The sequence below is a fragment of the Mustelus asterias genome, chromosome 5 (genome assembly GCF_964213995.1).
Source record: "Mustelus asterias chromosome 5, sMusAst1.hap1.1, whole genome shotgun sequence".
Taxonomy (NCBI): Eukaryota; Metazoa; Chordata; class Chondrichthyes; order Carcharhiniformes; family Triakidae; genus Mustelus; species Mustelus asterias.
In genome coordinates this window covers 23,935,058-24,007,146 of record NC_135805.1, presented here as the reverse complement: position 1 = coordinate 24,007,146, position 72,089 = coordinate 23,935,058, and positions in this window count along the sequence as shown.

The window sequence follows — 72,089 nt, the reverse complement described above, 5'->3', positions numbered from 1 at the left end:
TGCCTGGAATCCATTTTCCTGCCAGCTCCACATATCCCTTCATTGCCAAATTCTGTCCACCATAAACTTGAATATACTCAACGATGGAACATCCACATCCTCTGCAGTAGAGAATTCCAAAGATTCAGAAGAATGTAAGAAATATGAGCATGAGTAGAAAACACATTCATACCTAGCACTTAACAAATTTCATGTTTTCTGAAAATATTATTTAGGCAACATTATACAGCAGCAGGAATGTCTCTAAACTAAACACAATACATTTTTAACCCTCTGAGTGAAGAAATTTCTTCTCATCTCAGTCTCAAATGATCAACTCCTTATCCTGAGAGTTTGCTTCTGTGTTATAAATTGCCCATGATGTGGAGATGCCGGCATTGGACTAGGGTAAACACTCTAAGAAGTCTCACAGCACCAGGTTAAAGTCCAACAGGTTTATTTGGTAGCAAAAGCCACTAGCTTTCGAAGCACTGCTCCTTCATCAGGTGAGTGGGATTTCAGTTCACAAATAGGGCATTTAAAGACACAAACTCAATTTACAAAATAATGGTTGGAATGCGAGTCTTTACAGGTAATCAAGTCTTAAAGGTACAGACAATGTGAGTGGAGAGAGGGTTAAGCACAGGTTAAAGAGATCTGTATTGTCTCCAGCCAGGACAGTTAGTGAGATTTTGCAAGCCCAGGCAAGTCGTTGGGGTTACAGATAGTGTGACATGAACCCAAGATCCCTGTTGAGGCCGTCCTCATGTGTGCGGAACTTGGCTATCAGTCTCTGCTCAGCGACTCTGCGCTGTCGTATGTCGTGAAGGCCGCCTTGGAGAACACTTACCCAAAGATCAGAGGCCGAATGCCCGTGACCGCTGAAGTGTTCCCCAACAGGAAGAGAACACTCTTGCCTGGTGATTGTCGAGGCAATTTATGTGCAGATCATTCATTCATCCGTTGTCGTAGCGTCTGCATGGTCTCCCCAATGTACCATGCATTGGGACATCCTTTCCTGCAGTGTATCAGGTGGACAACGTTGGCCGAGTTGCAAGTGTATGTACCATGTTCCTGGTGGATGGTGTTCTCACATGAGATGATGGCATCCGTGTCGATGATCCGGCATGTCTTGCAGAGATTGCTGTGGTAGGGTTGTGTGGTGTCGTGGTCACTGTTCTCCTGAAGACTGGGTAGTTTACTGCAGACAATGGTCTGTTTGAGGTTGTGCGGTTGTTTGAAGGCAAGGTGTGGGGATGGCCTTGGCGAGATGTTCGTCTTCATCATTGATATGTTGAAGGCTCTGGAGAAGATGTCGTACCTTCTCCGCTCCGGGGAAGTACTGGACAACGAAGGGTACTCTGTCCGCCATGTCTCGTGTTGTCTCCTGAGGAGGTCAGTGCGGTTTTTCGCTGTGGCGCGTCAGAACTGTCGATCGATGAGTCGAGCGCCATATCCTGTTCTTATGAGGGCATCTTTCAGCGTCTGGAGGTGTCTGTTGCATCCCTCCCCATCTGAGCAGATCCTGTGTATACGGAGGACTTGTCCGTAAGGGATGGCTTCTTTAACGTGTTTATAAGAACATAAGAACATAAGAAATAGGAGCAGGAGTAGGCCATCTAGCCCCTCGAGCCTGCCCCGCCATTCAATAAGATCATGGCTGATCTGAAGTGGATCAGTTCCACTTATCCGCCTGATCCCTATAACCCTTAATTCCCTTACCGATCAGGAATCCATCTATCCGTGATTTAAACATATTCAACGAGGTAACCTCCACCACTTCAGTGGGCAGAGAATTCCAGAGATTCACCACCCTCTGAGAGAAGAAGTTCCTCCTCAACTCTGTCCTAAACTGACCCTCCTTTATTTTGAGGCTGTGCCCTCTAGTTCTAGTTTCCTTTCTAAGTGGAAAGAATCTCTCCACCTCTACCCTATCCAGCCCCTTCATTATCTTATAGGTCTCTATAAGATCCCCCCTCAGCCTTCTAAATTCCAACAAATACAAACCCAATCTGCTCAGTCTCTCCTCATAATCTGGTATCAACCTGGTGAACCTTCTCTGCACTCCCTCCAAGGCCAATATATCCTTCTGCAAATAAGGGGACCAATACTGCACACAGTATTCCAGCTGCGGCCTCACCAATGCCCTGTACAGATGCAGCAAGACATCTCTGCTTTTATATTCTATCCCCCTTGCGATATAGGCCAACATCCCATTTGCCTTCTTGATCACCTGTTGCACCTGCAGACTGGGTTTTTGCGTCTCATGCACAAGGACCCCCAGGTCCCTCTGCACAGCAGCATGTTGTAATTTCTTTCCATTTAGATAATAATCCAATTTGCTATTATTTCTTCCAAAGTGAATAACCTCGCATTTGTCAACGTTATACTCCATCTGCCAGATCCTCGCCCACTCACTCAGCCTGTCCAAATCTCTCTGCAGACCTTCTACGCCCTCCACACGATTCACTTTTCCACTTATCTTTGTGTCGTCTGCAAACTTTGTTACCCTACACTCAGTCCCCTCCTCCAGATCGTCTATATAAATGATAAATAGTTGAGGTCCCAGTACCGATCCCTGCGGCACGCCACTAGTTACCATCTGCCATCCAGAAAAGCACCCATTTATTCCGACTCTCTGCTTCCTGTCGGACAGCCAATCCCCAATCCACGCTAACACCCTACCCCCAACTCCGTGTGACCCAATCTTCTTCAGCAACTTTTGTGAGGCACCTTATCAAATGTCTTTTGGAAATCCAAAAACACCGCATCCAGTGGTTCCCCTCCATCAACCGCACTAGTCACATCTTCATAAAAATCCAACAAGTTCGTCAAGCACGACTTTCCCCTCATGAATCCATGCTGCGTCTGCTTAATCGAACCATTCTTATCCAGATGGCCTGCTATTTCTTCTTTAATGATGGATTCCAGCATTTTCCCAACTGCAGACGTTAAGCTAACCGGCCTGTAGTTACCCGCCTTTTAGGGTGGAAGCTGAAGAAGTGGAGCATCCACGTTTAGGGTGGAAGCTGAAGAAGTGGAGCATCGTGAGATTATCTGTGGGCTTGCGGTACAGTGAAGTGCTGAGGTGACTGTCCTTGATGGAGATGCGTGTGTACAAGAATGCAACCGATTCCGGAGAATAGTCCATGGTGAGTCTCATGGTTGGATGGAACTTGTTGATGTCATCATGTAGTTGTTTCAGTGATTGTTCACCATGAGTCCAAAGGAAGAAAATGTCATCGATGTATCTAGTGTATAGCATCGGGTTGAAGGTCCTGTGCGGTGAAGAGGTCTTGTTTGAACCTGTGCATGAAGATGTTGGCATATTAAGGTGCGAATTTGGCCCCCATGGCTGTTCCATGTGTCTGGATGAAGAACTGGTTGTTGAGGGTGAAGACATTGTGGTCCAGGATGAAGCGGATGAGTAGTAAAATTGCATCTGGAGATTGGCAGTTGTCAGTGTTGAGTACTGAGGCAGTTGCAGCAATGCCATCATTGTGGGGGATGCTGGTGTAGAGTGTCGAGACATCCATTGTGACGAGGAGTGCTCCTGGTTCGACAGTTCCAACGCGCCACAGCGGAAAACCGCACCGACCTCCTCAGAAGACAAACACGGGACATGGTGGACAGAGTACTGTTCGTCGTCCAGTACTTCCCCGGAGCGGAGAAGCTACGACATCTTCTCTGGAGCCTTCATTGATGAAGACGAACATCTCGCCAAGGCCATCCCCACACCCCCACTTCTTGCCTTCAAACAACCGCACAACCTCAAACAGACCATTGTCCGCAGCAAACTACATAGCCTTCAGGAGAACAGTGACCATGACACCACACAATCCTGCCACAGCAACCTCTGCAAGACATGCTGGCCATGTGAGAACACCATCCACCAGGCATACGGTACATACACTTGCAACTTGGCCAACGTTGTCTACCTGATAAACTGCAGGAAAGGATGTCCCAAAGCATGGTACATTGGGGAGACCATGCAGACGCTACGACAACGGATGAATGAACACCACTCGACAATCACCAGGCAAGAGTGTTCTCTTCCCGTTGAGGAACACTTCAGTGGTCACGGGCATTCGGCCTCTGATCTTCGAGTAAGCATTCTCCAAGGCGGCCTTCATGACACACGACAGCGCAGAGTCGCTGAGCAGAGATTGATAACCAAGTTCTGCACACATAAGGACGGCCTCAACAGGGATCTTGGGTTCATGTCACACTATCTGTAACCCCCACGACTTGCCTGGGCTTGCAAAATCTCACTAACTGTTCTGGCTGGAGACAATACAGATCTCTTTAACCTGTGCTTAACCCTCTCTCCACTCACATTGTCTGTACCTTTAAGACTTGATTGCCTGTAAAGACTCGCATTCCAACCATTATTTTGTAAATTGAGTTTGTGTCTTTTTGCCCTATTTGTGAACTGAAATCCCACTCACCTGATGAAAGAGCAGCGCTTCGAAAGCTAGTGGCTTTTGCTACCAAATAAATCTGTTGGACTTGAACCTAGTGTTGTGAGACTTCTTAATAAATTGCTCAGCCAGGGGAAACAACCTCTGTGTCCATACCTGTTGAGCACTTCAGAATCTTGCATATTCCAATTTGATCACGTCTCATTCTTCTGTAAGCCCAACCTCTCATCAGAGGACAACCCCCTCATCCCAGAAAACAATCTACTGTGCTTCCACTCCTTCAATATGGAGAATATAATAATCTTACTCAGGCTGGTCTTCCGTCACCAGCACCCTTTATTTACAATGTGCTCAAAGTGCCATTCAGTGGCCACAGAGTGGGTGCAGGTCAGCCTCAGAGACCTTCGACTGCTGGCCTGAATGGAGCCAGCTGGTTTTAAACTCCCACTGCTCCTTCAATATTGGGCAAGCCTCCACTCGCCGAATGGAGGAACTTGTATTCTACGAGGCTCACGGGGGGATCTATTGATGATCCCCTGTGGCCATCATAACATCTCTCCTCCCTCAAGTCCGTTTCTTCCCCAACACTTAGCAATCAGCCTGGGGTCGATTGGAGGCAGGACCTGATCAGGTGGTGTGAAACAGATTGGAGATCTTCACTTCCAAAGGGAGCTTCGTAAAGCCACTGATGCTGGCTTTTCCTGAGGTCTTGCTTCAGTCGGGGCACTGGTCTCTTCCATTTCCATCTCGGAATCCATGTCCTCAGCACCTGGAGGGACAGGCAAGGTATCCAAAAAACTGAAAGTCATCACGACCTCTTCCACAGCTGGTAAGCTGGGCAAATGGGCAATGGTAGATGACTCATTGCATTTGCGTTGGCTATCCAGGTCCTGGAGTGGTGCTCTAGGAGGTATTCATAAGTTGCCAGTACCAAGGCTCAATATTGTATCCAAGGGGAGGTAATGAAGGTGGGGATGGGGCGGAGGGGGGGGGGGGGGTGGCGGTATTGCCTTGCCTCCTTTTAGAAAGTCCCAGCAATGGTTCATGATCAGTTACTATGGTGAAGCCTCTCCGTAGTCGTTTTCTTGGAATTATTTTGAAGACAACTGCAAACCCTTCTTTCTCGATCTGGCAATACCTCCTCTCAGCGTCTGAGAAGGTCCTAGATACATACGCAATAGGTTTCTCTGTTCCATCTCTCCAGCAATGTGCCCGTACTGCCCCAACCTTGTAAGGGAAGGCATCGCATGTCAGGATAAGGTCCTTTTTGGGATCAAAATAGGCCAATAAATTAGGGGACAAAAGTTTCTGCTTAATGTTGTTGAAAGCCTTCAGCTGTGACGACCACCCCCTCTCCAGACCGCCTTTGAAGTTTTGTATGCAAGGGGGTCAGTAAGGAAGCTAAATTCAGAATAAATATTCACTAACCCCAAGAAGGATTTCAACTCCATGGAGTTCCTTGCAGTTGGTGTCTCCTTAGTGGCCCTCACCTTGTCCTCCACCGGATGAAGGCCCCTGCCATCCATCTGAAAGTTCAAAAAGGTCATGGCATTTGCTTGGAAGACACATTTTTCTCTTTTCGGGCATACCCTGACCTCTGAGAATCGCCGTAAGAACTCTTTCAGGTTTGCTAGATGTTTGCGTTTCGAAGTTCCTGTGACCAAGACACCATCCGGTACACCGCTACCTGAGGTAACCTTTGGAGTATGTTCTCCATGACCCGTTCAAAATGGTGACGCAGACGAAATCCCAAAGCACAGACTAGTGTACTCTTATAGGCCTTTGTGTGTATTAATTGTCACATACTTTAATGAAAGCTCCTCAATTTGGAGATGTGCATGGCTCAGGTCCAACTTCAAAAATGCTTGGCCCCCAGTTAACCTGGTGTAGAGGTCTTCAATCCAGGGCATAGGGTATCTGTCAACTTTAAAAACCCTTTTGACAATAAGCTTATAGTCTCCACAAAGTAGTCAAACCCGATCTGGCTTAAGGATATGAATAAATGGTGCGGCCCACTGTACAAATTGTATGGGTCTTATTATGCCCAGCTGTTCCAGGTGTTCCAGTTCTGACTACTTTTTCCAATAAAGGAATATGGAACTGGTCTTGCTCCAAAATACTTAGGAATAGCATTGGGGTCAATGTAGATCTTAGCTTTGGCTTCCCTTATTTTTTTCAGGTCCTTCCTGGAAAACTTCGGGGTACTTATTGATGATTTTGTACAGTCCGTGTGTACCCAGCCTGAAGATCTCCAGCCAGTTCAGTCTGATGTGTTGGGGCCAGTCTCTCTCCATAAATCTAGGTCCTTGTCCCCATACAATGATGAGTAGAAGTCGAGCTGACTTTATCTGCAATGGTTCCTGCATGTAGATGGCTTGCTTGGCCTTTGTATTTTCTAGGTTCAGGAGCTGAATACAACCCTGGAGACAATTATAAGTCTGTTCCCCAATAACAGAAACTGCAGCCTCGTAGTTACTTCCATTTTTAATGGGTGACCATTTACTAACAACACCACCATTATGGGGGGAACCTTTGTTGTGGAGATGCAATTTAATTGCATTGTCCCTGTTCCTGGTTTTGGGCCTACCTGCAAGGTACAGTCCCGTACTGGGCTTGGTTTTTTTTAAATATAGCACGTTTTGACTGTCCCTATATATCTTTGGCTCAGTTATGGTCTTCTGCATCACTTGCAATAGCCCACTGTCTGGCATCTACAACCTTCTGGAATTTGCTCCCTAAGAGACTGAAAGCTGTTCCTGCCCTTCCATGACTGCCTGGTGATGTGACTTGTGCTGCACCGCTGTAAGGGATTCTGTGATATTTGACCAATACCATCGCTCTCAGTAGTAGTATGAACATTGCCTGAGCCCCTGGGGACACTTCTGTCTGATGTCCCTGTGGTTCCTTTTTCTGCATTCTCCACTGATAGAGCTATCTCAATGGCCTTCTTTAGATCCAAATTGGGATCTGCCAATAATTGTTTTGGACTGTCACATTGTTAATTCCACTGACCAGTCTATCCCACAATATGTCATTTAGGGGTGGCCCGAATTCACAGTGCTCTGCCAATTTACGTAACCTGGTCAGAAATTCAGTGACAGATTCCCCAGGGGTTCGCCCTGCCATGTTAAAGTGGAATTGCTGCAGTATTTTGGAGAGTTGCAGGTCATAATAGCCTTTAACCAAGTTCAACAATTCATTGAAGGTTTTGGAATAAGGGGCATCCGGGTAGGTTAGGATTTTTAATATACTGAAGGTTGGGACCCTGCATACCATTAACAGGACTCGTTTCTGCTTCTCATCCCCCTCAATATTGTTGGCCTGAAAAAAGTAACACGTGTTGTTGTGGGGGACGAAATGGTTGGAGGCACGGACAGGCGCTTGTTGTTGTGGGGGACGAAATGGTTAGAGGCACGGACAGGCGCTTCTGCGGGACTGAACGAGAATCCAGGATGGTAGTCTGCCTCCCTGGTGCCGGGGTACTGGATGTCTCCGAGAGGGTAGGAAGCATATTTAAAAAGGAAGGTAATCAAACTGATGTGATTGTACACATTGGTGGAAATGATGTAGGTAGGAAGAGCAGGGGGGTCATATGAGAGGAATTCAGGGAGTTGGGTGCTAGGCTAAAAAGTAAGACCTCCAGGGTAGCAATCTCTGGACTGCTCCCGGTGCCTAGTGCAAGTGAGGCTCGGAACAGGGAGATTCTACAGTTGAACGTGTGGCTAAAGGACTGGTGCAAGAGGGAGGGTTTTAAATTCATAGATAACTGGGAAATCTTCAAGTCAGGATGGCAACTGTACAGAAAGGATGGGTTACACCTTAACTGGAAGGGAGCAAATATCCTGGCTGGGAGTTTTGCTAGAGTGTTTCGGCAGGATTTAAACTAGTGTGGCAGGGGGGTGAGGAACAAAACAGGAGGTCAGTAAATACTGAGGCTGGGGTCGAGCTGGGGGCCAGGGCAAGGCTAGCTAAGAAGAGGAGCACTCTGGAGGAGGAGGACCTAAGTGGGCCTGGAGGTCTGGAGTGCATCTGCTTCAATGCGAGGAGTGTAACGGGTAAAACAGACGAACTTAGGGCCTTAATGCTTGTGCGGAATTTGGATGTGGTTGCGGTGACGGAAACTTGGTTAAAAGGACAGGACTGGCAGCTGAATATTCCGGGGTATAAGTGTTTTAGGCGAGACAGAGGAGGGGCTAAAAAAGGTGGGGGAGTAGCGATATTAGTTAAGGAGCATATTACCGCGGTGCAGAGGGTAGACAACTTAGAGGGGTCATGTACTGAGTCGCTGTGGGTGGAACTCAGAAACAGGAAGGGTGCAGTCACTATGCTGGGGGTGTACTACAGACCACCCAACAGCCCACGGGAAGTGGAGGAAAGGATATGTCAGGAGATTCTGGATAGGTGCAGAAAACATAGGGTTGTTGTAGTGGGGGACTTTAATTTCCCTGGCACAGACTGGAAAGTGCTTAGAGCTGGGGGTCCGGACGGGGAGGAATTTGTAAAATGCGTACTGGAAGGTTCTTTGGAACAGTATGTAGATAGCCCGACTAGAGAGGGGGCTATACTGGACCTAGTTCTGGGAAATGAGCCCGGTCAGGTCGTCAAAGTATCGGTAGGGGAACATGTGGCAAATAGTGACCACAACTCTGTTAACTTTAGGATAGTAATGGACAAGGATGAGTGCTGTCCTACGGGCAGGGTGCTAAATTGGGGGAAGGCTGACTATAGCCGGATTAGGCAGGAATTGGTGGATGTTGATTGGGAGAGGATGTTCGAGGGTAAGTCCGCGTCTGGCATGTGGGAGTCTTTTAAGGAACTATTGATAAGGCTGCAGGATAGGCATGTGCCTGTAAAAAGGAAAGATAGGAAAGGTAGGATTCGAGAGCCGTGGATAACCAGGGAAATTGAGGATCTGATTAAAATGAAAAGGGAGGCGTACGTTAAGTCCAGGCAACTGAAAACAGATGGAGCTCTGGAGGAATACAGAGAGAGTAGGAAAGATCTCAAACGGGGAGTTAGAAGGGCAAAAAGAGGTCACGAGATGTTCTTGGCAGGCAGGATTAAGGAGAATCCTAAGGCATTCTATTCATACGTTAGGAACAAAAGAGTTGTCAGGGAGAAAATCGGACCTCTCAGGGACAAAGGAGGGGAATTATGCTTAGAACCCAAGGGAATAGGGGAGATCCTAAATGAATACTTTGCATCGGTATTCACGAAGGAGAGGGGCGTGTTAACCGGGAGTGTCTCGGAGGGAGGTGTTGACCCGTTAGAGAAAATCTCCATTACAAGAGAGGAAGTGTTAGGTTTTTTAGGGAACATTAAAACTGACAAAGCCCCAGGGCCTGATGGCATCTATCCTCGACTGCTCAGGGAGACGAGAGGTGAAATTGCTGGGCCTCTGACGGAAATCTTTGTCGCTTCTTTGGACACGGGTGAGGTCCCTGAGGATTGGAGGATAGCGAATGTGGTCCCGTTGTTTAAGAAGGGTAGCAGGGATAACCCAGGAAATTATAGGCCGGTGAGCTTGACGTCCGTGGTAGGGAAGTTGTTGGAGAGGATTCTTAGAGATAGGATGCATGTGCATTTAGAACGAAACAATCTCATTCGTGACAGACAGCATGGTTTTGTAAGAGGGAGGTCGTGCCTTACAAATTTGGTGGAATTTTTTGAGGAAGTGACAAAAGCGGTTGATGAAGGAAGGGCCGTGGATGTCGTCTATATGGATTTCAGTAAGGCATTTGACAAAGTCCCACATGGCAGGTTGGTTAAGAAGGTTAAGGCTCATGGGATACAAGGAGAAGTGGCTAGATGGGTGGAGAACTGGCTTGGCCATAGGAGACAGAGGGTAGTGGTCGAGGTGGAGGTCTGTGACCAGTGGTGTTCCGCAGGGCTCTGTACTGGGACCTCTGCTATTTGTGATATATATAAATGATTTGGAAGAAGGTGTAACTGGTGTAATCAGCAAGTTTGCGGATGACACGAAGATGGCTGGAATTGCGGATAGCGAAGAGCATTGTCGGGCAATACAGCAGGATATAGATAGGCTGGAAAATTGGGCGCAGAGGTGGCAGATGGAGTTTAATCCGGATAAATGCGAAGTGATGCATTTTGGAAGAAATAATGTAGGGAGGAGTTATACAATAAATGGCAGAGTCATCAGGAGTATAGAAACACAGAGGGACCTAGGTGTGCAAGTCCACAAATCCTTGAAGGTGGCAACACAGGTGGAGAAGGTGGTGAAGAAGGCATATGGTATGCTTGCCTTTATAGGACGGGGTATAGAGTATAAAAGCTGGAGTCTGATGATGCAGCTGTATAGAACGTTGGTTAGGCCACATTTGGAGTACTGCGTCCAGTTCTGGTCGTCGCACTACCAGAAGGACGTGGAGGCATTGGAGAGAGTGCAGAGAAGGTTTACCAGGATGTTGCCTGGTATGGAGGGTCTTAGCTATGAGGAGAGATTGGGTAGACTGGGGTTGTTCTCCTTGGAAAGACGGAGAATGAGGGGAGATCTAATAGAGGTCTACAAGATTATGAAGGGTATAGATAGGGTGAACAGTGGGAAGCTTTTTCCCAGGTCGGAGGTGACGATCACGAGGGGTCACGGGCTCAAGCTGAGAGGGGTGAAGTATAACTCAGACATCAGAGGGACGTTTTTTACACAGAGGGTGGTGGGGGCCTGGAATGCGCTGCCAAGTAGGGTGGTGGAGGCAGGCACGCTGACATCGTTTAAGACTTACCTGGATAGTCACATGAGCAGCCTAGGAATGGAGGGATACAAACGATTGGTCTAGTTGGACCAAGGAGTGGCACAGGCTTGGAGGGCCGAAGGGCCTGTTTCCTGTGCTGTACTGTTCTTTGTTCTTTGTGTGCTCTGCATATTAGGTCCAGTCTTCTATGCTTGCAGCATAGACTTCAAGTTTACCAAAAAGAAGCATTTTTCTTACGAGTAGGATTACTTGTCTTAACAGTAAAGATGATCCAGAAGGAAGAAAAAAACTAATTTTACTCCTTGTCGCCAATGTAATAACCTTACTGTGGCCAGTCTTTTGTCAGCATCACCCTTTGTTTACAACGTGCTCAAAGTTCCGTTCAGCGGCCACAGTGTACAAGTCAGTCCCAAAATCTTCTGACTGTCAGCCTGATTTGAGCCAGCTGGTTTTAAACCCCCGCTGCTCCACTCACCTAATAGTGGTGCTCCTATTCTACGAGGCCCATGGGGAGATCTATTGACCAGCCCCTGTGGCTATCATAACAAAAACTGTGCAGAGTACACTGGTTGTGGTCTCACAAAAGCCCTTTACAATTGTAGCAAGGCTTCCTTATTCTTGTACTCCAATCCTTGTATAATAAAAGCCAACTTGCAGTTGCCTTCCTAATTGCTTCCATACCTGGTTTTAACTGTGTTCCTTGCGCGAGTGCACCCAAATTTCTCTGAGCATTAGAGCTTAGAAGTTTCATGCTTCTTATCATATTTTACAAAGAGGGTGGTGGGGGCCTGGAATGCGCTGCCAGGCAAGGTGGTGGAGGCGGACACACTGGGAACGTTTAAGACTTATCTAGACAGCCATATGAATGGAGTGGGAATGGAGGGATACAAAAGAATGGTCTAGTTTGGACCAGGGAGCGGCGCGGGCTTGGAGGGCCGAAGGGCCTGTTCCTGTGCTGTATTGTTCTTTGTTCTTTGTTTATAAAATATTCTGCTTTTTAGTTCTTATCATCAAAGAGAATAATCTCACATTTCTGCAAATTGAGCTCCATCTGCCACCGTGTTTCCTACTTATTGACTTGAATATATATCACCATTCCTTAATTTTCAATGGGTGAAAATCCTGGAAATCTGTGCCTAACAGCACTGTGGAAGTACCTTTACCGCACGGGCTACAGGGGTTCAAGAAAGTGGCTCACCATTCTCCTAAAGGACATTTAGTGATAGACAATAAATGCTGGCCTAGCTCATGAAGGTTGCATCTCGCAAATATATTAAAAAATAACTACCACTATGAAGTGACAGCATTCACTATTTTAATGAAGGCATCAAATAAACAAGTTGACTTGTTGAAGGAAAAAAAATTCTATATAAATGTGAATGCATGGTGGTAGGCAGAAGCATGGGGTTAAGGTTTACAATCAGATCAGCCATGATCTTAATGAATAGCGGAGCAGGCTCAATGAGCCGTGTGACCTACTCTTGCTCTTAATTCATATGTTCATATGCGTTGTGTTTACAGAATAATTTAGTAACATTCCTGTTATTATATAATATTGCCTAAAAGATATTTATGACAAGAAAAAGTATGAAGTATTTAAGTTCTAGGTGAGAAAATGACAGGGTTAAAATTACACCTTGCAATTGTAGCAACAAATACATTGACTAGTATATCTTTCTCTTCAAATTCTAACAGTCACTCTTTTTATTTGACTTTTTTTGAGGAGTAACTAATGTGGTAAATAAAGGAATATCTATGGATGTTGTATAACATGACTTTTAGAAAGCATCCAATAAGATGTCAAATAAAAGGTCGCTTATAAAAATGGAAGTGCATTAGTTGGAGATAACTATTATCTTGGTTAGAGACACAAAGAAAAATCCTATGGATGCTGGAAAAGTGTATACTGGATTATCTGCTCACTATCGCATTGCTATTTTTTGCGGTTGCTGAGAGTAAATACGCTGCTGTGTTTCCTAAATTGTAACAGCGGCTACACTTCAGAATTGGTTGGAGAGCTCTTTGAGATGTCTAATGGTTGTGAAAAGTGCAATATAAATGCAAGTCTTTTCTCTTTTACTTGAAATAAGAACACAAAATCCTGCAAATACTGAGCAGCTCTGGAAGGAGGCAAAAGGCTGGGAAATTTTAATTGCCATTATTCTGTCCTGAAACATTGCAGACCTATTGTAAGAATTGTAATTTATGAGGAAAATACAAATTTGGAGGGATAGGTTGAAAGGTAAGAGCAGCTCATCAAATTTATCTCAATTTAAGCCAGTTGAAAGTTACTCCCCAGCAACTTCAGGGGAACTGCATCACCCTCGGTTACAATGCAGCATGAAGGCAGGAATGTCCTAGCTCTGATTGCTGCCCAGTATCATACTGGCTGATCACAGTCTGCCAACAGTGGAGGGTATTACAATTAAACCTTCACTTCTCAGCTGTCTCTTTGGTAATGAACAATGTTCCCTCAAGGCTGTGCAGCAACTTGAAAATTCCCCACCAGGACGCACATAAGTTTCCCCCAGGTTAAAATTTAATGGACTCGTATACTTAAGCAAAAAATAAAGAGAAGTACAATACAGGAACAGGCCCTTCAGCCCTCCAAGCCTGTGCCGATCATGATGCCTTAACTAAACTAAAACAATCCTTCTGCCCTTACTCGATCCAAATCCCTCTGTTCCCTCCCTATTCATGTACCCATCCAAATGCCTTTTGAATGTTGCTAATGTGCCTGCTTCTATCACCTCCCCTGGCAGCGCGTTCCAGGCACCCATCACTCTCTACCTGAAAACCTTCTCCAGCGCATCTCCCTTAAACTTTCTCACTCTTACCTTGAACCTGTGCCCCCTTGTAATTGACACTTCCACCCTGGGAAAAAGCCTCTGACTATCCACCCTTTCTTTCCCCCTCATAATTTTGTACACCTATCAGGTCTCCACTCAGCCTCCGTCTTTCCAGTGAAAACAATTCTAGTTTATTCAACCTCTCCTCATAGTCAACATCCTCGAGACCAGGCAACATCTTGGTGAACCTACTTTGCACTCTCTCCAAAGTTTCCACACCCCTCTGGTAGTGTGGTGACCTGAACTGCACACAATACTCCAAATGCAGCCTAACCAAGGTTTTATATAGCTGTAACATGATTTCCCAACTCTTACACTTAATGCCCCGGCTGATGAAGGCAATCATGCCATATACCTTCTTAAGCACCTTAGCTACCTGTGTTGCCACTTTTAGGGAACTGTGGACCTGCACGCCCAGATCTCTGTATGTTAATTTTTCGAACGGTTCTGCAATTTACAGTATAATTCATATCTAAACTTGATCCCCCAAAATGCATCATCTCGCATGTGTCCGGATTAAACTCCATCTGCCATTTCTGTGCCCAAGTCTCCAATCTATCCATATCTCGTTGTATCCTCTGACAATCTCCAGCACTATCAGCAATTCCACCAATCTTCGTGTCATCTGCAAACTTACTAATCAGACCACCCACATTTTCCTCCAGAGCATTTATATATACTACAAACAACAGAGGTTCCAGCACTGATCCCTGCGGAACACCACTAGGTCTCCATTCTGAAAAACACCTTTCCACCGCAGCTCTCTGTCTTCTATAACCAAGTAGGAAGTCTCACAACACCAGGTTAAAGTCCAACAGGTTTATTTGGTAGCAAAAGCCATTAGCTTTCGGAGCGCTGCCCCTTCGTCAGGTAAGTGGGAGTTCTGTTCACAAACAGGGCATATAAAGACACAAACTCAATTTACAAAATAATGGTTGGAATGTGAGTCTTTACAGGTAATCAAGTCTTAAAGGTACAGACAATGTGAGTGGAGAGAGGGTTAAGCACAGGTTAAAGACTCATCGATCAACAGTTCCGACGTGCCACAGCGAAAAACCGCACTGACCTCCTCAGAAGACAAACACGGGACACGGCAGACAGAGTACCCTTCGTCGTCCAGTACTTCCCCGGAGCGGAGAAGCTACGACATATCACGAATGTGAAGATATCTGTTATGGTCACAGCTATTTCTCCTCTTGCCTCCTGCAGTAACCTGGAATAAATCCCATCCGGCCCCAGGGACTTATCTACCTTAATGCAATTTAGGATACCAAACACTTCCTCCTTTGATACATTGACATTCTCTAGAGCGTTCACGGACCTATCCCTGACCTCAACATCCGTCATGAGCTTCTCCTTGGTGAATATCGATACAAAGTATTCATTAAGGATCTCACCCACTTCCTGTGGTTCCATGCATAACTTCTCCCTGTTGTCCTTGAGTGGGCCTACTCTTTCTCTTTCTACTCTCTTGCTCCTAATATATGCATAAAAAGCCTTGGAATTCTCCTTGACCCTGTTTGCTAAAGACATTTCATGGCCCCTTTTAGCCTTCCTAATTCCTTGTTTAAGTTCCTTTCTATCTTCACTACTTTGTTTATACATATTTCTAGACATTAGTTCATTTCTATACAACTTATTGCGGATTTTGTTTTTATGTGTAAACAAACAGCTAAGATGAATGCGAAATGCAGTTATACCTGAAAAGTTTTTTTCACTTATTCAAGTGTTGATTCCATATGACATGGATAGAAATCCAAAGCTTTATTCTTTTGTCATGGTTAAAAAATGAACTTTCTGCGAAACCAAAAAAGATAGCTGCTACAAGTCACATGCCCACCGGACTGGCCCTTTGTTCTGGATGCTACCAGCAGGAGTTACAGGAACAAAATAATTCCCCTCTCAAGGGGGAATTTTACCATTTTGAGTCTAAGTGCCGGGTCTGGGCATCAAATAGATCCGAGCCTGGAATCCCCTTTCCAGCGCGCCCACACGCGTTTTACCGGCTCCGGTCTGATCCGTGCTGTGGGCGGGACTTAGCGCTGGCGGACTGATCGGAGCTCTGAACTGCGAATGCGCAGTTCGAAAAAAATCTGACAGCGCGCCCGGGCGCGAAAAAAAAATGCAGAAAGCAGAGAGAGCGGCTCTCTGATGTTCATCCTCTGGTCGGTTGGCGGTGGGGGTGGCGTGGGTGGGAGGGGAGGGGGTGTGACCGACCATCCCCTGGGGGGGGGGAGGAGAGGGGGTGTGACCGATTATCCCCTGGGGGGGGGAGGAGAGGAGGTGTGACCGATCATCCCCTGGGGGAAGGGAGGAGAGGGGGTGTGATGTATCATCTTCTGGTCGGGGGGGTTCCGCTGCCTGTCTGCGGCCGATCCCTCCTGGCACTATCACTGGTACACTACCAGCTACAGCCATCTCTCCTGCTCTCTCGCACCTGCAGGAAAGAGTAATCTGTGGCTGGTAGTGTACCAGTGATGGTGCCAGGAGGGATCGGCCGCAGACAGGCAGCGGAACCGACCCGAGGATGATACGTCACAACCCCTCTCCACCCCCCCCCCCCCCCCCCCCCAGGGGATGATTGGTCGCACCCCCTCCCCTCCCACCCCACTCCCCCCCAGGGGATGATCGGTCACACCCCCTCCCCTCCCACCCCCCTCCCCCCAGGGGATGAGACGTCACACCCCCTGTCCTCCTCCCGCCCCGATCAGGGCATGACCTGGGTCAGAGAGCCGTTGCAGTCCCTGACCCTGCTCTTCGGAGGCTGCAGCGGCGACTTCAGACTTTTATTTTGCAGGTCGGTAACAGCGCGGACGCGGATCAGGCCAGAAGACGGTAAAGTGGGATTTGGCGGTAGAGTTGGGCGCGCAGTTCATTAAGTCGATTTAAATGCATGCAAATGCATTTAAATCGTTGGGCCGCCCGATTTGGGCGCAGGCCAGACCCGCGCCCGAATCGGGTGTCGGTAAAGTCGCGATCTGCTCGGAATCGAGTACAGATATAGGCCCGACGCCCAATTTTACCGCGATGGGGCGCGAAGTTTTGGTAAAATCAGGCCCTCAGTCTATTGAATCTCACATCCCACTATACAGACTACTTGTAATCAACGAAGGTTGAGGAAATGCAGACAAACCTCCTCCCCCAAGGAGAGAGATCAAAATACTGGAAGAAATATCATCAACCATCTCATCTTTCTCCTAAAGAATCCTCGCCAAAAGAACAGAAACTGACTAATCTGCTGCAATTAACCACACCCTCTCACCCTTCACACATTCCCTATTCTCCATCCATGTCAACTCATGCCCTCTATCCATCCCTTACCTCTATACCCTCCATGCCAACTTATGCCTCTCTACTAATCTCCTACCACTCATATCTTCCATGTCAACCTGTAACCATCTACCAATCACCTGGCCCTTCATACTCTCCACATTAATCTATTTCTCCTACATACTCCCATAGCCTATCACACCCTCCATGTCAACCTATGCCCTGCTGTCCACCTGCCATGGCCCCTCTAGGGATGGGCAATAAATACTAGCCTGGCCCACATCCTGTTAATGAATTTTTAAAAAACTCCATGTGATTCTATGCCCTTCTATTCATCCTCATGGCCCTTTGTACCCATATTCCAAATTACTGCCAAGTCATGCCAACCTATGCCCCCCCCCCATCACTCTTTGTTCTTACACCTACCATGTCAACTCACCCAGTATCCACCATGGGCAGACCACAGAACCCATGCTGCAATTAAATAAGATAAAGGTCTAAGGGTTGGGTTGCTGGGGTCAGAGGTGGGGGGGGAAATCTTGTGGGGAATGCTGAGCATACCGAGGGTGAAAAAATGTTTTTGTACTCTTGTTGATTTAAGGAGTGCGCTCCTGAGCAGGCTCTGCGGCTACTAGGAAAAGCCTGAAATATATAATCACAAATACTGAGGTAGTTTCAGGGCAATTAGCAAGTCTTCATGCTGACAGGTCCCTGCTGGACCATCAGTGTGAGCTTCCCCATAGCCCATTCTGTAATTTCTAGATTAGAGTGTGTGGGCTCCCTGGAAATTGTGTGCTGTTGTGGCCCTGAATAGCACTTCTCAGCATTTGCCACTATTGGGGACACAAGATGTATATCAGTGTTACTCTTCTGAAACTGGTGAAGTGGCACAAAAGCCCCTCTAGGTTACAATCAGCGCATACAGCAATTTATTTCCATTTGTGAAAAGATCACTTTCGATATCTAACCTTTAATCCCTTTCACAATTTGACATTTTGACATTTCACATCCTGACAGTATTTGTGACCCTTTTACCTGGATTTCCTTATCTTCATTTATGCTTTGATTCACATTATACTCAATCATCAACACACATTTCACTGACAAATTGAGATGAAGGTGATGTAATAATTCTGCACCAGATGTTTCCCTCCAGCAGAACTTTCAACGGTTATTCATAAAATCCTATGTGTAACCACTGGCAATATTCCTAAATTCAAGTAAATAAATCAATCATTAGGTAAGCCTTTCCTAACTTGCTAATTACATATTTCAACTTGGTTCTCAATATTTTCTTTGTTTCTATGTTTCAAGCAACTTTTCTTCAAGAAGCTGCCAGTGCCTAAACGAACACCAATTCACAGTGCACGCACCTACACATCTATTATGTGCTTTGACATTCCAAGGGGCCAGCTAATGCCAGATGCACAACTTTTTCACCTGTAAAGTGTAAGACATCTAATCTTTTTGGACTTGATGTCACCAGCTATTGCCTTTTAAAAAAATTCATCAGGAGATGTGGGTGTCGCTGGGCCAGCATTACTGCCCTTGAACTCTGTAGTTTGCTGGTCCATTTTCAGAGGGCATTTAAGATGCATTTAGACAAGATCAATTCAGGGTTACAGTACCAAAGGACTTTAATGAGCCAGATGGGCTTTTATGACAATGGTTTCATGGTCATCATTAGATTTCTAATTGCAGATTATTATTGAATTCAAATTTCGCCATCTGTTCTGGTGGGATTTGGACCCGGGTTCCCAGAGCATTACCCTGGAATACTGGATCAGCGACAATACCACTATATCACCACCTCCCCATTACTGTAGCTGGTGGTGAAATGTGCTCTATTAACTCTGTTTCTCTCTCCGCAGCATAACAAGGGCTAATGTGGGATGGAATAAATAATATTAGCCATATTATGATGTAGAGAGTCACATGATAGTGGATTGAGGATAACACCTATTAAGGGCTGTACCTTGGAGATGTATACAGTTATATGTCGTCAATAAACAGTTATGTTCTACTACACAAACCTTCAGCCCTCTTGGTAAAACATTGAACAAACCCTTATAACATATCCATTATTAAAAAAAAGTTGATTTACATGTTTAGTAAATTGAAAAGTAACAATGGTTGGGAATTCCCAACCCCCATCCCGATGTGCTTTCCAGTGGTGAAGGTGGCTTGCCATTGGCTGGCAGCGGGATTTTCTGGTCCTGCCAATGTCTACGGCGTTTTCCATTGTTCGCTGGCCGTGATGTGGGGGGCCCGCCATGGGAAATTCAGCCCAACATCATTGCGCTATATAGTTACAAAGATACATCATCATCTTTGTTATTGGTTAATGGTGACCATGGCCTTGACTCTATTGTATACTGAGTTTTTCTTGGCATGCCAGATTACTCTGGTATTCAGAAAGTTTAAACGCGTGTTCTTTGAAGGTACACAATTCCTTGTCACGCACTCAGTCTGGCTCAACCAGCTGAATAACACGTATGCAAGCTATCCCTATTAGTTGAAGATTAAGATCAGGCTGTGCAACCTTTTTTTTGAAAAGTTTTTTTTTGGTGTGGTTCATCAGTATTGTGGTGGTGCACACTGCCATATTTCCTATGTTTTTAGACAGACTGGCTAGCAGCAGTTATTTGCATTGTATCTGTGCAACAGAGTGGATTGGTACGATGTTGTGATCTGTTCCTCTGGCAAACACACCAGTCCAGCCTTGTCACGCAATCACATTACACCAGAAAGTTTGTTTACTCAGAAAATTATCTGAGGCTCAGACTGAGGCTTGTGTGTATGAGATTGTTTGAGCAGTTTAATTCCCCAAATAAATCTCAGTTGGAGTGGGTCCAGTTTAGACTGTCACTGTACTCTTTAGATAAGTAGCTTTATTTCCTTATATTTATATTAGTTCTTTTTCTGTGTTAATGAGCTCATAGCACTAGATTGCTTGTCCTAAAGTCCACTCTATAAGGTTTGAGGAAGGGGAACATGAGAACATTGAAAATAAAGAGGTTAACATTTGTGGAAACATTGTTCATGAAAATCAAGCTACAGTGAGTTAAGTGTTCAAACGTGAAGTTCGCTAATTAGAAATTCTACCCCGATCTATGAATAGCCTTTTGCGTGAACATTTTATCTTAACCTTTGAAATTCTTTTCACGCTTAGGAACATTTCTATTAAATCCTCCCTTAATCTTCACTGTTCCAAGGAAAACAGCCCTGGTTTATCAGGTACCTCATCCAACAGTGAGAAATTTTTTACATTAGCAGTGAGAGGGCAAATAGAGAAAAGGTAATAATCATAAAAGGCGTAAAGGGGGGGGTACAAAGTCTGTGCAGAAGATGGTTAATATACTCCAAATAGTCCCTTACTCAGCAGTAGCTGTTGTAGAATTAATGGGGGGATAATTTGACTCATTGGCATTTTGACTCACTTTGCACCCAAAAAATGGCAGCCAGGAATTGAAAACCAATGAGAGGATGGGTAACTTGTCTCCATCAAACAAGCTGAAAGAACCTCAGGGGTGTTGAACATAGTCTGAGGCCCTTGCACTCCTTCCTTGCCTCACTTGCATCACACCCCCCAATCCCTGACCACTGACTAAATTCCAAGACTCTATCCTAAGGAGTGTGACCGCTTCCTGGAACAAAGTGTCCAGGTAACTTTCCCCCTCCTTGCAGTTCAGCCTCCAAGTCAATGACTCTCTGAGCTGAAGCTCATGGAGCCAGAAAAACTTATTGTAGGAGCCTTTGCCCTGGATCATAATGGTATCCAGAAGCTCCCACATGCTGCAGTCATGACACACCTGTCCTGCCATCTTTAATGTGTTTTAATTAACTACTTAATCTTTTATTCAATTTAAACCTCAGGATTAGAATAGACCTCAACCACTTACCAGATACACACCAACTAGGTTCTTTCCCTTTAGTGGAGTTAAAACCCAAATACAATTTGCCCAAGGAATTATAAAACTTAATTTATGGGCTTAATGATTGGAAAGATAATGGAATCCATACTCAAAGATGTAATTGGAAAATATCTAGAAACTGAAAACAAAATAAAGAATAGTCAATATGGATTCCAAAATAGAAGGTCATGCTTGTCAAACTTATTGAGTAACAGAAAGAATAGCTAAGGGCAGTAGCTATTTGGATTTTTGAAAAAATCAAACTCATGACAGGGGACAAGTAACAGGAGAGCATAGGCTTACTGTGAGAACAGTCTCCCAGCTCTCACCCCCCCTCACACACTCCCAATGCCAATCCATGTCAACCTATTCCACCTCATGCCCCCACCCCCATGGCCCCTCATATTTCCTATGGCAACCCAGGTCCTACTACTTATCCATCATGACTTCTCATACTCCCTACATTCCCCCCATCCCTGTGTCCCTTTAAAACCCTGGTGCAACTGATGCTAACTCATGTCCATCATTATTTGCCCTTATCCCATCCATGCCAACTTACCTAGTATCCTTTGACAGTTTGGTGACAGCTTTGAAATATTTGACAGTTCCTTGATAGTTGGACAGTTCCAGTGAGTTTATGCACTTTATATAGACAATCATATTTACTTCTAACAATCTTAAAGGAAGTCTTACATCACCAAAGGGTGCCTTCCTCTTCCAAAAGGTGTCTTACCTTTTCTAAAAGTGTCCCGGGACCATATCCAAAGGTGCAGCTTGCCTCTCCAAAAGATCATCCAAAACAATCCAAATAAAATGTATTCTGGCTATCCACATAAACCCACTAATTCAGCCCCCTGTCTTACTTGGTCATTCTGGGTTTCACACTCATGGCCTAACAAAATCCCACTTCAGTAGAGGCAGCTGGTGATTTTAATGGCCAGTTGCCTCCGTAAACCGCACAAGCACAAACTCCGGCCTGACCCCAGACCTGATCCATCCTGTAAAACTGTGTTTGGGGGCCAGGATTTAGAATTTCTGGCCTGTTCTGGCCAGTTTTGCCAGGATGGAGATTGCTCTCTGTCTTGGGAAAACTTGGCCAGATTTAACATTTTAGGTCGATGACCTTTTGTCAGAATCTCAACTGTCTTGGTGGACAAACATTTTTTATTCTCTTTGTGTAGCAGCTAAATTTAAGCTTGTCTGCTCTCTTTCTAGATGCTGAATTTAATTTGCTGCTTCATTATGTGGGTTTTCGATGTGAAATTTATTTCTTAGTATCTCATTCTATGACCTTCAGGTCCTTTGTGCTGTTTACTTCATTGACTAAAACATACTGCTGCCTATGTCAGATAACTGCTGCCGATGCCGAGCTTTATCTGAAACCAAGATCAAGCTATCCCACTCCCTATCATCCTGGTGTGCTCCATGTGCCTATTCAATAACCGCTTAAATGTTCCGAAAGTGCCTGACTCCACTATCACTTCAGGCAGTCCATTCCACACCCCAACCACTCTCTGAGTAAAGAACCTACCTCGGACATCCTTCCTATATCTCCCACCATGAACCCTATAGTTATGCCCCCTTGTAATAGCTCCATCCACCCAAGGAAATAGTCTTTGAACGTTCACTCTATCTATCCCCTTCATCATTTTATAAACCTCTATTAAGTCTCCCCTCAACCTCCTCCGCTCCAGAGAGAACAGCCCTAGCTCCCTCAACCTTTCCTCATAAGACCTATCCTCCAAACCAGGCAGCATCCTGGTAAATCTCCTTTGCACTCTTTCCAGCGCTTCCACATCCTTCTTATAGTGAGATGACCAGAACTGCACACAATATTCCAAATGTGGTCTCACCAAGGTCCTGTACAGTTGCAGCATAACCCCACGGCTCTTAAACTCCAACCCCCTGTTAATAAAAGCTAACACACTATAGGCCTTCTTCACAGCTCTATCCACTTGAGTGGCAACCTTCAGAGATCTGTGGATATGGACCCCAAGATCTCTCTGTTCCTCCACAGTCTTCAGAACCCTACCTTTGACCCTGTAATCCACATTTAAATTTGTCCTACCAAAATGAATCACCTCACATTTATCAGGGTTAAACTCCATCTGCCATTTTTCAGCCCAGCTTTGCATCCTATCTATGTCTCTTTGCAGTCTACAACAGCCCTCCACCTCATCCACTACTCCACCAATCTTGGTGTCATCAGCAAATTTACTGATCCACCCTTCAGCCCCCTCCTCTAAATCATTAATAAAAATCTGCACAAAGAGCAGAGGACCAAGCACTGATCCCTGTGGCACTCCGCTAGCAACCTGCCTCCAGTCCGAAAATTTTCCATCCACCACCACCCTCTGTCTTCGATCAGATAGCCAGTTACCTATCCAATCGGCCAACTTTCCAGTGCAAGGCACTGTGTGCAATCTGATACCACCTATTTTGTGCCACTGCCTGAGACAAATATCTACCACCACCCATTGTCACTATCCTTCCTCTCCACTACCATCTTCATTCTGATGCCATACTTCCTACAATGTCATCCTCGACTCCAAGGAACTGGCTAAGAAACAGAAGACATTGTTAATGCGAACCATGGCTAAAAATCTTCTCCTTCAGTGAGGGACATCAATACCCATTTTAATATTCCTAGCTGGGATCAACTAATTTACAAAGCAGAAATTGAACCTTTGATTTTATATGCCTGTTTGTATGACTCAGTGAATGTGAATATTGGAAAATAGGAACTGCTAGATGTAAACACCAAGGTCCATCTAGTTTGCCTTCTATTATCCTGGAAGTTGCAGGGTACAACAATAATTGAATTGTTAATGAATTATAGGAATTGATCGCTATCAATTAGTCTACCATAGACCTAGACATGAGGAAAGGAAAGTGCCAGTGTTTGAGAATGTTGAGAACATTTTAAAAGTGCTTACCTTGGAGGTTTCAGCCTCATTGTTCCACAGGAGCAGGCTGAGGGTAAGGGAGCTTGTTTGTGCACTAAATTATTTAATTATTTTTCAGTTAAATTTGTGAAAAAAATCGGAGGTTTTTTTTCAAAACAGGAAGTAGACCCAGCAGCAGCCTGGGAAGGTTTTGGAGGGTTTAAAAGTAGGCCGCACCTTTGAGCGGGCAGCGTCGTTAGCGGGCAGCAAGTGAGCAGGGGGCAGAGTGAGAGCTGAAGGGCTTTGGCTCAAAACGGGCTTCGGCGAGAACAGGCAGAGGCGAGGGTAGGTTTTTTTTTCTTTTTCAGAAAGTTTATTCCTGTATTTCCCCAGAGTAAAAAAAATATGCCAGGCAAGATGTTGGAATGCTCCTCTTGCAGGATGTGGGAGATCAGGGAGACCTCCGGTATCCCTGACGACAGCACCTGCAAAAGATGCATTCAGCTGCAGCTGCTAGCAAAGCGTGTTAGGGAACTGGAGAAGGAGCTTGATGACCTCCATCTAATTCGGGAGAATGAGAAGTATATAGACAGTAGCTTTAGGGAGATAGTTACACCTAAGCAGCAGAGCACAGGAAATTGGGTTACTGTAAGGAGAGGAAATGGCAGTGTGAAAGGACAGGCAGAGCAGGGTTCCCCTGTGGCCATACCCCTCCACAACAGGTATACTGAATTGGATACTGTTGTGGGAGATGCTTTACCTGGGACAAGCTGCAACAGCCGGAACTCTGATACTGAGTCTGGTTCTACAGCGCAAAAGGGTGGGATGAAGAAGAGGAGAGCAGTAGTGATAGGGGACTCAATGGTCAGAGGTACAGACCAGAGGTTCTGTGGTCGGGACAGAGACTCCCGCATGGTTTGTTGCCTCCCAGGTGCCAAGGTCAGCGATGTCTCCGATCGCGTGCACAGCGTTCTAAAGTGGGAAGGTGATCAGCCAGATGTCGTGGTACACGTCGGTACCAATGACGTGGGAAGGAAGAGTGAGGAGGTCCTAAAGAGTGAGTACAAAGAGCTTGGAAGGAAGTTAAAAAGCAGGACCCCAAGGGTAGTAATCTCAGGATTGCTACCTGAGCCACATGCCAGTGAGGGCAGGAGTAGGATGCTTGGGTGGATAAACACATGGCTGAGGAACTGGTGCAGGGGGCAGGGTTTCCAATTCTTGGATCATTGGGACCTCTTCTGGGGCAGGTGGGACCTGTACAAGAGAGACGGGTTACACCTAAACTACAAGGGGACCAATATACTTGCAGGGAGATTTGCTAGTGTTATTGGGGAGCGTTTAAACTAGATTTGCAGGGGGATGGGAACCAGAGTGCCAGAGCAGATAGTGGAGCAGGGATAAAAAGACAGGTTAGTTCAAGCAAAATCACAAATGGAAGGGTAGAGTGTGGTGGAAATAATTTTTTGAGGTGTGTCTATTTCAACGCCAGGAGTATTGTGGGGAAGGCAGATGAGCTGAAGGCGTGGATAGACACATGGAAATATGACATTATAGCCATTAGTGAAACTTGGCTACAGGAGGGGCAGGACTGGCAGCTCAATGTTCCAGGGTTCCAATGTTTCAGGCGGGATAGAGGCAGAGGGATAAAAGGTGGGGGGGTGGCATTGTTGGTCAGGGAAAATGTTACAGCGGTACTCAGGCAGGATAGATTAGGGAGCTTGTCTACAGAGGCCCTATGGGTGGAGCTGAGAAACAGGAAAGGTATGACCACATTAATGGGCTTGTATTATAGACCACCCAATAGTCAGCGAGAATTGGAGGAGCAAATCAGCGGAGAGATAGCTGACAACTGCAAGAAACACAAAGTTATGATAGTAGGGGATTTTAACTTTCCACATATAGATTGGGACTCGCATACTGTTAAAGGTTTAGACGGGGTAGAGTTTGTAAAATGTGTTCAGGAGAATTTTCTACATCAGTATATAGAGGTGCCAACTAGAGAGGATGCGATATTGGATCTCCTATTGGGAAATGAGTTAGGGTAGGTGATGGATGTGAGTGTGAGGGAACACTTTGGATCCAGTGATCATAATGCCATTAGTTTCAACCTGATCGTGGATAAGGATAGATCTGGTCCTCGGGTTGAAGTTCTGAACTGGAAAAAGGCCAAATTTGATGAAATGAGAAGGGATCTGGGAAGTGTGGATTGGCACAGGCTGTTCTCTGGTAAGGATGTAAATGGAAAGTGGGAGGCCTTCAAAGGAGAAATTTTGAGAGTGCAGAGTTTGTATGTTCCTGTCAGGATTAAAGGCAAAGTAAATAGGAATAAGGAACCTTGGTTCTCGAGGGAGATTGTAACACTGAGTAACAGGAAGAGAGAGTTATATGAAATGTACAGGCAGCAAGGAACAGATCAGATGCTCGAGGAGTATAAAAAGTGCAAGAAGCTACTTAAGAGGGAAATCAGGAGGGCTAAAAGAAGACATGAGGTTGCTTTGGCAGACAGTGAAGGAAAATCCAAAGAGCTTCTATAGGTATGTTAGGAGCAAAAGGATAGTGAGGGATAAAATTGGTCCTCTTGAAGACCAGAGTGGTAGACTGTGTATGGAACCAAAAGAGATGGGGGAGATACTAAATGGTTTTTTTGCATCCGTATTTACTGAGGAAACGGGCATGGAGTCTACGGAAATAGGGCAAACTGGTAGAGGGAGGCCATGGAACCGTTACAGATTAAAGGGGAGGAGGTGCGCGCTGTCTTGAGGCAAATCAGAGTGGATAAATCCCCAGGACTGGACAGGGTATTCCCGTGGACCTTGAGGGAAGCTAGTGTTGAACTTGCAGGGGCCCTGGCAGACATATTTAAAATGTCAGTATTCACGGGATTGGAGAGTGGCTCATGTTGTTCCGATGTTTAAAAAAGGTTCCAAAAGAAATCCGGGAAATTATCGGCCAGTAAGTTTGACGTCGGTGGTGGGCAAGTTATTGGAAGGTGTGATAAGGGATAGGATCTACAAATATTTGGATAGACAGGGACTTATTAGGGAGAGTCAACATGGCTTTGTGCGTGGTAGGTCATGTTTGACCAATCTATTAGAGTTTTTCGAGGAGGTTACCAGGAAAGTGGATGAAGGGAAGGCGGTGGATGTTGTCTACCTGGATTTCAGCAAGGCCTTTGACAAGGTCCCTCATGGGAGGTTAGTTAGGAAGGTTCAGTCGCCGGGTATACATGGGGAGGTAGTAAATTGGATAAGACACTGGCTCAATGGAAGAAGCCAGAGAGTGGTTGTGGAGGATTGCTTCTCTGAGTGGAGGCCTGTGACTAGTGGTGTGCTGCAGGGATCGGTGTTGGGTCCATTGTTGTTTGTCATCTATATCAATGATCTGGATGATAATGTGGTAAATTGGATCAGCAAGTTTGCTGATGATACAAAGATTGGAGGTGTAGTGGACAGTGAGGAAGGTTTTCAAAGCTTGCAGAGGGATTTGGACCAACTAGAAAAATGGGCTGAAAAATGGCAAATGGAATTTAACGCAGACAAGTGTGAGATATTGCACTTTGGAAGGACAAACCAAAGAAGAACGTACAGGGTAAATGGTAGGACTCTGAAGAGTGCAGTTGAACAGAGGGATCTGGGAATACAGGTACAGAATTCCCTAAAAGTGACGTCACAGGTGGATAGGGTCGTAAAGAGTGCCTTTGGTACATTGGCCTTTATAAATCGGAGTATCGAGTATAAAAGTTGGAGTGTTATGGTAAGGTTATATAAGGCATTGGTGAGGCCGAATTTGGAGTATTGTGTGCAGTTTTGGTCACCTAGTTACAGGAAGGATGTAAATAAAATTGAAAGAGTGCAGAGAAGGTTCACAAGGATGTTGCCGGGACTTGAGAAGCTGAGTTACAGAGAGAGATTGAATAGGTTGGGACTTTATTCCCTGGAGCGTAGAAGATTGAGGGGAGATTTGATAGAGGTGTATAAGATTTTGATGGGTATAGATAGAGTGAATGCAAGCAGGCTTTTTCCGCTGAGGCTAGGGGAGAAAAAAACCAGAGGGCATGGGTTAAGAGTGAAAGGAGAAAAGTTTAAGGGGAATATTAGGGGGGGCTTCTTCACGCAGAGAGTGGTGGGAGTGTGGAATGAGCTGCCGGATAAAGTGGTCAAAGCGGGGTCACTTTTAACATTTAAGAAAAACTTGGACGGGTTCATGGATGAGAGGGGTGTGGAGGGATATGGTCCAAGTGCAGGTCAGTGGGACTAGGCATAAAATGGTTCGGCACAGACAAGAAGGGCCATAAGGCCTGTTTCTGAGCTGTAATTTTCTATGGTTCTATGGTTCTAACCATAAGGCCAAAGTTAACAATTGCATGCGACACTTGCCATATATCATATAATAAATTACTCACATACTGCATCCCAAAATGTTACTTTCTGAATTAAATCTTAACTTGCACTTGATTGAATCAATGTAATTAGCTTCTATTTTCTTTAGAAGCAGCCTGTTCCATTGATCAGATAATCTCATTGAACCATAAAGGATTTTATTTTCTAACTTGATTGACTGGTCTAGGAGTGTAAAAAGGGAGATGATACTCTGGGAAGTTGATGGAGGTGGGGAGGGGGGTGTGTGAGTGGGGGCGAGAATGGAGCATGATGAATAAATGAAGCTGAAGTTCATATCAACCATGATCTAATTGAACATGGAATGGGCATGAGGGGCTGAATGGCTTACTCCTATTTCTATGTTGGTGAAAGTGTGGATGAATTAAAGTCATACTCAGGTTTATATTGATATGTCCTCTGTATCTAAGTTTGCAGTGGCATGAGACCTAATACTGTGGCTGGAATTCTCCAACCTCACCCGCAGCTGGGATTTCTCCAGTCCTGCTGCTGTGAATGGAGATTTGACTGAGTACCAAATTCTCCATTCTCGCTGGCAGCGGTGGCAGGGCGGATGAGGTTGAAGAATTTCAGCCTGTGTATCTGGTTTCAAATTATGTCAGTTCAGTTGCTAATCCGATAATTTAGAATGACAAACTTTAGCAGGCAGAAGAAATGGATGAAACCTCAGTGTGACATTACAGTGGGAATTAGCATTTTCAAAAGGTGGGCAAGCCCATAGAAATCAAAATTAATCTCACCCTAACTGTCTGGCTTTGGCTTTAGGTTTAACAAAACAAGTTGAATTACTACCAGTCTTACTGGAATCTAAGAAAGTGTCTGTCTGCGTAGGTATCACCTTTTCAATTTTCTAAGGCATTAATAGAAGTTCGCAAGATAGACTCAGATGACAGTAAAAGTCCTTTGGCCCATTTCCAATCCAATCATCCATCCATGACAGCTGCTAAGGGTGGATATCCCAGTGCAATGGAGCTGGGTGTAGAATACAATGAGTGCAGTCCGTGCTGAAAGTCTGACTGCTCTATTTTGGAGTTCATTTTTGGTCTCAGGAAGGGCACTGTTGGATGACAACAGATTGGTCTCCCATTAATACCCCGTTCAATTCTTCTTTCTATTGGGATGTAGAATTAGTATCTGATCTACCACTTTCATTTGTGTCCAAACTGAAGCTGACACAGTTTGTGAGATCAGGGTATTAAGGTTGTGTGTGAGCTCCTCACCTAGCTGGGCCTGCAGTCCATGAGTTTACCAGACAGATGGAGATTGAGGGTCTATAGAAAACCACACAGTTGCTGAGGGGATACTGGGAAAGTTAATTGGCCTAAAATTATTTAGCCTATAGAAAGGCAGCAAATATTTAAATGGGCATTTTCTCCTACTAAGGGATGTCCAAGGCAACAATGGAAATGGAGAATGCCAGTGACTGACTAACTAAATATGTAGAAGATATAAAGTGTCCTGTGGGCAGGTGAGAGTGGCATAGCACCTCTCCTCATTCTCCATACCACCCCCTGCTTCACTCCCAAACCCTTCTTCAACTATTTGAAGATGGGCAAGGCAGATGAACTCAGGGCATTGATGGGTACGTGGGACTGGGATATTATAGCAATTACTGAAACATGGCTAAGGGAGGGACAGGCCTGGCAGCTTAATGTTCCAGGGTACAGATGCTATAGAAAAGATAGAACAGGAGGTAAGAGAGGAGGGGGAGTTGCACTTTTGATTAGGGAAAGCATCATGGCCGTACTGAGAGGGGATATATCCGAGGGTTCGCCCACTGAGTCTATATGGGTTGAACTGAGGAATAAGAAGGGGGAATCACTTTGATAGGGTTGTACTATAGGCCCCCAAATTGTCAGCGGGAAATTGAGGAGCAAATATGTAAGGAGATAACAGGTAGCTCCAAGAAAAATAGGGTGGTAATAGTCGGAGATTTTAATTTTCCCAACGTTCACTGGGACAGCCATAGTATTAGAGGGTTGGATGGAAAGAAATTTGTTGAGTATATTCAGGAGGAATTTCTCATTCAGTATGTGGATGGCCCGACTAGAGAAGGGGCAAAACTTGACCTCTTGGGAAATAAGGAAGGGCAGGTGAAAGAAGTGTTAGTGAGGGATCACTTTGGGACCAGTGATCATAATTCTCTTAGTTTTAAGATAGCAATGGAGAATGATAGGTCTGTCCCAAAAGTTAAAATTCTAAATTGGGGTAAGGCCAATTTTGATGGTATCAGGCAGGAACTTTCAAAAGTTAATTGGGGGAATCTGTGGAAAGGCAAAGGGGCGTCTGGTAAGTGACATGCTTTCAAAAGTATGTTAACCAGGATTCAGGGTTAGCACATTCCTCTTAGAGTGAAGGGTAAGGGTGGCAGAAGCCGGGAACCGTGGATGACTCGGGATATTGAGGCCCTGGTCAAGAAGAAGAAAGAAGCACATGACATGCATTGGCAACTGGAATCAAGTGAATCTCTTGAAGAGTATAGGGGGTGTAGGAGTAGAGTTAAGAGAGAAATCAGGAGGGCAAAAAGGGGACATAAAATTGTTTTGGCAGATAAGGCAAAGGAGAATCCAAAGAGTTCTACAAATACATAAAGGGCAAAAGTATAACAAGGGAGAGAGTAGGGCCTCTTAAGGATCAACAAGGTCATCTATGTGTGGATCCACAAGAGATGGGTGAGATCCTAAATGAATATTTCTCATCAGTATTTACTGTTGAGAAAAGCATGGATGTTAGGGAACTTGGGAAAATAAAAAGTGATGTCTTGAGGAATGTACATATTACAGAGAAGGAGGTGTTGGAAGTCTTAAAGCGCATCAAGGTAGATAAGTCCCCGGGACCTGATGAAGTATATCCCAGGACGTTGTGGGAGGCCAGGGAGGAAATTGCGGGTCCCCTAGCCGAGATATTTGAATCATCGATAGTCACGGGTGAGGTACCTGAAGATTGGAGAGTGGTAAATGTTGTGCCTTTGTTTAAAAAGGGCTGCAGGGAAAAGCCTGGGAACTACAGGCCAGTGAGCCTCACATCTGTGGTGGGTAAATTGTTGGAAGGTATTTTGAGAGAGAGGATCGACAGGCATTTAGAGATGCACGGTCTGATTAGGGACAGTCAGCATGGCTTTGTGAATGGAAAATCATGTCTCACAAATTTAATTGAGTTTTTTGAAGGGGTAACCAAGAAGGTAGATGAGGGCAGTGCAGTTGATGTTGTCTACATGGACTTTAGCAAGGCCTTTGACAAGGTACTGCATGGTAGGTTGTTGCATAAAGTTAAATCTCATGGGATCCAGGGCGAGGTATCTAATTGGATACAAAATTGGCTTCTTGCCAGAAGCCAGAGGGTGGTTGTAGAGAGTTGTTTTTCAAACTGGAGGCCTGTGACCAGCGGTGTGCCTCAGGGATCAGCGCTGGGCCCACTGTTACTTGTCATTTATATTAATGATTTGGATGAGAATATAGGGGGCATGGTTAGTAAGTTTGCAAATGACACCAAGATTGGTGGCATAGTGAACATTGAAGAAATTTATCTCCAATTGCAACGGGATCTTGATCAATTGGGCAGTGGGCTGACGAATGGCAGATGGAGTTTAATTTAGACAAATGTGAGGTGATGCATTTTGGTAGATTGAACCAGGGCAGGACTTACTCAGTTAATGGTCGGGCGTTGGGGAGAGTTACAAAGAGATCTAGGGGTAAATGTTCATAGCTCCTTGAAAGTGGAGTCACAGGTGGACAGAGTGGTGAAGAAGGCATTCGGCATGCTTGGTTTCATCGGTCAGAACATTGAATACAGGAGTTGGGACGTCGTGTTGAAGTTGTACAAGACATTGGTAAGGCCACACTTGGAATACTGTGTGCAATTCTGGTCACCCTATTATAGAAAGGATATTATTAAATTAGAAAGAGTGCAAAAAAGATTTACTAGGATGCTACCGGGACTTGATGGAATGAGTTATAAGGAGAGGCTGAATAGACTGGGACTTTTCTCTCTGGAGCGTAGGAGGCTGAGGGGTGACCTTATAGAGGTCTATAAAATAATGAGGGGCACAGACAAGGTAAATAGTCAATATCTTTTCCCAAAGGTAGGGGAGTCTAAAACTAGAGGGCATAGGTTTAAGGTGAGAGGGGAGAGATACAAAAGTGTCCAGAGGGGCAATTTCTTTTCACACAGAGGGTGGTGAGTGTCTGGAACAAGCTGCCAGAGGTAGTAGTAGAGGCAGGTACAATTTTGTCTTTTAAAAAGCATTTAGATAGTTACATGGGTATGATGGGTATAGAAGGATATGGGCCAAATGTGGGCAATTGGGATTAGCTTAGGTTTTTTTAAAAAAAAGGGCGGCATGGACAAGTTAGGCCGAAGGGCCTGTTTCCATGCTGTAAATCTCTAAACCTCTATTTGATACAGTAAGAAGTTTCACAACACCAGGTTAAAGTCCAACAGGTTTATTTGGTATCACGAGCTTTCAGAGCACTGCTCCTTCATCAGGTGAGTGGCCCACTCATCTGATTAAGGAGCAGCGCTCCGAAAGCTCGTGATACCAAATAAACCTGTTGGACTTTAACCTGGTGTTGTGAGACTTCTTACTATGCCCACCCCAGTCTAATGCCAGCATCTCCACATCACAACTATTTGATGGCTGGGAACTAGAAGTAGAAATCACTATGAGATCACTCCTGCCAGCAGATTGCTGTGCAACGTTAGGTGGCAGCAAGGCTCAACGTTGTGTGTAACATCTGAAGGATCTGGGAAGAGATTTGGGACACCTTAAGGAATTTGGCATCGTAAAGACATCCAACATACTGGATAGAACCACGCCATAAAGTGTGGTTTATCATCTTATTGTGACTTATCCATGCCACGTCCTCACACGGCTCTTCTGTAGGTCACCTATTTAAGCAGCAATTTTGTGACACTGACTTCTTTCAATATCTTACTTGCTGTTCGGAAGGAAATTCCAGGATTTTGATCCAGCGGTGGTGAGGGAATGGTGATATATTTCCAAGTCAGGATAGTGTGTGAATGGGAGGGGCATTTGCAGGTGTTGGTGTTCCCAGGTATCTGCTGCCTTTGTCCTTCTCGGTGGCAGAGGTTGTGGGTTTGGAAAGTACTGTCAAAGGAACCCTGGTGAGTTGCTGCTTTGCATCTTTTAGATGGTGTGGTCCACCATCTGTGCCATGGTGGTCGATGAAATGAATGTTTCATATGTGGATTGGATGCCAATCAAGCAGGCTGCTTTGCCCCGGATGGTGTCGCGACTCATGAGTGTAGTTGGAGCTGCACTCATCAAGGCAAGCCAAGAGTACAACCTACCTCCTTGGTAGCCACGTTGGCCTTCGCAGCAGTGCAAGAAGTAAGATCAGAAGAAATAGGAATAGACCATTCAGCCCATTGAGGTTGGGCAGGTTGGGTCTTTAATCATTGGAGTTTAGAACAATGAGAGGTGATCTTAATGAAATATATAAGATTCTGAAGGGGCTTTACAGCGTTGATACTGAGAGGATGTTGACTCTTATGGGGGAATCTAAAGCTTGGGGGGAGGGACAAAGTTTCAAAATAAAGGGTCATCTATTTAAGACAAGAGACGAGGAATTTTTGCTCTCATAGAGTTGTTAATTTTTGGAATTCTCTACCCCAGAGCAGTGTTGTCTGGGTCAATGAATATATGCAGTGTTGAGTTCGACTGATTTTTAATCTACAGGGAGTTATGGTTGTGAGGGCGAGCAGGAAAGTTCAGTTGAGGCCATAATTAGATCAGTTATGGCACAGCAGGTTTTAGGGATTGAATGGCCTGCTCCAGTTCCTATTTCTTATCCTCTTAAGTTTTTATGTTTCCCTCAGCCACTTTAGAGGACATAAGGAATGAACATGTAGCTCCAGCTCTCAGGAGACTCCACCTCCAATACAGCATATAGAGGGAGAATTTCTGAATACGACCAGACAGTGCCTCAGGAACTCAGACTTTAATGGCAGGCCTTTGCTGTCACTTTCAGCCTCCTGGAACAAGTGGATCAGGTGGGCGCGCATTGCCAGCGGCACTCAAGGTAACTGTAGCCTTGAATTTTTTCCCCTTCCGACTACTACAGTATTATCACCTGAAAGGATTCTACTCTATTCATGCTCAGCTGGTATGTAACCATCAAAAGATTATCATACATGTCTGTGAAAGATACCTCGGAAACAGCCATAATGTCTCCACCCGCTCCAGTTAAGTCAGCCACAGAAATGCACATCTCCAAGCAGAGTCAATGGATGCCTCTTTGGAGATAAGGGATACCCTTTAAGGACTTGGCTGGTGACAGTAGTAGGGTTGAGGAGCCCTTCTACTAAAGCACATGCAAGACACAACTGAAGGCATATGAACACAAGAACCGTCAAAGGGCAAGCCATTGGAATACTGAACGTGTGATTCAGGTGCCAGGACCCTCCTGCGGATGCCATTCAGTATACACTAGCGCTGAGTGTCTAGAATGATAGCGGTATGCTGCACCTTGCATAGCATAGCACAGCAGAGAAAACTGAAGTTACAGGGGGAGGAAAATGAGGTTGATCTACATCTTCAGAAGATGAGGAGCAATATAAGGAGGTGAAGGAGCCCACTCCTTCAGTGCTAACCACTGTGCCACCAAGGGTGGCACGGTGGCAGAGTGGTTAGCAATGCTGCCTCCCCGGCTTGGTCATTGTCTGTGAGGAGTCTGCACGTTCTCCCCGTGTCTGCGTGGGTTTCCGCTCACAGTCTGAAAGACGTGCTGGTTAGGTGCATTGGCTATGCTAAATTCTCCCTCAGTGTATCCAAACAGGCGCCGGAGTGTTGCAACTAGGGAATTTTCACAGTTACTTCATTGCAGTGTTAATGTAAGCTTACTTGTGACATTAATAAATAAACTTAAACTACTCTGACTGGGATATCTGCAACTGCAAAGACAGCTGTCGAGGAAGCATGGGACCAACTCATTCAAGCACACTTCAGCTGTTCTGAGGCAGAGAAGCCATCTGGCACACCAATGCTGAACATTGTCCCAGCCCCAGCACAAAGAAGTCCCATAGTTAGCAATCTTTTTCTCTCACTGTATCCCATTGCCCATTTTCTACTCTTGTCATACCATTTTCCTTGAGGCTGAAGACCACTTAGCAGACGACAGACAACAAATGGACATTGTAGCTTTGAAATAAAGTTTATGGTGCATAAAGATTGACAATCAAAGTGACAATACATGAACACTTTGACACCCAAATGATTCCCATTGTGAAACCACCAAGTGTTTCTGTGTCCATTCTAGCTGGGATAACCTTTGGTCAGGAAACTGGGAAGTGGGATGCTAGTTAAAGAGCCAAAGAAACACTCGTTCCTGGAACTTGCATCCGCCTGAACTGCTACCATCTTCCCCTGCTGTATGTGGATTTGAAGGTTCGAATTCAACCCTCAGTGTTAGAGGATTGAGTTGTATTATGGGAATTATAGACTATTCAAGCTGTCACAAATTACCAGTGGATTGTCACACAAATTGACAGCTCATCTTAATCAGAAGCAGAGGGTACAATTACTAATGACTACTGCTGAAATTCTTGTTCATGTGAACAGTAATTAGATTCGAGATGCTCTTTGAGATAAGGAAGAGGAGACCAAAACATTGGAGTTTTTAATAAACACTGTTGGATGCTGTAATCATGAATAAATGTTTATTTTCAACACTCGTAGTTCCGAACTTTACAAGCTGGAAGCATGAATTACAAAGTCAGGTACTGCCTCTGCAATTTTCCACTTATTACAATTCTATTAGCGCTCTGCCTAGGCAGATCTTCTGCTGATACTTTGTCAGTACTGGTTTGTCATTGCTTTCCTCTTTCAGGGGAATGGTGTGCAGATAGGTCCCAAGTCTAACTCAGCCAGAGCAGGAATTGAAGCGGTACTATTCTGAACCACACGTTAACCATCTAGCCAACCAAGCTCATTGTAATTAGTGAACAGAGGAGGGCTCAATGCAAAATTCCTGGTATATGATTCTGGTGCATGAAGTTTTGTATTAGGACCGCTGAACTCCTATAAATTTTACTAGTTCAACTTGATAAAATTACTTTCCTCATCCAAATTTATCTTGGGATGCTGTGAACTCTGCATGCTGTCAAAGAGATAATGTGCTATAACATTCAAATACTTGAATTTCATATACGTCAGTATCAAGCATCATTTTCCTGTTGCTGTGGCTTAGAGCATTAGGAATTGTACCCTCCTCATCCTATTAAGGTACGCTATAATTTTGTGTGACAATGCTTTTCTATCCTTAGGAAATAGTGTGCAGTTGCTTACAACTCCTCAGAAATACCGAGCCATTAAAAGCTTCTGAGACGAGGGTGTAGATTTTTTAAAAACTCCACCCTTCATTTTGTGGTTACTTTGCTGCAGGGATATTTCCTCAAATGTTTAATGTGGGTCTCTTCCATTTAAGTATTTATTCTGATTAGATAGATAAATTCTCAGTCTTCACAATGTTGCAGACAGATGAGGCTGACATGTCCACACAATAAAACGTCGCACAAAGTGGGGGTAGTTGCCTTCTTATCACTGTAGACGATGCAATAGTAAATACTTTCTTAATAGCTCATAATTCTGTTGTGCATTATACATAATGAAAGTCTACATCCTTAATTGCTGGTATTTGTCTGTACTTCAGTGAGTACCTATTACTTCTCACAAACCTTGCACGCCACTACTTCTTCATTGAGTTTGTGGAACATGCAATTAGCGCATTTATTCAACCACATCACAAACATTGCCAAACCAGTAGCTGCCCAAATGCAGAAGAATCTTCCATGCAAAGCCTTGTCATGACTAGTACTTCATCCACATCTCGTACTACAGATGCCATGATCTACATGAACCAGACCATGATCTGAACTAAAGTGAGCTAAATTACCTCCTCATCCCCAATACGTTAGGCTCTGATGGAGTTTCTAGTCTTTCTGTTTCTCACTGTGGTGCACACTTCCAAACAATTTGCAGCCATGCTCTGTGTTTTCTCTTCTGCATTTCTTCCCAAGCCTGGGGGCTTAAATAAGGAAAGAAAAATGAAAGACTTGCATTTATACAACTCTTGTCATGCTCAGTGGATGTCTCAATGTTCTGAACAGGCAATTAAAATATTTGGAGGGGAAGTCACCGTTGCAAACGTGACAGTCAATTTCCACATAGCAAACTCCAATATGATAATGTCTGATTTTGTGATGTTGATTGAGGAATAAATATTGACCAGGACATCAGAATAACTCACCTGCTCTTCTTCAATATTGTAGCTTGGGATCTTTCGCTTTCACCCAAGAAGAGAGATGGTGCATTGGTTCAACATCACACCCAAAGACAGTGCAGCACTCCCTCAGAAGTGCTCTGGTGTGTCAGCCTCAAGTTTTGTGCTCAAGCTCTGGGGTGGAATTTGAATGTGGGACTTTGTGGGTGGGATTTTACGGCCTCGCTCATCCTGAAACCGTAAAATCTCGCCCGAGGTCAACGGACCTTCCCGAGGTCCGCCCCTCCGCTGCTCCGATTCCTGTGGCGGGCAGGGCTGTAAAATTCCGGCCTGTATCTCAGAAACAAGGGTTTTACCAGCTGATAATAAATATACTGTTTTATCTTTGATTTTCCAGAGATTGTTGTGAACCTTAATATGCAGGCCTCTCTTTTAGTTGTTTGCTTGGATGTCTAAAATATGTTCTGAAATGAATACCGTGCAGAATTGGTGTTATTCACATCTCTAAATTGATTAGAGTATCAGTCTGGAGATTGAAAAAGAAAGTGCATTTACTGATGTGAATAGAAACTGGCACCTCTCGACCATTCACAGTTCAATGACGACTCCCTGCACGTCCTCCTCCAGATTGCTCAGGCAAGACAGGAATTCCTCTTCCCCAGGAACTGAAGGTAGAGACCTCCCCACTGAACCAAGCAAGCTTGAATGAAGGTTGCAGCGCAGGTGAGCAGCATGGGGTTATCCAAAGAACCTGACTGCAGTACTGTAAGTGGGTCAGTGACAATCACTCTGCCAGGCTGAAAGCCAAACTTCAGGCTCCTTTGGGGCGCCAGAAAATGGATAAGTGTGGTGATGCAGATGGGGCAAGGAGAGCACACCATGTGAAAGGAATGGCTGCAGCTCTGTCAGGGGACACAAGTCTGACACTGCTGTCCTGTGTAAGATCACTCCAAAGTTGCCTAGTGCCACATGCATGCCACTGCCCATGGAAGCTGTAGCCTTGATGTCAAGGGCAGTCAATCTCACCTCATCTCTTGAGGTTAGCCCGTGTTTGGACTAAGGCTGTAATGAACTCTGGAGCTGAGTGGTCCTGGGAGAACCCATACTATGCATCAGTGAACAGGTTATTGCTGAGTAAATGCTGCTTGATAACACTGTTGATGACATTTCCACCACTTTGTAAATGGTTGAGTGTAGACTGATGGCTTGGTAATGGGCCAGGTTGGATTTGTTCAGCTTTTCTTGTGAGCAGAACATATGTGGGCAGTTTTCTACATTGCCGGGTAATTGTCAGTATTGTAGCTGTACAAAACAGCTTGGCTAAGGACGCAGCTAGTTCTGAAGTACAAGACATCAGTACCGTTTCTGGAATGATGTCAGAGCCCATGGCCTTTGCAATATCCAGTACCTTCAGCTGTTTCTTGCTATCACGTGGAATGAATCAAATTGGCTGAAGACTGACAACTGTGATACTGGGGACCTCAGGCGAAGGCCTAAAGGATCATCCACTCGGCACTTCTGGCTGAAGATTGTTGCGAATGCTACAGCCACGATGTGGTGGGCTCCTCCATGATTGAGGATGGGATATTTGTGGAGCCTTCTCCATCTGTTAGTCATTTAATTGTCCATCATGAACAATGGCAGCTGTGTGTACCATCTACAAGATACTCTGCCGAAATATATCAAAACTCCTTCGACAGCACCTTCCAAATCCACGACCGCTACCATCCAGCAAGACAAGGGAACACCATCACCTGCGAGTTCACCTCCAAGTCACTCACCATCTTGAGTTGAAAATATATCACCATTCCGCTAGAGGGAATTCACTGGTGCATTCTGGGAGAAGTCGGACCAGCAACATCTACCAAGAAGTGGGAATCGGAAGATCTGGTGTCAAGGAGCGGTAAACCCCAAACACTATGTTCCCTCCTCCTCTGACCAAAAAATAAAGGCCACTGTGAGAAGGTAAAAGTGATGCTAAGAGTTTTATAAATTTTCTCAAATAATTTAATTGGTGCTTGAAATGTCGTTCAGTGGGGTTAAGTGCTGCACGTGTGAGATGTGGGAGATCCGTGACGCTTCCAGCGTCTTGGATGACTACATCTGCAGGAAGTGCACCCAATTGCAGCTCCTTACAGACTGCATGGATAGGTTGGAGCAGCAGTTGGATGCACTTAGGAGCACGAAGGTGGCGGTAAGTGTCATAGATAGGAGATTTAGAGATGTGGTCACACCCAAGGTGCAGGCAGATAGGTGGGTGACTGCTAGAAGGGGCTGGCAGTCAGTGCAGGACTCCCTGTGGTCATCCCCTTCTCTAACAAATCTACCATTTTGGATGCTGTTGGGGGAGATGGGCTATCAGGGGATAGCAGTAGCAGCAGCCAAAGCAGTGGCACCACGGCTGGCTCTGTTGTTAAGCAGGGAGGGACAAAGCGGTCTAGAGCAATAGTTATAGGGGACTCTATAGTTATGGGTGCAGGTAGGCGCTTCTGTGGACATGAAAGAGATTCCAGGATGGTATGTTGCCTCCCTGGTGCCAGGATCCAGGATGTCTCTGAACGGGCAGAAAGCATTCTGAAGGGAGAGGGTGAACAGCCAGAGGGTGTGGTACATATTGGTACTAACAACATAGGTAGGAAGAGTGATGAGTTCCTGCAGGAGCAGTTTAGGGAGTTAGGTAGAAAGTTAAAAAGCAGGACCTCTCGGGTTGTAATCTCAGGATTACTCCCTGTGCCATGTGCTAGTGAGGCTAGGAATAGGAAGATAGTGCAGCTCAACACATGGCTAAACAGCTGGTGGAGGAGGGAGGGTTTTCCAGGTGGTTCTGCTAATATTGGACATCGTGCTGGGGGTGGAATAATTACTCGCGATCCCAAAGAATGACCCTGTCCTCAACATGAAGTTCATTTTTCTTAATGGGGTAGGGTTTCACTTCTTTGGAGGGTTGACCTTGGAATTCATGTGCCTTATTTTGGATAAAGTTGGATCTTTGTGGGTCCAGGCTTTATTCTGCCTTGCTGATACTGGCAAAGTCTCCAAAAAATTCAGAGACATCACAGCCTCTTCTAATGCTGATAAGGGGAACCAGGCTTGTGGGCAATGGGGGGGCGACTCAGTGCATCAGTATTAGCTATCCAGGTTCTAGAGTGGTATTCTGAAAGAGATTCATAAGCCACCAATATCAAGGCCCAGCGTTATATCCAAGCAGAGGTGAACTAGGGTGCCTTGAAATTCAATTCAAGCTGAAGATAGGTGTGGCTCATGTCCAACTTGGAGAACGTTTTGCCATCTGTTAACTTAGCATACAAGTCTTCATTTCAGAGCATGAAGTGCCTATTGAGTTTGGAGACCCAGATGACTGTTAGTTTATATTTCCACAAAGATTTGTCGGGCTTAAGAACAGGGACTTTAGGTGCAACCCTTTCTGCAAATTGCACGGGATTTAATATATCTAAACTTTCAAGGCACCACCTTCTCCAGCATGGAGTAAGGGACTAGTCTTACTCTGAAATACTTATGTGTTAGTGTCAGGGTCAACATAGATCTTGGCCTTGGCTCCTTTTCCCAGGCCCTCTTGGAAAGCTCCAAGGTATTTACTAATAACTTCATTTAATCCCCCGATGCCTAACCAAAGACCTCTAACCCGTACAGTCAGATCTGCTGGAGCCAATCTCTCCCCATAAGGCTTGGTCTGTGCCCCAGTACAACAATAAGTGGGAGACAAGTTAATTGCTGCCTGTAAGTTCCTGGGACCATTGTGGTGTCTTTTATTTGTAAATGTTCCCTCGTATAGGTGGTTAGTTTGTCCTTTGTATCTTCCAACCTCAGGTGTTGGATGCCAAATTGGAGCCGCTTATATGTCTGTTCTCTGATAACAGAGACTGAAGCTCCCATGTCCACCTTCAGCACAAGGGATAGCCATTCACTGGTAATTCTACCGCTATTGTGGGAACTTCTATTGTGATGATACACTTCAGTTGTAGTGTCCCTGTCTCTGGAAGAGGGGATATCCTGCCTAGATCTTGGCTTTTTCCTTAGGCAGCACGCATTTTGCCTCTTTTTGAAACTCTGCCTTGGCTGTGTCCTTTGACAATGCTTGCAATTATCCATCGTCTGGCACTGCACCTTTCTGGAGTATATTCCCTTATACACTTGGGGTTGTCATTGCCTTTCCTTGACTATCTGGTGGTGACATTAGGGTTCCTATATTGAAAGGGATCCTTTAATATCTGATTTCCACAAGCACTTTCCATTGAGGACTGATTATATAAGGTTCCTCCTCCTAGTTGGGAGACATTGTTGTCTGTTGCCCCCTGTAATTCCTGAGCCCCTTTTACTGCATTCTCAAGTGATAAGGCTATTTCAATGGCTTTTTTAAAGTACAAATTGTGTTCTGCCAACAGTTTTTTTTGGTGGTTAGATCATTTATGCCGCAACCAATTTCTTACCAGAGAAGATTGTTGACTTACGGAGGTTGTTCGGAGGGAGAGATGGAGGAAATAAATCTCCTTGTCGCCAATGTAATAATTCAGCCAAATGCCAATTTCCCATCACCAACACCCTTTATTGTGCACCAAAGGAAAGGGCTATGCCTGTGACTTGCAGCTAGGCAGTCTTCACCTCGGGATCTACAACATTGGCTCAGGTTGAGTAGCAGGTTTAAAAACCCCCATTGACCATTTCCCATTGGGTGAGCCTCCATTATCTATCGATGAAGCCCCGTGGCTTTTGTTGTCATGTAACAGGAGAGTATCCTTAATATGGAATTGGGTTTTTATTTCCACAAGCATTGTGCGGTGGTCACTCCACTGATACTGTCATTGACAGATTCATCTGTGACAGGCAGGATGGTGAGGATAAGGGTGATATATTTTTCTCTCTTGCTGGTTCCCTCACCAGCTGCTGTGGATCCAGTCTAACAGCTATGTCCTTTAAGACCTGGCCATCTCTGTCTGTAATGGTGCTACTGGACCACCCTTGGTTATGGACATTGAAGTCCCCACCCAGAGTGCATTACATGCCCTTGCCACTCTCAGTGCTTCCTCCAACTGGTGTTCAACACGGAGGAGTATTGATTCATCAACTGAAGGGGAGCGGTATGTAATAATCAGCAGGTTTCCATGCCTATGTTTGACCTGATGCCATGAAATTCATGGAGTCCAGTCAATGTTGAGACCCAGGGCAACTCCTACTGTATTCCACTGTGCCGCCTGGGGGATTCTAGCCTAGGACTCCCTTGGCCTAACTGTCTACATCAATTCTGAACTTGATGTGTCTGCTGAAGAGCGCATCTTTTACTACCTTGTTGCAGTAATGTGCAGCTGATGGGGGGATCTTGCACCTGCCTCCATGAAGTTGCTATCAGGAATGAGGCTGACGCAGATATATTCAAGGTGACAGTGACCTTGAGAACTACTACATCAGATGCCTATCAATGCGGCTGGTGCTCATTTGCCCTGCCAGGTACAGACTCTCGAGACAGGCGGATTCTTGGATCTCTGCCAGTTTGACATCTGGAGGTAGTTCACCCATTGTCTATAAAGCCTGGCCACTGGGTACTGTCGTCATCGAGCTGGTTGCTGTACCCAATATCCTCCGTCGCTTTCTGTTGCTTCCCTATCATGAGATGAATACTCCCCACTTGCCTGGATGGGTGCAGTTCCAACAACACTCAAGAAGCTAGACACCATCCAAGACAAAGCAGCCCAGTGGATTGGCACCACATCCACAAACATTCACTCCTTGAACCACCAATGCTCAGTAGCAGCAGTGTGTACTATCTACAAGATGTAAGGACAAGGGCAGCAGATACATGGGAACACCACCACCTGCAATTTCCCCTCCAAGCCACTTGCCACCCTGACTTGGAAATATATCACCATTCCTTTGCAGTCGCTGGGTCAAAATCCTGGAATTCCCTCCCTAACGGCATTGTGGGCCAACTCACAGCACGTGGATGTAGTGTTTCAAGAAGGCTGCTCATCACCACCTTCTCAAGGGGATCTAGGGATGGGCAATAAATGCTGGCCTGCCAGCTATGCGCATGTCCCACAAATAAAAAAAAGAATTAAAAAAAAAGGCTGCCTCTGCAGGTGGCCAGCAGGTCACTGATATCCCTTTCCATTTGCCCACCCCTCCCTCACACTCAGGTTCTCCTCCTCATTTGAGGAACCTCCTCCAGAATGCACGATCCCCATGCAATCTGGTCTACTTTACAGGAGTTACCTTTTCCATTTTTGCAGAAAGGTTACCCAGTCTTATCCTCCTTTTCAATGAAACCTCTGCCAAGAGGACCAGCTGCTTGAGTGGCCTCAAGCGAAGCCAAACAGTTGCCCTTCTCCTTCTGTGCTCTTCTGAGGGGCTCATAAAATCGCTTTTAATATCCTCCTCAATAATATGAATTGGTTAACAATAAATGTTAAATTGCTCATTTCCAAATGGTGAGTGATGTCCCCAGTCAGCTCGACATCCACTTCTGATGAAATTGCGTTCTGGTGTAATGGCATAAGAGGCCCAACAGACCCCATCTCATCAAATTTTACACCTTCACCACCCGGTTACCACCCCTCAGGAACTGATTTGAAGAGGAAGAATTCTGGCCATTAGGTGTGGACACATGCAAAGTACATTAGAGCCACCCAGCCTTTCTAAGGTAAAAGCAATGACATTTGTAGAGGATATTGCAGAAGAGATGTCACATGATCCATTGGTCAGGGCATCATGTTGTCAGATTGTAACAGGCTCAAACCTCCAGGGATGCCTACAATCAGAGCCGAACCTAAATGAGCTGGATATTCCAGCAGGGAGAGGCACTCACAGTGGGTGTGTATCAGGAAATCACAGGTGTGTGGCGTGTAATTTTTCTTTCATAAAAAGTAATCAACATGAGACAGCCTGACATGTGGAAACAAGTAGTTACATGGATTTTATATCTTAAATGATAGGGATATGCAACATTCCTCCACTTGTATTGGAGGAAGAAAAACACATTTATACATGAATGCCTGAAGGGAAAATCCAGATATTGCAGGCACAAATTGATAGAGAATATTTATATCAAAATTATGCATTGTGGTTCACTTTAAACAATAGTTCACAATTAAATGCCACTTAAGTGACACTTGAATTTCAGAGGACAAAGCCGACCATGTTTTTACCCAAAAGCTACGTCCTAGATCCACAGTCCTTCACAAGGGCATTCTGCTCCCATTACACCAACTAAACTGTTCCAATTATCAATTCTTTCACTGAGATAGTTCACACCTCTTGCTCATTAAAATTATTTTCGCATTTCAAGTAGTTAAGCTGAGAATCTTTCAATCTCTGTTGTTCAATGTAATGATTGGACCTTGCTGTTCATATGGTGAACAACAAGAGGTGGTGCACTCAAAAATGGTGGTGCCTTTGATGGCCAAGATGAGCTGATTGTGTTTCTTCTTTGAGTTCTGATTAAAAGTCATCTCAATCTGAAATGTTAACTCTGTTTCCCTCCACAGATGCTGCCTGAGCTGCTGAGCATTTCCAGAGTTCTTTGTTTTTATCTCAGATTTCCAGCATCTGCAATACTTTGCTTTTGCATTTTTTCTTGCTAGAGGTGGTCATTATCAAGTACTTCTGTGGTTCCAATGCCGCCTGTCAACTGAAGGACCAAAGGGCATAAAACATTTATGGGAATGGTATACAGACCACCAAACTGTTGGGAAAAGCATTAGACAGGAAATCAGAGATGCATGTGATAAAGGAACATTGTGATTATGGGCGACTTTAATTTGCATATAGAGTCAAATCAGTCACAGTGCAATAGAGGAGAAATTTCTGGAGTGCATATGGGATGGTTTTCTGGATAAATATATTGAAGAACCAACAAGGGAACAGACCATCCTGCGCTGGGTATTGTGCAATGAGAAAGGATTAGTTGGCAATCTGCTTTTGATAGAACCAAAGAAAATTACAGCACAGGAACAGGTCCTTCAGCCCTCCGGCCCTCATGGTCCTTCGACCATGCTGCCCGACTGAACTAAAAACCCCTACTCTTCCGGGGACCATATCCTTCTATACCCAAAGTATTCATGTATTTGTCAAGACGACCCTTAAAAGTCACTCTCATATCTGCTTTCACTACCTTCCCCGGCAGTGAGTTCCAGGCACTCACCGCCCTCTGTGTAAAACAACTTGCCTCGTACATCTCCTTTAAACCATGCCCCTTACACTTTAAACATATGCCCCCTAGTAATTGTCTCTTCCACCCTGGGAAAAAGCTTCTGACTATCCACCTTGGGGATGAGTGACCATAATATGATAGAATTTTTTATCAAGGTCGATAGTGAGGTAGTTGGTTCTGAGACCAGGGTCCTGAATCTCAATAAAGGTAACTATGATGGTATGAGGCATGAATTGGCCATGATGGACTGGGAAACATTACTGAAAAGGAAAGACAGTGGACAGGCAATGGCAGGCATTCAAGGAATGAATAGGTGACTTGAAACGCCAGAAGTTGTTTATTTCTATTTGGCGCAAGAGTGGAAAGGGAACGATGGCCAAACCATGGCTGACAAGGGAAGTTAGAGATGGTATTAGATTCAAAGAAGAAGAATACAAATTGGAAAGAAAAAACAATAGACCTGAGGATTGGGAGCAGTTTAAAATTCAGCAAAGGGTAACAAAGGGATTGATTAAGAAGAAGAAAATGGAATACGAGAGTAAGATTGCAGGGAACATTAAAACTGACTGTAAAAGCTTCTATTGGTGTGTGAATTAAAAAGGTTTGGTGAAGACATCTGTCGGTCCCTTCCAGTCAGAAAGAGGGGAATTTATAATGGGGAACAAAATTTGATTTGATTTGATTTATTATTGTCACATAATATATTGTCACTGGGGTAGTGCCGGCAGATTGGAAAACGGCTAATGTTACACCGCTGTTTAAAAAAGGAAATAGACAAAAGGCGGGTAACTACAGGCCGGTTAGCTTAACGTCTGTAGTTGGGAAAATGCTGGAATCCATCATTAAAGAAGAAATAGCAGGCCATCTGGATAAGAATGGTTTGATTAAGCAGACGCAGCATGGATTCATGAGGGGAAAGTCGTGCTTGACGAACTTGTTGGATTTTTATGAAGATGTGACTAGTGCGGTTGACGGAGGGGAACCGGTGGATGCGGTGTTTTTGGATTTCCAAAAGGCGTTTGATAAGGTGCCTCACAAAAGGTTGCTGAAGAGGATTGGGTCACACGGAGTTGGGGGTAGGGTGTAAGCGTGGATTGGGGATTGGCTATCCGACAGGAAGCAGAGAGTCGGAATAAATGGGTGCTTTTCTGGTTGGCAGATGGTAACTAGTGGCGTGTCGCAGGGATCGGTACTGGGGCCTCAACTATTTACCATTTATATAGACGATCTGGAGGAGGGGACTGAGTGTAGGGTAACAAAGTTTGCAGACGACACAAAGATAAGTGGAAAAGTGAATCGTGTGGAGGGCGTAGAAGGTCTGCAGAGAGATTTGGACAGGCTGAGTGAGTGGGCGAGGATCTGGCAGATGGAGTATAACGTTGACAAATGCGAGGTTATTCACTTTGGAAGAAATAATAGCAAATTGGATTATTATCTAAATGGAAAAAAATTACAACATGCTGCTGTGCAGAGGGACCTGGGGGTCCTTGTGCATGAGACACAAAAACCCAGTCTGCAGGTGCAACAGGTGATCAAGAAGGCAAATGGGATGTTGGCCTATATCGCAAGGGGGATAGAATATAAAAGCAGAGATGTCTTGCTGCATCTGTACAGGGCATTGGTGAGGCCGCAGCTGGAATACTGTGTGCAGTATTGGTCCCCTTATTTGCGGAAGGATATATTGGCCTTGGAGGGAGTGCAGAGAAGGTTCACCAGGTTGATACCAGAGATGAGGGGTGTTGATTATGAGGAGAGACTGAGCAGATTGGGTTTGTATTTGTTGGAATTTAGAGGGGGGATCTTATAGAGACCTATAAGATAATGAAGGGGCTGGATAGGGTAGAGATGGAGAGATTCTTTCCACTTAGAAAGGAAACTAGAACTAGAGCCTCAAAATAAAGGGGGGTCAGTTTAGGACAGAGTTGAGGAGGAACTTCTTCTCTCAGAGGGTGGTGAATCTCTGGAATTCTCTGCCCACTGAAGTGGTGGAGGCTACCTCGTTGAATATGTTTAAATCACGGATAGATGGATTCCTGATCGGTTGGTATGTGACCTCAGACTTTTGTATCTTTTTCCCGAAGGAAGAAGGTGGAAGAGAGAATGTCCGGGGTGCGTGGGATCCTCAATTATGCTGGCTGCTTTGCCGAGGCAGTGGGAAGTGTAGACAGAGTCAATGGATGGGAGGCTGGTTTGCGTGATGGATTGGGCTACAATCATGACCTTTTATAGTTCCTTGCGGTCTTGGGCAGAGCAGGAGCCATACCAAGCTGTGATACAACCAGAAAGGATGCTTTCTATGGTGAAGCTGTAAAAGTTGGTGAGAGTCATAGCTGACATGCCAAATTTCCTCAGTCTTCTGAGAAAGTAGAGGCGTTGATGGGCTTTCTTAACTATAGTATCGGCATGGGGGGACCAGGACAGGTTGTTGGTGATCTGGACACCTAAATACTTGAAGCTCTCGACCCTTTCTACTTCGTCCTCATTGATGTAGACAGGGGCATGTTCTCCTTTATGTTTCCTGAAGTCGATGACAATCTCCTTTGCTTTGTTGACATTGAGGGAGAGATTATTGTTGCCGCACCAGTTCACCAGATTCTCTATCTCATTCCTGTACTCTCTCTTCATTGTTTGAGATCCAACCCATTACGGTGGTGTCCGCTGAGGAACTAATTTCATACTTTGCTTTTGTCTTCATAAAGGAGGACATCAATAATGTACTGGACGTTCTGAGAAATACATGTTTTAGTGAAGAGCTGAAGGAAATCTGTATTAGTAGAGAAATGGAGAAGTTAATGGGATTTTAGAACCATAGAAAATTACAGCTCAGAAACAGGCCTTTTGGCCCTTCTTGCCTGTGCCGAACCATTTTTTGCCTAGTCCCACTGACCTGCACTTGGACCATATCCCTCCACATCCATGAACCCGTCCAAGTTTTTCTTAAATGTTAAAAGTGACCCCGCATTGACCACTTTATCCGGCAGCTCATTCCACACTCCCACCACTCTCTGCGTGAAGAAGCCCCCCCTAATATTCCCTTTAAACTTTTCTCCTTTCACCCTTAACCCATGCCCTCTGGTTTTTTTCTCCCCTAGCCTCAGCGGAAAAAGCCTGCTTGCATTCACTCTATCTATACCCATCAAAATCTTATACACCTCTATCAAATCTCCCCTCAATCTTCTACGCTCAGGGAATAAAGTCCCAACCTATTCAATCTCTCTCTGTAACTCAGCTTCTCAAGTCCCGGCAACATCCTTGTGAACCTTCTCTGCACTCTTTCAATCTTATTTACATCCTTCCTGTAACTAGGTGACCAAAACTGTACACAATACTCCAAATTCGGCCTCACCAATGCCTTATATAACCTTACCATAACACTCCAACTTTTATACTCGATACTCCGATTTATAAAGGCCAATGTACCAAAGGCACTCTTTACGACCCTATCCACCTGTGACGTCACTTTTAGGGAATTCTGTACCTGTATTCCCAGATCCCTCTGTTCAACTGCACTCTTCAGAGTCCTACCATTTACCCTGTACGTTCTACTGTGGTTTGTCCTTCCAAAGTGCAATATCTCACACTTGTCTGCGTTAAATTCCATTTGCCATTTTTCAGCTCATTTTTCTAGTTGGTCCAAATCCCTCTGCAAGCTTTGAAAACCTTCCTCACTGTCCACTACACCTCCAATCTTTGTATCATCAGCAAACTTGCTGATCCAATTTACCACATTATCATCCAGATCATTGATATAGATGACAAACAACAATGGACCCAACACCGATCCCTGCAGCACACCACTAGTCACAGGCCTCCACTCAGAGAAGCAATCCTCCACAACCACTCTCTGGCTTCTTCCATTGAGCCAGTGTCTTATCCAATTTACTACCTCCCCATGTATACCTGGCGACTGAACCTTCCTAACTAACCTCCCATGAGGGACCTTGTCAAAGGCCTTGCTGAAATCCAGGTAGACAACATCCACCGCCTTCCCTTCATCCACTTTCCTGGTAACCTCCTCGAAAAACTCTAATAGATTGGTCAAACATGACCTACCACGCACAAAGCCATGTTGACTCTCCCTAATAAGTCCCTGTCTATCCAAATATTTGTAGATCCTATCCCTTATCACACCTTCCAATAACTTGCCCACCACTGACGTCAAACTTACTGGCCTATAATTTCCCGGATTTCTTTTGGAACCTTTTTTAAACAACGGAACAACATGAGCCACCCTCCAATCATCTGGCACCTCCCCCGTGAATACTGATATTTTAAATATGTCTGCCAGGGCCCCTGCAAGTTCAACACTAGCTTCCCTTAAGGTCCGTGGGAATACCCTGTCTGGTCCTGGGGATTTATCCACTCTGATTTGCCTCAAGACAGCAAGCACCTCCTCCTCTTTGATCTGTAAAGGTTCCATGACCTCCCTACCTGTTTGCCTTATTTCCGTAGACTCCATGCCCGTTTCCTCAGTAAATACGGATGCAAAAAAACCATTTAGTATCTCCCCCATCTCTTTTTGTTCCATACACATTCTACCACTCTGGTCTTCAAGAGGACCAATTTTATCCCTCACTATCCTTTTGCTCCTAACATACCTATAGAAGCTCTTTGGATTTTCTTTCACTCTGTCTGCCAAAGCAACCTCATGTCTTCTTTTAGCCCTCCTGATTTCCCTCTTGAGTAGCTTCTTGCACTTTTTATACTCCTTGAGTAGGCGGATAAATCTCCAGGGCCTGATAATCCTCATCCCAGAGCACGTTAGGAAGTGGCCCTGGAAATAGTAGATCCATTGGTGGTCATTTTCCAAAATTCTTTGGACGCTGGACTGGTTCCTACAGATCAGAGAGTAGCTAATGTAAGCCTGCTATTCAAAAAGGGAGCTAGAGAGAAAATAGAGAACTATAGACCAGTGAGCCTAGCGTTGGCGCTGGGGAAGTTGCTACAGTCCATTATCAAGGATTTCATAACTCAACATTTGGAAAGCAGTGGTATAATCCAACAAAGTCAGCATGGATTCACAAGAGGGAAATCATAATTGATGAATCTATTGGAATTCTTTGAGGATGTGCCTAGTAGAGTTGACCAAGAAGAACCGGTGGATGTGCTTTATTTAAACTTTCACAAGGCTTTCGATAAGGTCTCACATCGCAGATTACTATGTAAAGTTAAAGCACATAGGATTGCGGATAATATCTTGAGATGGATAGAAAGACAAGAAGCAATGAGTTGGCATAAATAGGTATTTTTCCGATTGGCAGGCAGTGACTAGTGGAGTTTTGCAGGGATCCGTGCTAGGAGGACTGTTCACATTGTACATTAATGATTTGGAAGAGGGAACTGAATATATTATCTCTAAATTTGCAGAGGATACAAAGTTGGATGGGACGGTAAGCTGTGAGGAGGATCCAGAGATGCTTCAGTATGCTTTGGACAGGCTGAATGAGTGGACAAATGGATGGCAGATGCAGTATAATGTGGATAAATGTGAGGTTATCCACTTCGGTAGCAGAAGTGGTAGCAAAAATAGGAAGGCAGATTATTATTTGAAAATGTAAATTGAGGGAAGTGGATACTCAGCGAGAGCTTGATGTCCTTGTGCATCAGTCGCTGAAAGTAAGCATGTAGGTGCAGCAGGCAGTAAAGAAGGCAAATGGTATGTTGGACTTCATAGCGAGAGGATTTGAGTATAGGAATAGGGATGTTTTACTGTAATTGTATAGGGCGTTGTTGTGGCCACACCTGGAGTATTGTGTGCCATTTTGGTGTCCTTATCTGAGGAGGGATATTCTTGCTTTGGAGAGAGTGCAGCAAAGGTTTACCAGGCTGATTCCTGGGATTTCAGGACTGTCATTTGAGGAGAGACTAGGTCGATTAGAATTATATTCACTGGAGTTTAGAAGAGTGAGAGGGAATCTCATAGAACACTCTAACAGGATTAGACCGGGTTGATTCAGAAAAAATCTTCCCATAGGTGGGGGAGTCCAGAACTTGGAGCCATAGTATGAGGATAAGAGGTAAACCATTTAGGACTGAGCTAAGGAGAAATTTCTTCACCCAGAGAATGGTGAATCTGGAATTCACTGCCACAGAAAGTAGTTGAAGCCAAAACATTGTGCGATTTCAAGAAGGAATTAGGTACAGCTCTTGGGACAAAGGGATCAAGGAATATGTGGGGAAGTCGGGACCAGGGTATTGAATTTGATGATCAGCTATGATAATAATAAATATGATGGAGCAGGCTCAAAGGGCCGAATAGTTTACTCCTGCTTCTGTTTTCTATGTATGTTTCTATGTATGTCAGCTGAATCTTTTTAAAGTTCTTTCATAGGCTGATGTGGATTGCTTCAAGATCAAAATTGTGAACAGAGTTGAAGTCTACAGAAGTAGCAACAAATAAGCTCACTCCTGATCTTATGGTGGTCAGTGATGAAGAGGCTAAAGACATTTGAACTAAAAGCAGCTCTCAAAATCTCATTATGCATTCTTGGCTGAGAAACCAGAAACCCATTAGTCCATTAAAACACCTGAGCCCCATGAAAACATTGTTTGATGGACAAGTCTGTCTCTGATCTTTGCTGTCAATTGCACAATGTTTATTTATACAAGGTTAAGTGGTTTCAAGTACTTATAATTGATGCTAAAGGTCTGGATGATTGACGTATTTATTGCTCTGCAGAAAAAATGCTTTTCCTTAACATTTTAGAAAGTTATGAATGAATGACTGCTTTTTTACAAGCTGTTTGTATACATCCTGTTGTCACTATGGGGTTCATTCGTTCATTGTGGATAGTGAGTCAATGAATATGGCTTGGCATCGGGGGCATGAGGGCCCATTGGGTAGACAGAAGGACATAGGTCGGCATAGGGAGCATCAGGGGTCATGGAGGGTGGGTGGTGGGGCATGATTTGGCAGTGTTGACATGTTGCCATGAAGAACATGGGATGGGACATGCAGTGTGTAGGGGGGGTAAAGGGGTGTGAGGGGTGGCTGACAGTTAGCTGTGCCAGAGGATCTTAATTTTTTCATTATAACTGTAATGAAGTCCCAACCACTGTGGTGGGCCTTTTACACAGCTCACGTCGGCACCAAGCTGCTCCTGTGGCTGCCTCTGACCTCTTTCCTAGGTTGGCTGGTCCATCTGCAAACCTCACCCTTCCCCCCAACAGTAGAAATCCCCTCTTCGCGGGCACTTTCTCCTAAGACACCCACCTCAAAGATGAAAATCGAGGCTCAGGAATTCTGAAAAAGCAACTGGGAATGAGACAGAATAAAAAGCACAAACTGGGAGAGGAAGACAGAAGAATAGAAACTGGGGAAGGGAGAATTGGGAATGGAAATGTGAGATAATGCATTTTGGAAGGTCTAATACAGATTGGAAATCTACAGTAAATTCCAGAACTCTTAAGAGTATTGATAAGCAAAGGGATCTGGGTGTACAGGTACACAGGTCACTGAAAGTGGCAATGCAGGTGGAGAAGGTAGTCAAGAAGATATGCGGCATGCTTGCCTTCATCGGCCGGGGCATTGAGTTCAAAAATTGGCAAGTCATGTTGCAGCTTTATAGAACCTTAGTTAGGCCCCACTTGGAATATAGTGTTCAATTCTGGTTGCCATACTACCAGAAAGATGTGGAGGCTTTGGAGAGGGTACAGAAAAGATTTACCAGGATGTTGCCTGGTGTGGAGGGCATTAGCTATGAGGAGCGGTTGGAGAAACTTGGTTTGTTCTCACTGGAACGACGGAGGTTGAGAGGCGACCTGATAGAAGTCTACAAGATTATGAGATGCATGGACAGAGTGGATAGTCAGAAGCTTTTTCCCAGGGTGGAAGAGTCAATTACTAGGGGCACAGGTTTAAGGTGTGGGGGGCAAGGTTTAAAGATTTTTTACACAGAGAGTAGTGGGTGCCTGGAACTCGTTGCCAGGGGAGGTAGTGGAAGCGGATACAGTAGTGACTTTTAAGGGGCGCTTTGACAAATACATGAATAGGATGGGAATAGAGGGATATGATCCCCGGAAGGTTTGGGGGTTTTAGATAAGTCGGGCAGCATGGTTGGTGCAGGCTTGGAGGGCCGAAGGGCCTGTTCCTGTGCTGTAATTTTCTTTGTTCTTTGTTCTTCTTTGAAAGATAGACAAACTGGAAGGGGGAGAAGGAGAGGGAAATACAAACTTGCAGAGGGAGGAGAAACACACATTTGGGAGCAAGTAAGAGGGAAAAATACCTTGAGTATGTGAAAGTGAGAGAGAAAACTGATGGGGAAGATAAACTCAAATTTGGGACAGAAAGTGAGAAATACCAACTGGAAAAGGAGAGAGAGAGTAAAGCACAAACTGAGCAGGTTGGTAATTCTTCCTATTTTATAATCGTTGGTTTATAAATAATGTTATTAATTTCAGTACAAAACAAAAACTCAAAAAACATTAGGTGAGTGATGATATTGAGACACTCAACTAAGTAAAAACAAGATATTTTGTTGAAGCTTTTCATCTTGTACTCATCAGGACAATCGCAAGAGTACCAACGTCAGGGGAAACAAGAACTATGGGCTTGATTCTCCATCGCGACCCCCAACTTTTCTGGCAGGTCGGGCCGGGAGATGCACATTTCGCTGGTTCCCCGTGAGCTTTTACGACCCATGCGCATCTCCCAACCGGAGAAAAATGGCACCACAAGGAACGCGCAGAAAACCGGCGTGCCACTGATTTGCATGACTTTCCATATCTTACCATGCCATTATCAGGATCCACATGGCAATCTCCGCCTACGCTTGCATCTCCAACCTCTTTGGCTGATGGCACTTTGGCGCAAATCAGAGTAGGTTTATAAAAGTCTCAACCTGGCGCGTCAGCCTTGAACTGGCGTGAGGAAGTAAGTGCTGCGAGCAGAGCGCGGGGGATGATGCAGGCAGACCCTGGAAATGCCTGGTGAGCTTCCTCCTGCTGTCTTCAGCTGTTGGTCCTTGGACCAGTGATATCTGGGGTGGGGGGGCTTCTTGTGGTAAACCACTGTTATCTGTTACCTGTATATGTGGCACATCCCTGTCGGTTCCGCCCAAGTTTCCTCCCCCTGGTCTGGGTATAAAGGTAGTGGCTCCTCCCACCTTGCTCTCAGTTCAGACCAGATCACCGACAGGGATGGCTCCAAGTTCTTGCCAATAAAAGCCTGTTTGTCTTGCTCTCAACTAGTCTTGGCTCGATTGATAGTGCATCACTTCTATTCTCTCACAGCTTTCTGGGTGAGGTTCCGTCAAGGAGTCCCGCTCACCCTTCTGGCCAGGGCAGTGCTGTACCTCAGTGTAGGAGGCCCCGTTAAGGAGTCCTGCTGTCCCCTCCGCTCCAGGGCAGCGCTGTAGCTCGGTGTGGGAGGGCCCATCAAGGAGTCTGTAGCTCAGTGTGGGAGGCCCCATCAAGGAGTCCTGTTTACTCCTCCCCTCCAGGGCAACGCTGTAGCTCAGTATGGGAGGCCACATCAAGGACTCCTGCTCACCCCTCCCTTACAGAACAGCGCTGTAGCTCATTGTGGGAGGCCTCATCAAGGAGTCCTGCTCACCCTTCCCCTACAGGCCAGCGTTGTAGTTCAGTTGGGAGGCCCCATCAAGGGGTTCTGCTGACCCCTCTCCTCCAGGGCAGTGCTGTAGCTCATGTGGGAGGCCCCATCAAAGAGTCCTGCTACCTTTCCCCTCCAGGGCACTTTGCAGTGGCATTGTCTTGCCACGGGGTGTGGTAAGGGATTTGACGAAGTGCTGGTGTTCCGGGGTGGGGGAGGAGTGCTGACTGAGTCCTAACCAGATGAAGCAGCTGCTGCTCCGGGCCGGGGTACAGAGGTTCAGGCATAGACTGCATGGAATCTGCTGTCACAGGGCACACATCTGGTGCTGATTTGCAGTCTGACCCTGCCCTGTGACACGGACCAGCAACACATGCCGGCAACGGATGCTGCAGTTGCTCACATAGCAATGGGTGTGCATTGCCCACGGCTGCACACCGACCTGCATAATCTGTGCCAGCATTTGTCATGGGAATCTCACACAACCCTAATTGGGCCACGCATGGCACCACGGACTGTGTGCTGTTGCCAGCACCCACAAGTGGGGGTACTGGCCCAAGTAAAGGATTGGGGTGGTGCTGGGTGTATGTAGCCAATGATAATAATCTGTCATTTTATGCTATTTCCAAACCCCACTGTGCAGATGGATCTCGGTTTACTCGATCTGGAGCTGACCATGATGGTGGCAGCAGGGTCGGAGGAGGAGGAGGAGACGACTCAGGAGGTGGCGGGTGTGGAGAGACTATTGCAGGAGCAGCCACTACCAGTCTCTCAAGAAGGAGGACAGGGGGATGCCGCTGAGGGCCAGGAGGTGGGTGAGCAGGCTCCTGAGAAGGCAGAGTGCCGAGGCCACGGTGGTACAGGCCCCGCAATTCCTTCGAGGCCCTCTCGGAGGAGATGTGCAGTCGCCGGCTGAGCCTCTCCAAGACCACAGTGTGACCCATTTGTGAGATGCTTGTGCACCTGGCACCTCAGGGGAGGGGCAGCCACCCGCTCCCTGTGGACGTGAAGGTGACGGCTGCCCTGAATTTCTATGCCTCTGGATCATTCCAGGCACCCAGTGGTAACCTAGCTGGGATCTTCCAGGCCTCCGTGCACAGATGTGTGCAGCAGGTCACAGATGCCCTGTATGTCCGGGCAGGGCAGTTCATTAATTTTGATGTGGGCCGTGCACAGCAGGAGGTCCGAGCTCTCAGCTTCACTTCCATCGCCGGGATTCCCAATGTGCAACGAACAATGGATGGGACACACAGCACCTTGCGGGCCCCACATGCAGGACCACAGCAATTTGTGAACAGGAAGGAGTTCCACTCCCTGAACGTCCAAATTGTCTGCGACCATCAAATGACTATCATACAGGTCGATGCATGCCATCCAGGGAGTGTCCATGCAAGCTTTGTGCTCAGGCAGTCAGACATCCGGGGCTCTTTGAAGACCAGCCCATGCTCCCGGAATGGCTACTGGGTGACAAGGGTTACCCGCTAAGGGTCATGGCTGATGACGCCTGTGCAAAGGCCCGAGACTGAGACCCGCTACAATGAGGCCCATGCAACCATCTGGTCTGTCGTAGAACTGTGCATCGGCCTGCTTGGAACGCTCTCGGGGGCCCCCCAGTATGACCCTGTGCGTGCTTCACACATCATCATCGTTTGCTGCGCTCTTCACAACATCGCCCAGCAGCGGGGAGATCAACTGGAGGAGGAGGAGCGGCGAGGGGGCGAAGTGGACTTCTCGCCATATGAAGAGCTAGAGGAAAGAGGGCGGGCAGCGATGGCAGGTGTCCGGCAGGGAAAGGCAGCGAGGGATGCCTTGATTGCAGCCCGCTTCATCTATCTGGTGCTGTGCAGTGAGGGAGCTGCAACCACCATACATCCACCACACCCCAGGAGCAAGTGCAGCCGCTATTCCCCCTCCAAACCGACCTGGGCCCTCAAACAACCACATCACCCTTCCCCAGCTTCTGTTATTCCACCTGCCTTGCCTCCAGAAACGTCCAAACCTGTTAATGTGCTTGGGCTGGCAATGGTTGCGAGTCTTGGTTGAAGGCTGAAGGATCATGATGGCTCGCTGTCGTGCACACTGGGATCCTGCTCCTGGTGCCACCCAAGTCTGACTCCTAGCTGTACTCCGGATGCACGCTGCCACCCTGGCCCACGTAGCTGTAAGGGTTGAGGACACATGTTATTTGGCCAATGGTTGGGGGTGGGGGGGGGGGAGGGTACTTGCATCAAGGGTCTGGTGGATGTTGGGGAAGTAGGGCAGGCACTCTGTAACACGTGACTGAGTCTTGCAAGGCACAACAGACAGCACCTCTATGCATGGGAAAGGGGACCATTCAGCCTGGGGCGGCGGGGGTGGGAAGAATCAGAGACACATTAGTCACAGCTGTGAGGTACAATTAACAGTTTATTGTGTTCTTAACATTATTAATTAATAAACCCTGACTACTGGTGACCTTCACCCGTGCCCTCTTAGTGAACTACAACTTTTTTACTTTGTGTGGTCCACCGCTTCTTCTAGGTGCTACCCCAGGATGCACATCGGAGGTGGAGATGTCTATCTGTGATGCACGCCCATTGTGTCTCCAGGATGGCCTGGACCCTGTCATCCATGAGGACAGATCCCTGAGCCAGACTTTTCACTGCGGTTGCCACCCTTGCAGTGTTGGCCTGGTTCACACACTGTGTCGGCACCACCTCCTGCAACAGCACTCTATTAGACTCCCTAAACTGCCTTGCAGTTGCAGCATGGTTGCTGACAGCCCTTCCACAACTCACCGGGTGTGCTGAGATATCTCCACCAGCCTTGGGAGGAACAAACCCAGAGGCCTAGCAGCTGGCTTGGGGACAGCTGAATCCTGTCCTCTGGCAGACCTCCGTGTGACCGTGCCCTCGGATGTACCCACCTCCACCTGACGTGCATCAGTTTCTGTGATGTGCTCACCAGTTCGTAACCCAGAAGCCTCAACACTAAAGGTATCCACCGTGGTGATAGTCTCTGTGTTGGTGGGTTGTGTGGTACATGCCGATGCCGCTTCAGTGGTGCTGCCCTCGGAGGATTCCTTAGTGCCTCCCTCCGAGGTGTCATCCAGAGGGTCATGGGCAGTTTGCTCCAGAGCAGCATGGGCTGCGACAACACACGAAGGGCCGGGTTCCTCTGGGTCCAGAGCTGCAAGGAAGAACACACATTAGGGGAAGGGAGGCAAAACATTCTATGCAGCATCGCACTTACTTTGAGGAGGACCTAGGTTGAGGGTGTGCTTCTGCTCACTTGCATGCTGGATGCCGACCTGGCTGTTGGTCACCAATCGGGAAGGCCCATCACCCCCTGCCACCTTCATGGCATGCTCCTCAATGCTGGTCAGCTGCCGCAGGTCAGGCACACCACCCCCAGTCTGTGTCGCCTCACATACATTGTGATTGTTCTCCTCCTGTGGGAATATAAGGTGGATAGCAAGCATTAATATATTGCAGTGCATGATGCGCAATGTGTGCCTGTGTCTCAGGCGTTGTGCTGGCAGTTTCGGGGAAAGGGTCACCACTGAAGGGTGTTCATTGAAGGGTGAGGGGAAGGGGTTAGATTCTGTTCCTGGGGGAAGGGTAACTTGTTGCACGTCCTTCAGGTGTCTAAGCAGGGTTTGAGATCTGTGCCAAGCATATGTGGGGTTCCAAGTTGGATGCTCACTCACCTTGCTGCTCGAAGAATGTCGTACATTTTTTTCCGACACTGCCGGCCAGAGTGCGGTGTCAGGCACCTGGCATTTACCACTTCTGCCACCTCCTCCCACAATGCCATGGCGGATGCATTTCTTGGGTGAGGGCCCTGGCCGGGGAAAATCCGCTCACGCCTCTCCTCCACGGCATCTAGTAGGTGCTCCAGGTCGGCCTCTGTGAATCTGGGTGCAGGTTTGCGTGCTGACATCTTTGTGGCGTGACTGGCTGTGTGTCCATTCCTACAGCTTATATACAGCTCTGGCTTATTAGGGATGCAGGTGCAGTGAGTGTGGCCAGTCAAGGGCCCGTTGGCAACAAATACTTGTGAGAAATTTTGAAGGCTGCATTCAGTTGAGTGTCATGCATCCCTCAGGGTGTGATTGGCTGCCATTCAATAGGCTGCTGTGTCCAGGCGGGGGTGCAATACTCAAGGCTCCCATTCAAGAGAGGGAATGCTCGCAAGCTGGGTTGTGCATGTCAGCACAACGCAAGTTCTCTGCAGGGCAGCAGTGAGAACTATATGTTCAAGGGATGGAGGGATTTGTACCTGCATTATCCGGATCCATGGGGACATGGAGTGAGCGGGCAGACATGTCTGTATGTGGGGGGAGAGACAGGTTGGGGAGGGGCAGCGATGTCTGCATGGGGAGGGGGGCCAGCGCTGTCTGTATGGGGGAGGGGGGCCAGCGCTGTCTGTATGAGGGAGGGGGGGCCAGCGCTGTCTGTATGGGGGAGGGGGGGCCAACGTTGTCTGTATGGGGGAGGGGGTGCCAGCGCTGTCTGTATGGGGGAGGGGGGCCAACGTTGTCTGTATGGGGGAGGGGGTGCCAGCGCTGTCTGTATGGGGGAGGGGGGCCAGCCCTGTCTGTATGGGGGAGGGGAGCCAGTGCTGTCTGTATGAGGGAGGGGGGCCAGCGCTGTCTGTATGAGGAAGGGGGGCCAGCAATGTCTGTGGGGCGGTTGTGGAGGCCAGCGATGTCTGTGGGGAGGTTGTGGGGGCCAGCGATGTCAGTGGGAGGTTGTGGGGGCCAGCGATGTCTGTGGGGAGGTTGTGGGGGCCAGCGATGTCAGTGGGGGGTTGTGGAGGCCAGCGATGTATGTGGGTGGGTTGTGGAGGCCAGCGATGTCTGTGGGGGGTTGTGGAGGCCAGCGATGTCTGTGGGGCGGTTGTGGAGGCCAGCGATGTCTGTGGGGTGGTTGTGGGGGCCAGCGATGTCAGTGGGGGGTTGTGGGGGCCAGCGATATCTGTGGGGGGGTTGTGGGGGCCAGCGATGTCAGTGGGGGGTTGTGGGGGCCAGCGATGTCTGTGGGGCGGTTGTGGAGGCCAGCGATGTCTGTGGGGGGGTTGTGGGGGTCAGCAATGTCAGTGGGGGGTTGTGGAGGCCAGCGATGTCTGTGGGGCGGTTGTGGAGGCCAGCGATGTCTGTGGGGTGGTTGTGGGGGCCAGCGATGTCAGTGGGGGGTTGTGGGGGCCAGCGATGTCTGTGGGGGGGTTGTGGGGGCCAGCGATGTCAGTGGGGGGTTGTGGGGGCCAGCGATGTCAGTGGGAGGTTGTGGAGGCCAGCGATGTCTGTGGAGGTTGGATGGCAGTGATCTGGATGCTGGGAGGTCTTTTCTGAAATCTCCCAGCGATGTGCGCATGTGCGGGTTCCCCCTCATCCCACCAATTTCAGGCTCTTTGGCGCGAATAGGCCTTGCCCCCTGGGTTTTTAATGATATTCACAATTGTGACCTCTGCATTGCACAGAGTGGGGAGATTCAGGTCTCAAGTTGAACTGAAAAAACAGTTGTGATCTAGAACAGTTTTCCAACAATTCAGCACTTTTGGGAGAATCGCCCTCTATATATGAGAAGCGGGTGCTGATTGGTTGGCAAATGGACTCTGATTGGTAGAGGCGCTGCCTGGAGAATGCACCAGAAAGTGGTGACTGACTATTAACTGCAAAATATTGTTTGAAAATTTAAACCAGGCAGCTTGAGACTGATTATCAAAGAGATTGTCCTGAGGAATGAACCAGTGAATGGCTATCATTTATTTATTTAGCTGAAACAAGCAAAATGTGTGAGCTGTGTACATGCTCCGACACTATAGTTAAGAAAGCCCACCAACACCTCTACTTTCTCAGAAGACTAAGGAAATTTGGCATGTCAGCTATGACTCTCACCAACTTTTACAGATGCACTCTCGAAAGCATTCTTTCTGGTTGTATCACAGCTTGGTTTGGCTCCTGCTCTGCCCAAGACCGCAAGGAACTACAAAAGGTCGTGAATGTAGCCCAGTCCACCACGCACATCAGCCACCCATCCATTGACTCTGTCTACACTTCCCGCTGCCTCGGCAAAGCAGCCAGCATAATTAAGGACCCCACGCACCCCGGACATTCTCTCTTCCACTTTCTTCCTTCGGGAAAAAGATACAAAAGTCTGAGGTCACATGCCAACTGACTCAAGAACAGCTTCTTCAATGCTGCTGTCAGACTTTTGAATGGACCTACCTTGCACTAAGTTGATCTTTCTCTACACCCTGGCTATGACTGTAACACTACATTCTGCACTCTCTCGTTTCCTTCTCAATGAACGGTATGTTTTGTCTGTATAGCATGCAAGAAATGATACTTTTCACTGTATGTTAATACATGTGACAATAATAAATCGAATCAAATCAAATTTTTGCCTGTAAAGATCAGGGACCTGTGCCTTGATATAGGTATCTTCCAGTATATGCAATTTTCCACACTTTGAGTCTGACGGACAAGCTTAAATTGGTTTAATCTTTAGCACACTGAGGATTATTTAGCAAATGTTGACCACCTGCAGAATCACATCGAATGTTGAACACTGACAGCAGGATTTTCCCACCCTTCCCACTGGTGAGATCTTCCGGTCCCACCGATGGTGCACCCCTGCTGTGGACAGTGTGGGGTGGGTTAAATGGAAAATCCCATTGACAGCGGCTGGACCAGAAGATCCCGCCACCAGCCAATGAGGGGCTTTCTCCCGTCACCAAGAAACATGCCGGAGGGAGGCCAGAGAATCCAGCTCTGTGTATTAAGTTTTGCTAGCATGGGTTGGTTGGTTTTCTTTTATTCATTTGTGGGACATGGGCGTTGCTGGCTGGCCAGCATCCACCACCCATCCCTAGTTGCCCTTCATGGGCAGTTGAGAGTCAACCACATTGCTGTGGCTCTGGAGTCACAGGTCGGCCAAACGAGGTAAGGACGGCAGATTTCCTTCCCTAAAGGACATTTGTGAACCAGATAGTGTTTTCTGACAATCGACGATGGTTTCATGGTCATCAGTAAATTCTTAATTCCAGATTTTCTTTTACTGAATTCAGATTTCACCATCTGCCATGGCAGGATTCAAACCCAGGTCCCCAGAACATCAGCTGAATTTCTGAACTCATCATCTAGCAAAAATACCACTAGGCCATTGCCTCCCATATGGCCTGTACTCGTTGTGAACAGCTGTTTGATATGATCCTCCAGTGTGAAAGACATACCTAGCATACACTGGCACTGAAATTCATATACCACATTACTCATTTGTGTGATAGGCAGAACATCTTTGTGACGTCTCGGCAGCATCCTGTTAGTGGCAAATACCACTCGTTTGGTTACTGCACAAAAGCAGTGTGAAGCAGCTAGCTTTATCTGTTGCTCAAACTTTTGAGATACTTACATTTGAGCAATGTGATGGAGATGACCAGTGAGGAGATGAACAGGAAAATGAGTTACTGTGCAGCAATTAGAGCAAGGCGACCCAAAGTGAAGGGAGAAGAAATAAAATTCTAGATCGAATTAACATATTTGCTTTATACTGGGCTGGACTGGTTTAGGGCCCTGGGAATGAATTTCTGCCTGTCAAGTGTTAAGGCCTTTTTAGACAGCCATTTGTTGGTAATTGCCTACCACAGGCAGTACATTTTGACATCCAATGAGTACTTTATAGTTGAGCAGCTTAACAGGAGACTGCCAAACTAAAGGACAGGAGACAGGTATTGTTGAATATTTCATATTGGAAAACATGGTAAGCATTAATAATGCAAAATTGGCACTCATCGTAGGGATGTTAACAAAGAGAGTCATATCCTTTAAACAGTGGCTATAAGAGCAGGTCAAAGGCTAGGAATACTGCAGCGAGTAATTCACCTCCTGACTTCCCAAAGCCAGTCCACCATCTAAAAGGCACAAGTCAGGAGTATAGTGGAAAACTCCCCACTTGCCTGGATGGGTGCAGCTGCAACAACACTCAAGGAGCTTGGCACCATCCAGGACAAAGCAGCCCGTTTGATTGGCACCACATCAAGGGGGCGGCACGGTAGCACAGCGGTTAGCAAGTCCCTCATGGTAGGCTGGTGAAAAAGGTTGGATCTCATGGGATAAAGGGGGAGGTGGCTAGATGGGTGGAGAACTGGCTTGGTCACAGAAGACAGGGTGGTAGTGGAAGGGTCTTTTTCCGGCTGGAGGCCTGTGACTAGTGGTGTTCCGCAGGGCTCTGTATTGGGACCTCTGCTGTTTGTGATTTATATAAACGATCTGGAAGAAGGTGTAACTGGGGTGATCAGTAAGTTTGCGGACGACACAAAATTGGCAGGACTTGCAGATAGTGAGGAGCATTGTCAGAAGCTACAGAAGGATATAGATAGGCTGGAAATTTGGGCAAAGAAATGGCAGATGGAGTTCAATCCTGATAAATGCGAAGTGATGCATTTTGGTAGAAATAATGTAGGGAGGAGCTATACGATAAATGGCAGAACCATAAAGGGTGTAGATAAGCAGAGGGACCTGGGTGTGCAAGTCCACAGATCCTTGAAGGTGACGTCACAGGTGGAGAAGATGGTGAAGAAGGCATATGGCATGCTTGCCTTTATAGGACGGGGCATAGAGTATAAAAGTTGGGGTCTGATGTTGCAGATGTATAGAACGTTGGTTCGGCCGCATTTGGAATACTGCGTCCAGTTCTGGTCGCCACACTACCAGAAGGACGTGGAGGCTTTGGAGAGAGTACAGAGGAGGTTTACCAGGATGTTGCCTGGTATGGAGGGTCTTAGTTATGAGGAGAGATTGGGTAAACTGGGGTTGTTCTCCCTGGAAAGACGGAGGATGAGGGGAGACTTAATAGAGGTGTATAAAATTATGAAGGGCATAGATAGGGTGAATGGTGGGAAGCTTTTCCCCAGGTCGGTGGTGACGTTCACGAGGGGTCATAGGTTCAAGGTGAAGGGGGGGGGGAGGTTTAACACGGATATCAGAAGGACATATTTTACACAGAGGGTGGTGGGGGCCTGGAATGCGCTGCCAGGCAAGGTGGTGGAGGCGGACACACTGGGAACGTTTAAGACTTATCTAGACGGCCATATGAGCGGAGTGGGAATGGAGGGATACAAAAGAATAGTCTAGTTTGGACCAGGGAGCGGCACGGGCTTGGAGGGCCGAAGGGCCTGTTCCTGTGCTGTATTGTTCTTTGTTCTTTGTTAGCACTGCTGCTTCACAGCTCCAGGGACCTGGTTCGATTCTCGGCTTGGGTCACTGTCTGTGTGGAGTTTGCACATTCTCCTCGTGTCTGCGTGGGTTTCCTCCGGGTGCTCCGGTTTCCTCCCACAGTCCAAAGATGTGCGGGTTAGGTTGATTGGCCATGTTAAAATTGCCCCTTAGTGTCCTGGGATGCGTAGATTAGAGGGATTAGCGGGTAGAATATGGAGGGATATGGGGGTAGGGCCTGGGTGGGATTGTGGTCGGTGCAGACTCGATGGGCCGAATGGCCTCTTTCTGTACTGTAGGGTTTCTATGATTTCTATGATCCACAAACATCCACTCCTTCCACCACCAATGCTCAGTAGCAGCAGTGTGTACTATCTACAAGATTCACCAAAGATCCTTAGACAGCACCTTTCAAACCCACGACCACTTCCATCTAGAAGGACTAGGGCAGCAGATACCTGAACACCACCACCTGCAAGTTCCCCTCCAAGCCACTTATCATTCTGACTTGGAAAAAGATCACCGTTCCTTCGCAGTCGCTGGGCCAAATTCCTGACATTCCCTCCCTACCAACATCGTGGGTCAACCCATAGCACGTGGACTGCAGCAATTCAAGAAGACAGTTCACCACCACCTTCTCAAGCACACCGAGGGATGGGCAATAAATGCTGGCTGGCCAGTGACACCCACAAATCAATTAAAAAAAACATACAGGGGCATCCCATCCCTCTCCCATCTCCTTTCTCCATCACCCTCCATGAAGTGGTCCAAGGTGGATGGATGGCTGAGATTTATCTGAACCCAAAGAAAAACTCGACAGGACGTCAGAAAATGACCAAAACCAAAAAGAGAAGGTTGCATTTGATCACCAGCTTAGGAAGACAAGCAGAAGGACTACAATAGCTGAAGATTGTAGTGGGTCCAGATAAATATCTCTTTCAACTGTTTGATGTCAGCATGCATGTGGGAAGATAGAATTGTAGCAGTAGATCAGCCATTATTATTCTGAGTGTTAGAGCAGGCTGGCTTAAGTCCTCCTCGTCACCCTTATGTTTTATATGCTTTTGATGTTCTTGTGTTGGTGGAGGGGCCGATAGCGCAAAGGAAAAAGGTCTATGTAAATGCAAGTTTTTTTTCTTTAAATTAACTGTCTTCTCCTGGTATAAAGTCAAGTGTATACTACATTTAACATTGGCATGTTCCTCAGCATTACCTGGTGGGAGAGTGTTTGAAACTTGGTGAGCGCAGTTTGGATTTAGGCAAATTGGGTATAAATGAGTTTGTTTTGAAAAAGGTTTTTCAAGGAAGTGTAGATCAGGGAGAGAGTTCAAGTGCTTGGTTATATGGCTAGGCATCTAGCACCAATGGTGCAGCAGAAGTAAATGGCAATGGGCAGGGCTCAAGGTGAAATAGAGGACGGTGTAACTGGAGACAGAGGTTGAAGAGCTAGGTTGGAGTGAGGCCAAATAGCTATCTGTAGGCAAGAGTGGGGATGTTGAAGTCAATGCACATAACAGGGAGCCAATGGGTCGGGATATTTCGAAATTATAGCTCTTTGGATAATTAGAATGCCTGTGGGCTAAGAACGTTTCAAACTCCTTTCACACTCTGATCTTGCTGATTATCATCAGAACTGTACATTTTGTTATTGTTAATCTTACAGAGAAAACATAGCTTCCCACAGGGCAAATGAAGGTATGAGTCACTGGCAGACAGGGGTGCGTCCACAAAAAGTCACTGTGATTGGATGGTGAGGTTTGATTAACTTCATTCAAAAGTTTTGCCTCAGATCATATGTTGGAAATAAACACAAAATGCTGATCGTTGTGTCAATAAATTATTTTGGTTTAAAAGTTTAATTCACATTAAACTGCACTGCCTAATATCTTTAAATTTTAGGGTGTCCCTAATGGACATGAGGTCTTGCCCTCAAGAGCTTTTGGCCAATCTGATTGGCCAAAAGCTGGGTAATCCAGCCAGAACTCAGTCCCAAGAAGAAGATACTGGACTTCAAGGTAAGCCCAGGGTATTTATCCGGGAAGGATTGGAGACCCTAGCAAGGGAGAAAGAGGGAAATTGCAGGGTCGGGTTCTAGAGGCGAGAGGGTGGGGAGGCACAAAGGTGGAGTCTTTCCATTTTGGGGGTTTCCCCAGAAAGGCACAGAAGACCCTCCCCCCCCCCCCCCCCCCCCCCCCAAAGGAGGTACCTCCACTTTCTGGCTGCCTTTTACCCCTGCTGTCCTTCCCCACCCACTGTAATATGGCAACAGAGGCTGAAAGAGGCCCTGAAGTGACTTTTAATTGGCAATCCATGGGCTTAAATAGGCCTAAAGGGCAGGTGGGCTGGCTGGCACCCTGCCCACTCTGTAATATGGAGGATAGTAAGAAGTTTAACAACACCAGGTTAAAGTCCAACAGGTTTATTTGGTAGCAAAAGCCACACAAGCTTTCGGAGCTGCAAGCCCCTTCAGGTGAGTGGGAATTCTGTTCACAAACAGAGCATATAAAGACACAAACTCAATTTACATGAATAATGGTTGGAATGCGAATACTTACAACTAATCAAGTCTTTAAGGAACAAAACAGCATGAGTGGAGAGAGCATCAAGACAGGCTAAAAAGATGTGTATTGTCTCCAGACAAGACAGCCAGTGAAACTCTGTGGGGGTTACAAATAGTGGGACATGAACCCAATATCCCGGTTGAGGCCGTCCTCGCGTGTGCGGAACTTGGCTATCAGTTTCTGCTCAGCGACTCTGCGCCGTCGTGTGTCGCGAAGGCCGCCTTGGAGAACACTTACCCGAATATCAGAGGCCGAATGCCCGTGACCGCTGAAGTGCTCCCCAACAGGAAGAGAACAGTCTTGCCTGGTGATTGTCGAGCGGTGTTCATTCATCCGTTGTCGCAGCGTCTGCATAGTTTCCCCAATGTACCATGCCTCGGGACATCCTTTCTTGCAGCGTATCAGGTAGACAACGTTGGCCGAGTTGCAAGAGTATGTACCGTGTACCTGGTGGATGGTGTTCTCACGTGAGATGATGGCATCTGTGTCGATGATCCGGCACGTCTTGCAGAGGTTGCTGTGGCAGGGTTGTGTGGTGTCATGGTCACTGTTCTCCTGAAGGCTGGGTAGTTTGCTGCGGACAATGGTCTGTTTGAGGTTGTGCGGTTGTTTGAAGGCAAGAAGTGGGGGTGTGGGGATGGCCTTGGCGAGATGTTCGTCTTCATCAATGACACGTTGAAGGCTCCGGAGGAGATGCCGTAGCTTCTCCGCTCCGGGGAAGTACTGGACAACGAAGGGTACTCTGTCCACTGTGTCCCGTGTTTGTCTTCTGAGGAGGTCGGTGCGGTTTTTCGCTGTGGCGCGTTGGAACTGTTGATCAATGAGTCGAGCGCCATATCCTGTTCTTATGAGAGCATCTTTCAGCGTCTGGAGGTGTCTGTTGCGATCCTCCTCATCCGAGCAGATCCTGTGTATACGGAGGGCTTGTCCGTAGGGGATGGCTTCTTTAACGTGTTTAGGGTGGAAGCTGGAGAAGTGGAGCATCGTGAGGTTATCCGTGGGCTTGCGGTACAGTGAGGTGCTGAGGTGACCGTCCTTAATGGAGATGCGTGTGTCCAAGAATGCAACCGATTCCGGAGAGTAGTCTATGGTGAGTCTGATGGTGGGATGGAACTTGTTGATGTCATCATAGAGTTGTTTCAGTGATTGTTCACCATGAGTCCAAAGGAAGAAAATGTCATCGATGTATCTAGTGTATAGCATCGGTTGAAGGTCCCGTGCTGTGAAGAAGTCTTGTTCGAACCTGTGCATGAAGATGTTGGCATATTGAGGTGCGAATTTGGTCCCCATGGCTGTTCCGTGTGTCTGGATGAAGCACTGGTTGTTGAAGGTGAAGATATTGTGGTCCAGGATGAAGCGGATGAGATGTAAAATTGCATCTGGAAACTGGCAGTTGTTGGCGCTGAGCACTGAGGCCGTTGCAGCAATGCCATCATCATGGGGGATGCTGGTGTAGAGTGCCGAGACATCCATTGTGACGAGGAACGCTCCTGGTTCAACTGCTCCATGTGTGCCGAGTTTCTGTAGGAAGTCTGTCGTGTCGCGACAAAAGCTGGGGGTTCTTTGTACAATGGGTTTCAGGATGCCCTCGACATAGCCGGAGAGGTTCTCGCACAGGGTCCCATTGCCCGATACGATGGGACGGCCGGGTGTGTTTGCCTTGTGTATCTTCGGGAGGCAGTTGAGATCTCCAACGCGGGGAGTACGTGGGATGAGAGCACGGAGGGTGTTCTGAAGGTCCGGATCAAAGGTCTTGATCAGAGTGTTGAGTTGACGGGTGTGTTCTTTGGTCGGATCTGCAGGTAACTGTCTGTAGTGTTCCTCGTTGTTCAGTTGTCGGTACACTTCTTTGCAGTAATCTGTTCTGTTCAGTATGACGATGGCCCCTCCTTTGTCTGCTGGTTTGATGACAATGTTGGGGTTGGTCTTGAGAGCGTGGATGGTGTTACGTTGTGCTTGGGTGATGTTCGGGGCTGTCTTGTGAGTGCGGCTGATGAATTTGGTGTTGACGCACCTCCTGACGGCTTGGGCATACATGTCAAATAGAGGGCAGCGGCCTTCCGGAGGAGTCCAATTCGACTCTTTCCTCTTCGGATGCACTGCGGATCTCTCTGTCGGCTGTTCCGGTTCATTACGGCATCTCCACATCATATGGAGGATACTCAGGGGTGGGCGGGAAGGTGATGGGTTAGGATAACCTGATACCAAAAGACTAATAAATCGGGTAACTTATTTATAAATGAACATAATATAGAAAAGGTGTAAAGTATCTGGAAATTACAAAGGTACAGCTGCATAGTAACACATATAACCACTGTTAGAGAATTTAAATATGTATTTTTGATATGTTCTGCACACCTTGGCCAACTACAGACTGCCCCAAGGCATAGCGAGTAAGAGGAACCATATTCCTTAAGACCAATACAGCCACAGAGCACAGTTTTTATCAGTATGGATTATAGAAAGTAGAAGTTTCCCCGATACTAGAATGAATAGAATAATGCAATTTCTACTGATAAGAAAGTGCTCAGTAGACAGTGGGAAACAATTCTTGAACTCTACGACCTACATAATTGAGTTGCTAAAGAAATAGTGTGAAAGGTACCTTTAAACTCTATGACCTACATAATTGGAGTTGCTAAGAGACAGTGGGTGGGAGCATCTGGATTCTATGGACCAATTAATTCTCAGAGAGTAGGATGTAATTGGCCAAGGTAAATAATTCATATTAACATGATTGGTCCATCCTGTTAAGATGGATAGAGTAAGTGGGCAGATGTTTTCTGAAAAAGTGTAATTGTGGTGCATCTTGATAATGTAATTTAGAATGGTCTGGACTGTCTCCAAATCACTGTCTCACACGTGTGGACCAGGCCTGGGAAAAATAAAGTATGTCTTCAACCAGAATTTACTGTCTCCGTGAGCAAGCTAGATAGATTCAGAACTGGCTTGGCCATAGAAGACAGAGGATAGCGGTGGAAGGGTATTTTTCTGAATGGAGGCCTGTAACCTGAAGAAGGGGCTCAGAGCCTCGAAAGCTTGTGTGGCTTTTGCTACCAAATAAACCTGTTGGACTTTAACCTGGTGTTGTTAAACTTCTTACTGTGTTTACCCCAGTCCAACGCCGGCATCTCCACATCATGACTAGTGGTGTTCCACAGGGATCAGTGCTGGGACCTCTGCTATTTGTAATATATATAAATAACTTGGACGAAAACATAGCTGGTTTGATTAGCAAGTTTGAGGATGATACTAAGATTGGTGGAGTTGTGAATAGTGATGAAGATTGTCAGAGAATACAGCAGGATATAGATAGACTGGAAAATTGGGCAGAGAAATGGCAGATGGAATTTAATCCGGACAAATGTGAGGTGATGCATTTTGGTAGATCCAATTCAGGTGGGAGCTATAAAATAAATGGCAGAACAATCCGGAGCATAGACACACAGAGAGATCTGGGAGTACAGGTCCACAGATTCTTAAAAGTGGCAGAATAGGTGTAAAAGGTGGTGAAGAAAGCATATGGCATGCTTGCCTTCATCGGACGGGGCATTGAGTATAAAAGTTGGCAAATTATGTTACAGTTATATAAAACGTTGGTTCAGCCACATTTGGAATACTGTGTCCAATTCTGGTCACCACACTACCAGAAGGATGTGGAGGTTTTGGAGAGAGTGGGCGGCATGGTAGCACAGTGGTTAGCACTGCTGCTTCACAGCTCCAGGGACCTGAGTTCGATTCCCGACTTGGGTCACTGTCTGTGTGGAGTTTGCACATTCTCCTCGTGTCTGCGTGGGTTTCCTCCGGGTGCTCCGGTATCCTCCCACAGTCCAAAGATGTGCTGGTTAGGTTGATTGGCCATGCTAAAAATTGCCCTTAGTGTCCTGAGCTGTGTAGGTTAGAGGGATTAGTGGGTAAATATGTAGGGATATGGGGGTAGGGCCTGGGTGGGATTGTGGTCATTGCAGACTCGATGGGCTGAATGGCCTCTTTCTGTACTGGAGGGTTTCTATGATTTCTATGAAAAAGTTTACCAGGATGTTGCCTGGTATGGAAGGTATTAGCTATGAGGAGAGATTGAATAAATTGGGTTTGTCCTCCCTGGAAAGACGGAGGCTGCGGGGTGACCTGATAGAAGTTCATAAAAGTATGAGAGGTATAGATAGAGTGAACAGTTGGTAGCTTTTTCCCAGGGCAGAAATGACAATTACAAGGGGGCACAAGTTCAGATAAGGGGAAAGGTTCAGTGGAGGTGTGCAAGAGAAGTTTTTTACACAGAGCGTGGTGGGGGCCTGGGATGCATTGCCAAGTGAGGTGGTTGAGGCAATTACATTAGCCACATTTAACATTTATCTTGATAGGCATATGAACAAACGGGGAATAGAGGGATATAAGCGGTTGGTTTAGATAGGTAAACATGATCAGCACAGGCTTGAAGGGCCGAAGGGCTTGTTCCTGTGCTATATTGTTCTTTGTTGAGTTTTTTTGTATTTGCTGAGCTGTAATTAATAAAGAGAAATCCCCCACATGAAAGCCAGCATAATACATAGGTCCCAAGAATAAACTTCTACAGTTAGACACCCATTCTATTTTACATGCCTTCAAATACCATGGTAAGGGGCCATAAAGTTCTCCTCAATACCTTTGAAATCAGTCCTGTCAATGGTCCCTAATGGATGATACAATGCAGGTGATATAGAAACAGGCCATTTGGCTCATCTGTGCTCATGTTTATACTTCTCTGGAGTTTCCTCCCTTTTCATCCCCTTTACCACAACCTTTCAGCATAAATTTCTGCGTCTTAGTGTACATCTTTTGAAAGCATCTAAATTATTAGATAAAAATATCAGGGGATATAGAGAAAAGATGGGTAAATAGATTCAACATAGAGATCAGCCATTATCTAACTGAATAATGGAACAGGATCCACTTCTCTTCCAAAGCGCAGACAGGTCTG